General features: G+C 27.8%; 3 protein-coding genes across 3 annotated transcripts; 2 read left to right on the top strand and 1 right to left on the bottom strand.

Moving 5' to 3' along the window:
- Positions 1-16,479: 16,479 nt before the first annotated feature.
- LOC100211483 (ribosome maturation protein SBDS) lies at positions 16,480-70,175 on the bottom strand. The gene is made up of 5 exons (XM_065807469.1): positions 70,021-70,175; positions 45,019-45,148; positions 44,640-44,840; positions 27,937-28,104; positions 16,480-16,846 (listed from the first exon to the last, which is right to left on the bottom strand). Exons 1-5 carry the CDS (start codon positions 70,149-70,151, stop codon positions 16,718-16,720), a joined length of 759 nt encoding a protein of 252 aa, XP_065663541.1. The 5' UTR covers positions 70,152-70,175; the 3' UTR covers positions 16,480-16,717.
- LOC136085693 (uncharacterized) lies at positions 18,765-19,689 on the top strand. Its single transcript, XM_065806999.1, has 3 exons — positions 18,765-19,092; positions 19,168-19,321; positions 19,635-19,689. Exons 1-3 carry the CDS (start codon positions 18,855-18,857, stop codon positions 19,687-19,689), a joined length of 447 nt encoding a protein of 148 aa, XP_065663071.1. The 5' UTR covers positions 18,765-18,854.
- LOC136085692 (uncharacterized) lies at positions 19,616-25,579 on the top strand. The gene is made up of 3 exons (XM_065806998.1): positions 19,616-19,878; positions 20,008-21,492; positions 25,198-25,579. The coding sequence occupies exons 2-3, from the start codon at positions 20,102-20,104 to the stop codon at positions 25,577-25,579; spliced, it is 1,773 nt and encodes a 590-aa protein (XP_065663070.1). The 5' UTR covers positions 19,616-19,878; positions 20,008-20,101.
- Positions 70,176-72,021: the final 1,846 nt, after the last annotated feature.

The raw sequence follows: 72,021 nt of genomic DNA, 5'->3' as shown, positions 1-72,021 counted from the left end.
CAAACTCGGATAAAATTTACAAAAAGTAAAAAGTGTGAACTGTGATCCAATGCAATCTGTTTGTAGATAAATTATTTTTAAGATTGAATAGAGAGAAAAATTGTAAATTTTCGTATATAAACTTGTAAACTCAATAGATGAATCTCAACTTACAAGTACTGTATTCAAACTAGAGATGCCACGAATATTTGGCAACACTTAATTATATTGAAGACTCCGACCTGCTTTGTTGTAGTGCAAAAGTCAACTACTCTATGGGCATTTATAAATAGGTTGTGTCACAGCATACATTATTTGTTGACTGATACACCAAATATTTTAACAATAGTTATGCCTAAAAGTTTCATACTTAATAAAAAGTTAAAAACCATTCAGAAAAGTTCAAAAATAACCAGCTCAGGTATATCTTGCACTTCTGAGGTAATTTTAGATGTGGAATCAACAAAACAAGTTAATAAATCAAAATAAAGTTGAAATATATGAAACAAAATATATCAATATTTTGGTGATAAATTAGTACACAACGGGACTCAATAAAATCTAAAATTTAATTAAACTAAAATTTTGTTTCCAAACGAAACATCTGTTCCTAAAAATAATATTTTTGGGGCGGACCCAACAAGAAAGAAACTTTTTTAAACAGATTTGTTCTCCAATTCGACAAGAAAGGTGAATAAATTTTGTTAATAAAATGCTGAATAACAATGCTGAAACATCTCAGTACTTTCAGAAAAGAATAAATCACAATAATTGAGTTGCTTCCTTAATAATGCAACTTGAACTACTCTCTAAAGAGTTCATAAAATGAATTTATTGATTTTGATGTGTTATATCTCTAGTTTACTGATTTGGGATTTGAAAACAATGATCACTTTAAATATGATATAAATTTAAAACTAACCTGTCCACTCGATGTAAAATTTCTAACATTGCAATAAACCAAACGAGATGAACTTTTCATTACATTACTTAGCATTTTTCAGAACTTTTTTTTGGAAAAAGTTATCAATGCAAACTGAACGCGTAGTTGGGTGTTCTAGAACGCTTAAAACTCAGGCTTGGACTTTACCGGTGTACGACTGTATACAAAAGCAGTATGTTTCATTTTGCCCGTGACAATACCGATTTTTTAAACAAAATATAAAATTAAATTTATGAAATCAGCGTAATTAACGAAGTTGAAGTTTCAGATTTTCAATTTAGGAAGACATTAAAATTTAAACCACAAATTTTTTTGCAAATACAAACTTATATGCATTGGCAAAAATTAATGTGGTCTTTGTTTTCACATTCTTATATAAAAACCATACGCCACACCACGTACGCCACTTATTTAACAAAGAGTAAGAGTATGGTTGTAAACTTGTAATTTGAACTCCTATAGTTCGAAAGATCATTTAAGTCTCAGTCCCTTTAGGATTTTGTTTTTAAGAATTAAACTCCTACATTTCGAGAACTCTTCTAATTTGAGCATATTTTGAGAATCCTTGAGGATTCGAATTAAATGAGTTCTACTGTAGTTATTAAGTTTATTCATTAATTATATTGACGATTATAGTTATTTTAACTTTCTACTTTACTAAGAAATCCATTTTGCTTACGGAAGCTTTTTTGGTGTATGGTTTATGACGGAAATAAACACATCTAAACTTTTTACAGTATTTGCGTTAATAAGATACGATCAAACAGTTACAAGACAAACACAAGGATAATTTTTTAACAAAACTATACCAGAAATCAATTAATCATTAAAAAAAGGAAATAAACAAAACCATGACTAATTTAACTGCATCGCAAGAAAAACAGATAAAAAAGATGATAGATAGAGCAATAAAAAATTTCGAGGATGAAATAAAAAACTTAAAGTCTGAGGTTGCAGAATGTGTTAAAGAAAACAAGTAACTGAAAAGTAAAATTGCAGAAATGGAAAAATCAAAGGAAATCAATTCTGATATAAAAGAAACTTTGTGGTCGAAAGTCGTATCAGGGGCTGCCAAAAAAACGAATGACCAATTGTCACTTCTTTTTGAAACCACAAAAGAACGTAAAGAGCAGGAACGCAAAGAATTAAATGTCATCATCTATGGTTTACAAGCTGATAAAAATGACAAATTACAAGTAAATAACTTACTTAGTGCTATTGAATCCGATGCAACTAGAGTTAGATCTATTCGCCGCCTTAAATCTAAAGGAATCATTGATCCTTTGCTTATCGAGCTTGAAGATGTAAATAGCAAAAATATGGTTCTTAAAGCATCAATTAAGTTAAGAAAAATCGAAAAATATGTAAATGTGTACATAGGTCGTGATCTAACAGCAAGTCAAAGATTCATTCTCAAAAAAAATTTGATAGAACGAAACGAAAAAAACGCGTCAACAAGTGAAGAAGAAAAAATAAAGTTTCATTACGGTATTAGAAATGATAATCTTACTAGAATTTTCCACAAATATCCACTAGCAACCACTAATTTAGAACCGTCATCAAAAATAACCTTAAAACAAATGTGAATAATGACTATACTCAAATAAAATCTAAACATATTCAAGATCAACCTTTCGACAAAAACACTTCTTACTTTGATTCGGATAAAGCCACTATTTTTCTTAAAAGATTTAAATTATGCTTTTCTAATCGATTCTCAGTGTTTCATCTAAATATTCGTAGCATTACCAAAAACTTTGAAGAACTCAAAATCCTACTACTTAATCTAAACTTTAACTTTAGCTTAATTTGTTTAATGGAAAGCTGGATTTTAGATACATCATTTTATCAAAATTCTAATTTTATTTTGTCCAATTACAAAGCCATTAGTTTTGAACGAAAATCTTTGAAAACAGGTGGCGGTATATGTGTCTATGTGCTTGAAGAATTTACTTATAAAATTAGATATGACCTGTCGTTTTCTGAGCCAGATTTCGAATCTTTCACTTAAGAAATTTATAACAAACCATCAAAAAATATTATCGTAACAACTTCATACCGACCACCAAACGTAAGTTTAAACAACTTTAAAAATCACTTAAATGACTATTTTGAAATCGCATGGAAAAAAAAGAAAGATAGCTCGTTTTTATTTATTGGAGATTTTAACGTGGACTCAAATATAGTGAAAATATTAAAATACAACAATTTTACAATCGCTTTAATGAGTTTGGAATGGTGTCTATAATAAAGAAACCAACAAGAATCACGCAAAACTGTTATTCTGCAATCGACAATATTTTCACAAACACTCTTTTCCATTCCATATTTAAATCAGGCATTATTCGAAGTGACATAAGTGACCATTTTCCAGTCTTTGCAATTTTCAAAAAACCAAAAAATATATTAAAGAAAAATTCATTCTTAAAAAAAAGAATCTTTACCACCCAAGCAAAAAATATGTTTAAACTAGAGTTGTCTTCTATAAATTGGAACTTTGTATATCTCAAGACATGCGGTAACAAAAGCTACAACCTATTTCTAAATAAATTTCTTAATTTGTACGACAAGCATTTTCCTAACAAAATTTACCGAATTAAAACTAAAAGACTTCTCAACCCTTGGTTCTCAAAAAACCTTTTAAAGTGTTCGAAGCGAAAACAAAAGCTATATATACGTTTTATTAAATCAAAGAAAGATCGCGACAAACATAATTACTTAAACCACAAACGTCTATATGAAAGAACCAAAAAAATAGCCCGAACTACATATTTCAAAAACAAGCTATTGAGCCTAAAAGGTAACGGGAAAAAAACATGGGATGCAATTAAAGAGATTCTCGGTGAACAAAAAATTCACAATAAAATTCTTACCAAGCGTGATTACCGTTGATGACACTCAGATCTCTGATGGTAAATCAGTAGCAACAAAATTTAATGAGTTTTTCATAAACATAGGTCCAAACTTAGCCAGTAAAATTAAACACACTCCTGTTCATTTCACGAACTATCTATCGAAGTCTGATAAAAACTTAGAATTTAAAAAACTCACTAGTAAAGAACTTGAGGATTCGATGAAAAAACTAAATACTAATAAAGCAACAGGTTATGATTTTATTTCAGCAAGCATTATCAAAGATTGCTATGGATTTATTAAAGATGTTTTATTAGATGTTTTTAACAAATCGCTCAATACAGGTGTTTTTCCAGATAAACTTAAAGTTGCAATTATTACACCCAATTTTAAAACAGGAGATGAAAGTCTGGTTTCAAATTATCGACCTATTTCAGTGTTACCAGTTTTTCTAAAATCCTCGAGCGTATCATGTATAATAGGCTATTTTCCTTTTTGGACAAAAACAATCTTCTTTATTGTAACCAATATGGTTTTCGATCAAATTACTCTACGGAGCATGCACTTATGCAACTAGTTAAAGTTATCACTGGAGCATCTTCTCATAACAATTTCACTTTAGGTATATTTCTAGATTTGTCAAAAGCGTTCGATACCGTTAACCATCAAACTTTACTAGATAAAATAAAATATTATGGAATATGCCATACATACCATAAATGGTTTACCAGTTACTTAACTGATAGAAAACAGTTTATTTCTCTAAATGACGGTTTTCAGACAAACAAACTTAAAATATTATGTAGGGTTCCACAGGGCTCCATCTTAGGTCCTCTACTATTTCTAATATACGTCAACGATCTATATAAAGCATCAAATACTATGTCTACCATCATGTTTGCAGATGACACCACTTTATTTCATTCTCACAACAACATTATTTCTCTATTTCAAGTTGCAAACAAAGAACTAGAACAAATATCAATCTGGCTTAACGCGAACAGCCTATCTTTAAACACTGTTAAAACTAAGTTTTCCTTATTCCATTCTAAACGAAAGTTTCAATATATTCCTAAATCCTTACCAATGCTATATATAAATATCATGGAAATTGAGCGCTCTTTCACAAATAAATTACTTGGTGTCTTAATAGATGAAAACTTATCCTGGAGAGATAATATTAAATATATTAGCAATAAAATCTCAAGAAATATTGGTATTTCATATAAAACCCGTCAAGTCTTAGACAAATCTACCCTAACTCAGCTATATTTTGCATTCGTACATAGTTATTTATCGTATGGCAATATTGTTTGGGGTAGTACAAACAAATCTAAACTCAAATGTCTCCTCAAACAACAAAATCGTGCAGCACGCATTATTTATTTTCAAAATCGCTTCACAAACGCTAAACCTCTTCAAAGAAGTATGAGGGCACTTGATATTTATGAAATAAATGTATTCAAAGTTACACAATTTATGTTCCAACATCAGTTTAAAAAAACTCCGAAGGTTTTCGAAAATACTTTTCCTAAAATATCAAACCGATACAACACTCGATCAACCAGAAATTATAAAAAACCTTTCCCTATATCAAAACTTACGAACTTTGCCATTTTCTATCGTGGCCCAATGCTATGGAACCATTTTACAAGCATGAGTTGTAAACTAAGAGAAGCCAATACCTCTCAAAAATTCAGAAAGAACATAATTGAACTAATTGTCAATCAAGATTCCTTACTTGATTTTTTCTAACAATAAACTTTTACTGTCTTTTTTATTATCAAAGGTTACTGATGATAAGATTTTATCTTCTTCAGGTTCTCCAGTCTTGAAACTACTATATATGATAAAGTGTATTTTGTATTTAATATTTTTAAATATTTTATATATCGGAAATCATCTTTAATTGTAAATAGTTGCTTGACAAAAATAAATAAATAAATAAAAAAAAGTTTATACGAAGGTTGTAAAACGTGAAATGTATAATCTATACTTTTAAAATATTTTAGGGTGATACACTACCAAATATTCAAAATTTTAGTTTATGTAATTTATCAATTATGTTTTTTTTTGTACTTTTCATAATTTGACACTTTTAATTGTTTCTATATCTTTTACACATTTTAAACAAATTTTAAATTTTACGAAAATAAATAAAACTTTACTATTAATATGTTTTGATAAAACTTTGAAGGTTATCAATCAATTAAGAAGTAGAGTAAAACAGGGTAAAATGAAATATTTGTGAAAATGTTTATTTTTTTCTCTCAATAATATATTGGGTAATCTTTTTGCAAAATATTTTTAAATCACGTTACTTTTCTGAGATGATATCAAATTTTATTTTTGATGAAAAAAAATTTGTTATAAATTTTTAAGTTTTCGTATGCGTAATAAGATTTTTTTTGTTATTTTGTTAAATGAATTTAAAACTCTCGGAAGTTAAATGTGATATCATTGAACTTAAAAATTTTCTGGTATAACTTTTTACGCTGATCAAGAATCTTTTTTCAAAATTAAATTTGCTATTTACGAAAAAAAGTTATAAGTAAAAAATGTTATAAGTAAAAGTTATAATTTATATTATATAATTATATTATATAATTTATATTATATAATTTATATTTTTATAAATAATTTTTAATAAATAATAAGTAATTAATTAATTAAGTAATTAATTAAAATAATAAGTGATTAATAAAAAAAAAGTAATTATAAAAATAATTTATATTATAAGTAATTATAAAAATATTGTTATAAGTAAAAGTTATAAGTAAATGTTATAAGTAAAAGTTATAAGTAAAAAATGGAAAAGGAGAATTGTGGTGTATATACGCTAATAATAAGCGAAGCTATAGCTCACTTCTTAAATGCGGTTTTTTTTTTATTAAATCTTAAGTGACCAATAAATATTTAACTATAAATTTTTTGTATTGAAAAACTTCGATGAAATTTTTCTGAATTTAAATGAATGACCTTTACTGACTGCTTTTATTAAATGATTCTAATGAATGAATGAAATACGCTAGTTACTCTCTTGTTAATTGTTTTTATCAAGTCTCAAGTGACCAAGCTATCTCTATAAATTCCAAATGGATTTTTATTAAATCTATTTTAATATAAAATATGTCTCGAAACAACTTGCATGCAAAGAAAAAAGAAAAACTATAACTGAAGAGCAAGTCCTATAGTTCGAAAGATCATTTAAGTCTCAGTTCTTTTAGGATTTAGTTTTTAAAAATAAAACTCCTACATTTCGATAACACTTCTAATTTGACCATATTTTGAGAATCCTTGAGGATTCGAATTAAATGAGTTCTACTGTAGTTATTAAGTTTAATCATTAATTATATTGACGATTATAGTTATTTTAACTTTCTACTTTACTAAGAAATTCATTTTGCTTACGAAAGCTTTTTTGGTGTATGGTTTATACTAAGGTTGTAAAACGTGAAATGTTTAATCTATACTTTTAAAATCTTTAAGGGTGATACACTTTCAAATATTCAAAATTTTAGTTTATGTAATTTATCAATTATGTTTTTTTTTTGTACTTTTCATAATTTGACACTTCTAATTGTTTCTATATCTTTTACACATTTTAAACAAATTTTATGATAAACGATCGCGAAGTTAAGAGGCATTTACTCACCTTATGTACACAGATATTTTAGTTTAAAAAAATCACAAACTCGGATAAAATTTACAAAAAGTAAAAAGTGTGAACTGTGATCCAATGCAATCTGTTTGTAGATAAATTATTTTTAAGATTGAATAGAGAGAAAAATTGTAAATTTTCGTATATAAACTTGTAAACTCAATAGATGAATCTCAACTTACAAGTACTGTATTCAAACTAGAGATGCCACGAATATTTGGCAACACTTAATTATATTGAAGACTCCGACCTGCTTTGTTGTAGTGCAAAAGTCAACTACTCTATGGGCATTTATAAATAGGTTGTGTCACAGCATACATTATTTGTTGACTGATACACCAAATATTTTAACAATAGTTATGCCTAAAAGTTTCATACTTAATAAAAAGTTAAAAACCATTCAGAAAAGTTCAAAAATAACCAGCTCAGGTATATCTTGCACTTCTGAGGTAATTTTAGATGTGGAATCAACAAAACAAGTTAATAAATCAAAATAAAGTTGAAATATATGAAACAAAATATATCAATATTTTGGTGATAAATTAGTACACAACGGGACTCAATAAAATCTAAAATTTAATTAAACTAAAATTTTGTTTCCAAACGAAACATCTGTTCCTAAAAATAATATTTTTGGGGCGGACCCAACAAGAAAGAAACTTTTTTAAACAGATTTGTTCTCCAATTCGACAAGAAAGGTGAATAAATTTTGTTAATAAAATGCTGAATAACAATGCTGAAACATCTCAGTACTTTCAGAAAAGAATAAATCACAATAATTGAGTTGCTTCCTTAATAATGCAACTTGAACTACTCTCTAAAGAGTTCATAAAATGAATTTATTGATTTTGATGTGTTATATCTCTAGTTTACTGATTTGGGATTTGAAAACAATGATCACTTTAAATATGATATAAATTTAAAACTAACCTGTCCACTCGATGTAAAATTTCTAACATTGCAATAAACCAAACGAGATGAACTTTTCATTACATTACTTAGCATTTTTCAGAACTTTTTTTTGGAAAAAGTTATCAATGCAAACTGAACGCGTAGTTGGGTGTTCTAGAACGCTTAAAACTCAGGCTTGGACTTTACCGGTGTACGACTGTATACAAAAGCAGTATGTTTCATTTTGCCCGTGACAATACCGATTTTTTAAACAAAATATAAAATTAAATTTATGAAATCAGCGTAATTAACGAAGTTGAAGTTTCAGATTTTCAATTTAGGAAGACATTAAAATTTAAACCACAAATTTTTTTGCAAATACAAACTTATATGCATTGGCAAAAATTAATGTGGTCTTTGTTTTCACATTCTTATATAAAAACCATACGCCACACCACGTACGCCACTTATTTAACAAAGAGTAAGAGTATGGTTGTAAACTTGTAATTTGAACTCCTATAGTTCGAAAGATCATTTAAGTCTCAGTCCCTTTAGGATTTTGTTTTTAAGAATTAAACTCCTACATTTCGAGAACTCTTCTAATTTGAGCATATTTTGAGAATCCTTGAGGATTCGAATTAAATGAGTTCTACTGTAGTTATTAAGTTTATTCATTAATTATATTGACGATTATAGTTATTTTAACTTTCTACTTTACTAAGAAATCCATTTTGCTTACGGAAGCTTTTTTGGTGTATGGTTTATGACGGAAATAAACACATCTAAACTTTTTACAGTATTTGCGTTAATAAGATACGATCAAACAGTTACAAGACAAACACAAGGATAATTTTTTAACAAAACTATACCAGAAATCAATTAATCATTAAAAAAAGGAAATAAACAAAACCATGACTAATTTAACTGCATCGCAAGAAAAACAGATAAAAAAGATGATAGATAGAGCAATAAAAAATTTCGAGGATGAAATAAAAAACTTAAAGTCTGAGGTTGCAGAATGTGTTAAAGAAAACAAGTAACTGAAAAGTAAAATTGCAGAAATGGAAAAATCAAAGGAAATCAATTCTGATATAAAAGAAACTTTGTGGTCGAAAGTCGTATCAGGGGCTGCCAAAAAAACGAATGACCAATTGTCACTTCTTTTTGAAACCACAAAAGAACGTAAAGAGCAGGAACGCAAAGAATTAAATGTCATCATCTATGGTTTACAAGCTGATAAAAATGACAAATTACAAGTAAATAACTTACTTAGTGCTATTGAATCCGATGCAACTAGAGTTAGATCTATTCGCCGCCTTAAATCTAAAGGAATCATTGATCCTTTGCTTATCGAGCTTGAAGATGTAAATAGCAAAAATATGGTTCTTAAAGCATCAATTAAGTTAAGAAAAATCGAAAAATATGTAAATGTGTACATAGGTCGTGATCTAACAGCAAGTCAAAGATTCATTCTCAAAAAAAATTTGATAGAACGAAACGAAAAAAACGCGTCAACAAGTGAAGAAGAAAAAATAAAGTTTCATTACGGTATTAGAAATGATAATCTTACTAGAATTTTCCACAAATATCCACTAGCAACCACTAATTTAGAACCGTCATCAAAAATAACCTTAAAACAAATGTGAATAATGACTATACTCAAATAAAATCTAAACATATTCAAGATCAACCTTTCGACAAAAACACTTCTTACTTTGATTCGGATAAAGCCACTATTTTTCTTAAAAGATTTAAATTATGCTTTTCTAATCGATTCTCAGTGTTTCATCTAAATATTCGTAGCATTACCAAAAACTTTGAAGAACTCAAAATCCTACTACTTAATCTAAACTTTAACTTTAGCTTAATTTGTTTAATGGAAAGCTGGATTTTAGATACATCATTTTATCAAAATTCTAATTTTATTTTGTCCAATTACAAAGCCATTAGTTTTGAACGAAAATCTTTGAAAACAGGTGGCGGTATATGTGTCTATGTGCTTGAAGAATTTACTTATAAAATTAGATATGACCTGTCGTTTTCTGAGCCAGATTTCGAATCTTTCACTTAAGAAATTTATAACAAACCATCAAAAAATATTATCGTAACAACTTCATACCGACCACCAAACGTAAGTTTAAACAACTTTAAAAATCACTTAAATGACTATTTTGAAATCGCATGGAAAAAAAAGAAAGATAGCTCGTTTTTATTTATTGGAGATTTTAACGTGGACTCAAATATAGTGAAAATATTAAAATACAACAATTTTACAATCGCTTTAATGAGTTTGGAATGGTGTCTATAATAAAGAAACCAACAAGAATCACGCAAAACTGTTATTCTGCAATCGACAATATTTTCACAAACACTCTTTTCCATTCCATATTTAAATCAGGCATTATTCGAAGTGACATAAGTGACCATTTTCCAGTCTTTGCAATTTTCAAAAAACCAAAAAATATATTAAAGAAAAATTCATTCTTAAAAAAAAGAATCTTTACCACCCAAGCAAAAAATATGTTTAAACTAGAGTTGTCTTCTATAAATTGGAACTTTGTATATCTCAAGACATGCGGTAACAAAAGCTACAACCTATTTCTAAATAAATTTCTTAATTTGTACGACAAGCATTTTCCTAACAAAATTTACCGAATTAAAACTAAAAGACTTCTCAACCCTTGGTTCTCAAAAAACCTTTTAAAGTGTTCGAAGCGAAAACAAAAGCTATATATACGTTTTATTAAATCAAAGAAAGATCGCGACAAACATAATTACTTAAACCACAAACGTCTATATGAAAGAACCAAAAAAATAGCCCGAACTACATATTTCAAAAACAAGCTATTGAGCCTAAAAGGTAACGGGAAAAAAACATGGGATGCAATTAAAGAGATTCTCGGTGAACAAAAAATTCACAATAAAATTCTTACCAAGCGTGATTACCGTTGATGACACTCAGATCTCTGATGGTAAATCAGTAGCAACAAAATTTAATGAGTTTTTCATAAACATAGGTCCAAACTTAGCCAGTAAAATTAAACACACTCCTGTTCATTTCACGAACTATCTATCGAAGTCTGATAAAAACTTAGAATTTAAAAAACTCACTAGTAAAGAACTTGAGGATTCGATGAAAAAACTAAATACTAATAAAGCAACAGGTTATGATTTTATTTCAGCAAGCATTATCAAAGATTGCTATGGATTTATTAAAGATGTTTTATTAGATGTTTTTAACAAATCGCTCAATACAGGTGTTTTTCCAGATAAACTTAAAGTTGCAATTATTACACCCAATTTTAAAACAGGAGATGAAAGTCTGGTTTCAAATTATCGACCTATTTCAGTGTTACCAGTTTTTCTAAAATCCTCGAGCGTATCATGTATAATAGGCTATTTTCCTTTTTGGACAAAAACAATCTTCTTTATTGTAACCAATATGGTTTTCGATCAAATTACTCTACGGAGCATGCACTTATGCAACTAGTTAAAGTTATCACTGGAGCATCTTCTCATAACAATTTCACTTTAGGTATATTTCTAGATTTGTCAAAAGCGTTCGATACCGTTAACCATCAAACTTTACTAGATAAAATAAAATATTATGGAATATGCCATACATACCATAAATGGTTTACCAGTTACTTAACTGATAGAAAACAGTTTATTTCTCTAAATGACGGTTTTCAGACAAACAAACTTAAAATATTATGTAGGGTTCCACAGGGCTCCATCTTAGGTCCTCTACTATTTCTAATATACGTCAACGATCTATATAAAGCATCAAATACTATGTCTACCATCATGTTTGCAGATGACACCACTTTATTTCATTCTCACAACAACATTATTTCTCTATTTCAAGTTGCAAACAAAGAACTAGAACAAATATCAATCTGGCTTAACGCGAACAGCCTATCTTTAAACACTGTTAAAACTAAGTTTTCCTTATTCCATTCTAAACGAAAGTTTCAATATATTCCTAAATCCTTACCAATGCTATATATAAATATCATGGAAATTGAGCGCTCTTTCACAAATAAATTACTTGGTGTCTTAATAGATGAAAACTTATCCTGGAGAGATAATATTAAATATATTAGCAATAAAATCTCAAGAAATATTGGTATTTCATATAAAACCCGTCAAGTCTTAGACAAATCTACCCTAACTCAGCTATATTTTGCATTCGTACATAGTTATTTATCGTATGGCAATATTGTTTGGGGTAGTACAAACAAATCTAAACTCAAATGTCTCCTCAAACAACAAAATCGTGCAGCACGCATTATTTATTTTCAAAATCGCTTCACAAACGCTAAACCTCTTCAAAGAAGTATGAGGGCACTTGATATTTATGAAATAAATGTATTCAAAGTTACACAATTTATGTTCCAACATCAGTTTAAAAAAACTCCGAAGGTTTTCGAAAATACTTTTCCTAAAATATCAAACCGATACAACACTCGATCAACCAGAAATTATAAAAAACCTTTCCCTATATCAAAACTTACGAACTTTGCCATTTTCTATCGTGGCCCAATGCTATGGAACCATTTTACAAGCATGAGTTGTAAACTAAGAGAAGCCAATACCTCTCAAAAATTCAGAAAGAACATAATTGAACTAATTGTCAATCAAGATTCCTTACTTGATTTTTTCTAACAATAAACTTTTACTGTCTTTTTTATTATCAAAGGTTACTGATGATAAGATTTTATCTTCTTCAGGTTCTCCAGTCTTGAAACTACTATATATGATAAAGTGTATTTTGTATTTAATATTTTTAAATATTTTATATATCGGAAATCATCTTTAATTGTAAATAGTTGCTTGACAAAAATAAATAAATAAATAAAAAAAAGTTTATACGAAGGTTGTAAAACGTGAAATGTATAATCTATACTTTTAAAATATTTTAGGGTGATACACTACCAAATATTCAAAATTTTAGTTTATGTAATTTATCAATTATGTTTTTTTTTGTACTTTTCATAATTTGACACTTTTAATTGTTTCTATATCTTTTACACATTTTAAACAAATTTTAAATTTTACGAAAATAAATAAAACTTTACCATTAATTTGTTTTGATAAAACTTTGAAGGTTATCAATCAACTTAGAAGTAGAGGGTAAAATGAAATAGCGGATAAAATGAAATATTTATGAAAATGTTTATTTTTTTCTCTCAATAAATTATTGGGTAATCTTTTTGCAAAATATTTTTAAATCACGTTGTAGAGAATACTTTTCTGAGTAAGACGATATCAAATTTTATTTTTGATGAAAAAAAATTTGTTATAAATTTTTAAGTTTTCGTATGCGTAATAAGATTTTTTTTGTTATTTTGAAAAATGAACTTAAAACTCTCGGAAGTTAAATGTGATATCATAGAACTTAAAAAGTTTTCCGGTATAACTTATTACGCTGATCAAGAATCTTTTTTCAAAATTAAATTTGCTATTTACGAAAAAAAGTTATAAGTAAAAAATGTTATAAGTAAAAGTTATATTTTATATTATAATTATAATAATAATTTTTAATTAATAATAATTAATTAAGTAAATAATTAAAATAATAAGTAATTAATGAACAAATAAAAAAAAAGTAATTATAAAAATAATCTATATTATAAGTAATTATAAAAATATTGTTATAAGTAAAAGTTATAAGTAAAAAATGGAAAAGGAGAATTGCGGGGTACATACGCTAATAATACGCGAAGCAATAGCTCACTTCTTAAATGCGGTTTTTTTTTATTAAATCTTAAGTGACCTATTCAACTCTAAATTTTTTGTATTGAAAAACTTTTTCAATGAAATTTTTCTGAATTTAAATGAATGACCTTTACTGACTGCTTTTATTAAATGATTCTAATGAATGAATGAAATACGCTAGTTACTCTCTTGTTAAATGTTTTTATCAAGTCTCAAGTGACCAAGCTATCTCTATAAATTTTGTGCATAAATTCCAAATGGATTTTTGTTAAATCTATTTTAATATAAAATATGTCTCGAAACAACTTGCATGCAAAGAAAAAAGAAAAACTATAACTGAAGAGCAAGTCCTATAGTTCGAAAGATCATTTAAGTCTCAGTTCTTTTAGGATTTAGTTTTTAAAAATTAAACTCCTACATTTCGATAACACTTCTAATTTGAGCATATTTTGAGAATCCTTGAGGATTCGAATTAAATGAGTTCTACTGTAGTTATTAAGTTTATTCATTAATTATATTGACGGTTATAGTTATTTTAACTTTCTACTTTACTAAGAAATCCATTTTGCTTACGGAAGCTTTTTTGGTGTATGGTTTATACTAAGGTTGTAAAACGTGAAATGTTTAATCTATACTTTTAAAATATTTAAGGGTGATACACTATCAAATATTCAAAATTTTAGTTTATGTAATTTATCAATTATGTTTTTTTTTTGTACTTTTCATAATTTGACACTTCTAATTGTTTCTATATCTTTTACACATTTTAAACAAATTTTATGATAAACGATCGCGAAGTTAAGAGGCATTTACTCACCTTATGTACACAGATATTTTAGTTTAAAAAAATTACAAACTCGGATAAAATTTACAAGAAGTAAAAAATGTGAACTGTGATCCAATGCAATCTGTTTGTAGATAAATTATTTTTAAGATTGAATAGAGAGAAAAATTGTAAATTTTCGTATATAAAACTTGTAAACCCAATAGATGAATCTCAACTTACAAGTACTGTATTCAAACTAGAGATGCCACGAATATTTGGCAACACTTAATTATATTAAAGACTCCGACCTGCTTTGTTGTAGTGCAAAAGTCAACTACTCTATGGGCATTTATAAATAGGTTGTGTCACAGTATACATTATTTGTTGACTGATACACCAAATATTTTAACTATAGTAATGCCTAAAAGTTTCATACTCTTCAAACCATTCAGAAAAGTTCAAAAATAACCAGCTCAGGTATATCTTACACTTCTGAGGTGATTTTAGAAAATGCTATAGATTGAGTTAGTATAGAAAACTCGAAACTTATTAAAAATGAATATTTTCACGACAACCTAAACTTAAAGCACCGTTTAACTTTATTGTGAAAGACGATTAAACGATTGCATTTTTTATTAAGTCGACGAATATTCGTGACATCACTAATTCAAACCTTTTTGCATTAAACATAGCTCAGTACAATTTTTAGTGCGTTAAAGAGTCTTATTAGGCATAGACAAGACTTAGACAACTAATATCTTTCTGCTATTACATTCATATGTAAATTATTGGAACAGCACTTGATAGGAAACCAAGAAAACTAATTAAATCCAAAGTTTTAACAATATAGATCTTCGGATGTGAAAACAAATTGAACAATTTTTTTAAAATAATTTTGTTGCAAATTTTAAAATAGCCATAATTAGTATTTTTTTGAATGAAGTTTTGCAGATTGTTGTACAATATTCTAATTTGGATTTTTATTGAAAACTTAAATACTTTTCAATACTTGCCTCCTCATTAATGATTTAGAGAGTAGGTTCATGAATCTTTTTTACTGACTGTTTTTTAAAGTTTGTTGTGGAAAAAACTAATAATTTCCGGCTTATTGATAAGGCAAACAGATGCCAATTTTCAGTAGTAACCCAATGTGCACAAAACGCGTTTAAAACAACTAAAACACGTATTAAAAGTAAAACGTTTTAATACATATTTTAGACGTTTAAAACACGTTTTGTACCCACTGGGAATAGTAATGAAATAATAAGTGGTCTTGTGCCCACTGGGAATAGTAATGAAATAATAAATCATGTGAAAATTATAAATGACTTACACAAGTTTTTTTAAAGTAAAAGCTAGTAAAAAGCTTTTCATAAAAAAATTATTGTGCTTCATGTCAATGTGAGCATAGTTTAGATAATATAAAAGCAAGGCAACATTCTAATATTTCGCAAGGCAACATTCTAAATATTTCGCTGATGATATTTGAAATCACAACAGATTTTAAAGGTAAACAGCGCACTATAGTGTAATATTATAACTTTTAATTTCAAATAAGATCATATAATTTATAATAAATTTTTTGTTTTTGTTTTCTTATGTTAGCAACCATTTCTAATTCTAAAAGCAAATAGCAAGAAAAAGAGTAAAAAAAAAACAAAAAAACCAAAACACAATTTTTTTATTATAACTACATCATATTACACAATAGATCATATTGCTATCTTATCAGGTTGTATTTTTTGTGTGCAAATTTAGCAAATATAAATAAATTTTTATAAACTGCACTTTAACTTCCTCTAACCTTACAAAGAACAATCAATTATTCTATATTTACATAGAATCATCAACCACTCTGAACATGCAGAAAACCGTTTTTAGAATATTGACACCAATCAACGAGTTACTTAACAGTTTCCTCGCCTTCAGTAATTTCTTTTAGTGATAGCAGTTCCACGTTTCCTTTACCTTTTGATTCACTGCATATCATTTCATTGATTACTCGATAGACACCAGGATCAATTAAACATTCCTAAAAGTCAAAATAGAGTCATCGAAAATAATATTTTACGAAAATAAATAAAACTTTACTATTAATTTGTTTTGATAAAATTTTGAAGGTTATTCAAAGTTTAAACAATCAATTAAGAAATAGAGTAAAACAGGGTAAAATGAAATAGCGGATAAAATGAAATATTTATGAAAAAGTTTATTTTTTTTCTCTCAATAAATTATTGGGTAATCTTTTTGCAAAATATTTTTAAATCACTTTACTTTTCTGAGATGATATCAAATTTTATTTTTGATGAAAAAAAATTTGTTATAAATTTTTAAGTTTTCGTATGCGTAATAAGATTTTTTTTATTATTTTGAAAAACGAACTTAAAACTCTCGGAAGTTAAATGTGATATCATTGAACTTAAAAAGTTTTCTGGTATAACTTTTTACGCTGATCAAGAATCTTTTTTCAAAATTAAATTTGCTATTTACGAAAAAAAGTTATAAGTAAAAAATGTTATAAGTAAAAGTTATATTTTATATTATAATTATAATAATAATTTTTAATAAATAATAATTAATTAAGAATTAATTAAAATAATAAGTAATTAATAAAAAAAAAATAAGTAATTATAAAAATAATTTATATTATAAGTAATTATAAAAATGTTGTTATAAGTAAAAGTTATAAGTAAAAAACGGAAAAGGAGAATTGTGGTGTATATACGCTAATAATAAGCGAAGCAGTAGCTCACTTCTTAAATGCGGCTTTTTTAAATTAAATCTCAAGTGACCATTAAATCTTCAACTATAAATTTTTTTTTGAAAATTTTTTCAATGAAATTTATCTGAATTTAAATGAATGACTTTTACTGCTGCTTTTATTAAATTTATTTTTTTTTTATTTTTTTTATTTATTTATTTATTTCTGTCAAGCAACTATTTACAATTAAAGATGATTTCCGACATATAAAATATTTAAAAATATTAAATACAAAATACACTTTATCATATATAGTAGTTTCAAGACTGGAGAACCTGAAGAAGATAAAATCTTATCATCAGTAACCTTTGATAATAAAAAAGACAGTAAAAGTTTATTGTTAGAAAAAATCAAGTAAGGAATCTTGATTGACAATTAGTTCAATTATGTTCTTTTTGAATTTTTGAGAGGTATTGGCTTCTCTTAGTTTACAACTCATGCTTGTAAAATGGTTCCATAGCATTGGGCCACGATAGGAAATGGCAAAGTTCGTAAGTTTTGATATAGGGAAAGGTTTATTAAATGATTCTAATGAATGAATGAAATACGCTAGTTCTCTCTTGTTAAATGCGGTTTTTATTAAGTCTCAAGTGACCAAGCTATCTCTATAAATTTTGTGCATAAATTCCAAATGGATTTTTGTTAAATCTATTTTAATATAAAATATGTCTCGAAACAACTTGCATGCAAAGAAAAAAAAAAACTATAACCGAAGAGCAAGTTGCGCTTGCGGTGGTTAAAGTAAAAAGCGGTGAATTTTTACTTGACAAATCTACTAAATCATTCAGCATACCAGTAGCAACTCTTCACAGGTGTGTCCACGGCATAGGTGAAACAATTGGCAGTGGTTCAAGCACGAGATTGTCAAAACAACTTGAATCAGTTTTGGAAGATACGCTCATCAAATTATCCGATCGGGGCTTTGGTAGAACTTACAATAACGTCATCACACTAGTTACCAACTATTTGCAACACAAAGAGATTGGTATAACTTTTTCATAAACCAGTGGAGTCATAGGTTGAGCATTAGAGTCATAGGTAGAGGTGCGCTGATATAAAACATGCTGCGAAAAAAACGTGTTTTTCGCGACATGTTTTTGAAAAACATGCCGTCGACCGAAAGAAATAGAACGTGTTATTCGAAAATAGCTTTTCGCAATATGGTTGTTGTTATACGTCTTTCCGATTTTATGTTGTTATGTGGACTCTTAATTCTTTATTATCATTTGTATTTCAGATATAATTGAAAACAAAATAATATTCATTTTTCTCAATAAAGATGCCTCGTAAAGCAGATCCAGTCAAGAAGCTTTTTCTAAAAACCTTAGGAAAAACAACCAACTCTTACAGTTGCAAATATTGTGGAAAAGGTTATTCAAAGAATACACATAACTTATTTGTTCATGTTCATAAGTGCAACAAAATACCAGAAGAGTTAAGAAATGCTGTTGTAAAAGAAAAAATAGCCGAAAAAAACAAACCATTAAAAACATTAAGTAAGACTCCATCAAGAAAAGGTAGAGTTTTCAAAATTGTTTTTGTTTTTAATTTGCTATTAGTTATTATAATGAAAAAGTTTCTTTATTGTACAGGAATTATGAGATCAAGTAGTGAAAGCATAAACGCAGCAACAATTGATATAACAGAGTTAGAAGAATTTTCTTCATCTCCTGTTCAATCAGTTTATTGTCCAAAAAATCAAATGTCGATGTCGATGAAATGTTTATTGCGTTGGAACAAAAACAAGTATGTTTGTTTTTATCAGCTAAACTCTAGTGATGAAAATACTCTAATAAATGAAAAAACTTATTATATGAGAATTTTCTTTTGATTAACTTTTTTTTTCCAAAAGCATGGTATTATTATACTTGTTGTATAAACAAGCAAGCTTATTGCATACTAATTTTTTGGTGACAGAAATTATATTGTGGTGTAAATTTGTTTAAAAATATCAATAAAATAAATCAATTTTACTTTTTCATTTTATTTGATACACGATTTTCACTTTAGGCCTGAATTTTTTGAGTTGCCTTATATGTATTTAATTTTTTTCTCATAGGATGCTTTCAAATATGACTTTTCTCGAGTTATTTTTGCATCCGGGTACCCTCTAAACATGGTTGAATACCCCATTTGGGAGGAATTTTTTTCAAAGTATCTGCCTGCAATGAATTTGCCCAATCGAAAATCTCTTTCTGAATATTTACTTGATAATGAATATTATAGGATAAAAGCATTAGTTGAAAAAAAATTTCTGATTCAATTTCTCTTGCAATTCAATGGGATGGCTTTTCCAATATTAGGTAATTTTATTTACCTCTTTAAAAATTATTTAACAGTTAAAATAAAAATAAAAGTTCATTAAAATATAATTAATATTTATTAATGTCCAAATAAAAATAGTTTACTATTCAAAGGATTTATATTTTTAGAAGAGAGCCAATCATTCATGTGGTTTTAACAACACCTGAACCTGTTCTCTACAAGAGTATTTGCCCTGGTACCCAGCCACAAACAGGTGCCTACATGGCAGAACTAATTATCAATTGTTTAGAGGAGATAGGGCCACATCGATTTCTAGGAGGAGTTACAGACAACTGCTCTGCAATGCTACTTTCCAGACGTATCATTGTGAAAAAGTATCCACACTTAGTTTTCTATGGCTGTGTGGCACACATATTGAATCTTCTAATGCTTGATCTATGTAAAACATCGTTTATAGAAAACATTATGAAAATATCCATTAATTTAGTCAAAGAAATAGTAAATTCATCGTTAAAATCTTGGTTTGATACTATTCAAAAACAAAAAGGAATTAATGTTTCATTAAAGCAGGCATCAAAGACTCGGTTTGCTGGTAATGCTATAACACTTGGAAGTGTATTATCTAACAAACAAGTGTTTAAACAAATTGCTATTGATATTTATCCTGGAAACCAGAAGTTTTCTTTGAAACACGAGGCAAAAGAAATAATATTAAAAGATAAATTTTGGCAAGACCTTGAGCAGATTTGTAAATTTTTAAAAAAGATTTTGTATTGGATTACAGTTTTAGAAGCAGAGGAAGCAGTATTGAGTATAGTCTGCTTGGCTCTGTCAGATATAAAATTAGCCCTTGATAACTTTATATCGGAAGCAGGGTTGACAGATTTAGAAAGTATGCAAATGCATAATTATTTTAAGTTAAGAAAAGACATGGCTGTCACAAACCTTCATTTAGCTGCGAACTTGCTTGATCCGCAAATAAAAGGTTCAATCCTATCTGGATCAGAATTTCTGGAAGCAATGGAGTATACAGAAATGTTAGCAAAAAAATTTTCTATTAATAATAATGTTGATTTGTCGGCTATTGCAAAAGAAATTACCCAGTTTGTAAACTCTTCTGGACTATGGTCAAATAGCTATGTTGAGCAACTTGCTAGAAATCAGGATTCCATAACATATTGGCAAGCTTTAAAAAAATGTAGTCCGCTAGCTGATTTAGCCATTAAAATTTTATTAATGCCATCTTCTTCAGCTGCTACTGAAAGAACTTTTAGTACTCGAGGCTTTATCCACAGGAAATTGCAAAATTCTCTAACTAATGAAAGAGCTAGTAGATTGACTTACATAAAACAAAACTATACCCTGATGGATTTAAACCTTAAAGGCCAGTTGCAAGATTTTAAAAATTCATTTAGCAAGCCAAAGCATAAAAAAATAAGTTTGTCTTCGCTAACCCAATCATGCATTAAAAATGCAAATATAGTACTTGATTCGACAATACCTCTTGCAGAATTTTCAATGTCTGATGATTTCTCTGAAAATATTGATGACAGTGATTACGATGATATAACACAATCAGAAGGAGAAATCAATGAAAGTGAGTCTGAGGAAGATATTGATTTCATAGAATTTGTTTCAGATTCCTCTGCGAGGTAAAACTTTAAATATATATTTAATTTATTTCAGTGTTAAATGAATTAATTAAATGTGCTAATTTAAATTGTTTAAATTAATTAGTTCTGGTTTATTGACTCTAACAAAATTCATACTTGTTTACATATTTTTTCCATAGATATAATTATCAAGTTTTACGTAATTAAATTCTTTCACTTAGACCAACATCAAAGGATGAATTGAACCAAGTAAGCTCCCAAGAGCCAGTGATCAAAGTGTATATGGTCGAACAAGTGGAATATGAATACGAACAAGTCTAAATTGTTTTATTTTATGAAATTTTAAAATTTTATTTTAAAGATGATATTTTTTATATTTAATAAAATAGAGAAAGTATTATCAACAAAAAAAAATTCCCCGGATGTGGTTGGGATGGAAGGGTCATAAAGCTCATATAAGTTACTTCTATAGTAAAACTAAAATCAAACTAATCTAAATGATGTATGGTGAATGTTCTTGTTTCTTTTATACAGGAGGGATTGTTAAAGATAAGCCTATCTGTTTGTCAGCATGCGGGTCTGAATTATTAAACGATAGCTTTAACGCATGGGTCATATTTCCGTGTTAGAATGCCTAAAACGTATTGATTTGCATAATGGATTTAGGGCCTTTACATTCTAAGGCTTTCCGTTTAAGATCCACTCATTTTTTAAACATTACAAGATTGGCTATTATATATACTAAAAAAAGTAATTGGTAACATTATTATGCACCACTGCAATCGGAAAAATTAAATTTGATCAATTTTAGTTCATAAAGCAAATTATATTGGTTTTATATATGATTCTTTATTAATTTTCTCAAACCATCATTGATTCAGAATTAAAATAAAAGTAGACCATGAAATATCATTCAAACACCCTCGCGCAAATAAATGTCCTCTTTACTCTTTTTAAATGTCCAAATAAATGTCCTTTCTTTACACGCAACTTTTTTTAAATTAGTTATTAAGGTGTTCTAAGCAGTCCTAATGGTCTTGTCACAAAGAGAATTTATGCCACAAAGAGAATTGTGTCGCCGCCACGAGGAGAATATCATTTAGTAAGTTAGCTCTCCATTATCTCCGATAACGTTTTATGGACTTCGAGCGGGGATCGAATTCTCAACCCTTGGATTACGAGTCCAATGTTCTAACCACTGCAACACGGCTGCTATAAAAACTTAATTCAAAAAACAGCCAAAGTAATAAATATGAGATTTACTTGCACCCCTAGGTGCTAGTAAATCTCATAATCAATTAATGATTTAATAACTTGGTTAAGCTTATAACTACTCGAAATTAATATAATATTAGCATTTTATTTGAAGATTATATGCAATTTCAAACATTAAAAAAAGATAAAGTTGATTATTTCAATCAGCTTATGTGTAATGCGTTTCTCTTAACAGTTGCTTGATGATCAGTATTTATTGCTTGGTAAGCAATGTTTGAACATTGCTAGCTAAAGATGCGTTATAGCAGACTTCTTCGGGCACTTAAAATAAAATTGTAAAAAAAACAAGCAGGTTGTAATAAAATATTATGATAATTTATTATTTAGTTGTATACATATTCTTATGAGATTGAGTAGTTACGAATTACAACTTCTTTATCTCACACGAAAATATAGACTAAGGCACGCTGCATATATGACTTGTTATTGCACCTAGCCTACGAGTTGCTGATTCAATAATTGAAAAAATGCGAAAAACACGTTTTTTTGCAAAAAAACATGTATTTTTTGAAAGAAATGAAACGTTAAATTGAAAAACATGTTTTTCGCCCACCACTAGTCATAGGCAATATATTATCACTCAGAGCCGCTTTTAGCACGCAAGAAATAGTAGCAAAGTATTTCAACACACTGCAAAGAAAATTCAACATAGCAGGTATCAACGAAAACACTCCATTTCATTTGTGGAATTTGATGAAATTGATTTCTTTGGTGATCCAGGTAAGTAAAATATAGTTTGCCAGCGTGGTGCAAAACGACCATTGAAATTGGTTGGCAACAACGAAAAAATCCATTACACAGTTGGAAATTGCATTAATGCTGCTAGTAATCATCTTGCTCCATACATTATTTTTAAATCAAAAAAACGTTTGTACAGAGATTGATGTTTAAGTGATCCAGATGATGCCATATACGCTATATCTTCATCCGGATGGATGGATGATAGGCAATTTGTGCAATGGCTCACGTGTATGTTCCCGCCATTAAGAAAATTACAGGTAATTAGTTCAATATAATTTTAATTATCTAGTTATATTTATCTAATTTTACATTCACAAAGGATTACATCAGTCTAATTATCAATCTAATTTTAGGTATCTAATTTTAGGTATTCATATTTTAATCGTAAATGAACATGTGACACATGTCACTTATCGGGTTATACTTATTTGCATAGAAAACAATATTCTGTTAATTTGCTTACAGCTCACTTGTCACATATTCTGCAGCCACTAGATGCCGGTGTTTATTGCCATGTCAAAAGAGTTTGGCACAAATTACTTTAAAAGTTTTATGCAGAGACGAAGTTTAGCAACTTATAAAAAAAATGTTTTAGTCACCTGCAAAAAAAACTTTTTAGTTCTGGTTAAGTTTTTACATGTACCCAAATAGTCACTGGGTTTCAGAATACTGGCTTGTTTCCACTTGACATCAGTAAAATCAATCAGTCAAAGATGCAAATTGCTAAAGTGTTTGAAACACCGTCATCTGAACCTTTATTATCTCAATAACCAGAATCTATGATAGTACCATCACCAATACTAGCTCCAGCAACTACACTACCTCAGCCACTGTCCTCTGAATATACACCAACATCTAGCATCAGCATACGTCACATCGCATTAGCTCTAAAATCACCTCAAAAGTTACGCTGTCAACAATTAATATTGACAAAAAATTGACTTGTCCTCTTGTACTGTATTTATTATCTTTTTGCTCAGGTTTTATTTTTAAAAAAAATACAAACCTGTGGATTTAAATATTTGGACATAGAGTAAATGAAATGGTTCACCTACCATTCCATGATCCGCCATCTTTCTATTAAATTTTTTTTTAATAATTAGTAATTAGCATTTTTAGTTAATTTTAATAGAAAAAAAATCTTAAACGCTGGTATTAAATACATTTAATCATAAAATCAGTAAGAAAAATTGTTTATGCATATACAAATTATTTTTTGTGTTGATCTTTTATCAAATATAAAACCTCTTGCTTTTCATACATCTTTTTAAACATCTCAGATTATTTCAACCATATTTTCAAAGATACCTTAAACTTGAATCTTGAAAATTTTGTGAGTAGTTTTGATTTTTTATTTCCACCCTACAACATAAACTTTTAATTAGGTTCAGCTCATGTTAATTTTTCTTGAATGTGTTGTACATATATTTTTGTTTTGTTAAAACAATCTTTTTAATAGCTCCAAATAAATCACAAGAGAAAGACCGAAAACAAACCGAAAGTGCTATTAGTTGCTCAGAATACCACAAAAATTGCCGTGTACAAAATAAGTGTTTGCATGTTCTCTTTTAATTTAAATTTAAAACAAAAATTAAAATATTTAGCCTATAATATAACTATTAATCTGTAAACAAATCTTCAAATTCTCCCATATTCCTGCTATTATCACATTTTTTAAATTAAAGAAAATAGACTAAACTCAAACAACAACAACCTTTAATATTGTAGTAACTCCAGCTACTCAAAAGAAATTCAAAAAGAGGTTGAAAAACAACTGCAATCAGCCAAATCACTTGCAGAAGCTTTGCAACAAATGTTTCGTATCCAACACATTGACAGAAAAAAAAGAAAAAATGTAGATGTGCCAAGATTCGAAGGGGAGTGTTTCAACAAACCTGAAATACTTGAAAGGTTGAAAGATACGGAGAGCAAAAAAGCAGCAAAGCAAGTTAAAAAACAACATAAGCTTAGCTCTAATGGTGAACAGCAAATAAACCAAGCAACAAGTCCAACGAAAATATTAGCTGCAAACCAATTTAAGCGTAAAAAGTGCCAAAAAAAATTTAGGCGAAGCTTCAGCAATTCAAAATATGGAATGGTACCAATGTAAAAATTTAAATTGCAAGATCAAACATGCATACCAAAGCGATACATAAAAGGTGCTGAGTTTTATTGCACCAAAAAGTGCTGTACAACTGAAAACTCAACTCAACCTCTAGTACCTCTAAATGACTCAACATCATCACAAGAATAAAAAAGTTTCTTTTCGATTGATTTTTTAATTGTTATTATTGATTGTTTTTCTAATTGTTATTATTGATTGCTTTTAATAAAGCTTTTTGTCAATATTAATTGTTGAAGCTTTTTTTAATAAAGTGTTGTTTTAGTTACACATATATTTACATATTTCATTCTCCCCGAATGTCAGTGTAGAATTGAATAAATTTTTTTTAATCAAATAAAGTTTCATGAAAAACATAAAAAAAAAAATTATTCGATTTTTATATATTTAAATAAAGCTCAATATACTCAACAACTCTAAAAAAAATTAAAAATCTTTTTCCTGTAAAAAATAAATAATCAAAATCTTTAACTGTTCTATTTTACGCTATAAAATAATAATATAAATATTATTAAGAAATAAATATTAACTTTATGAATATATGTTAATATTTGTTAACAAAATAAAAAAACATAAATAAAATATTTAATAACATTTATTGTCATTAAAATGGAAATTTTTTTTATCATCTCATACGCAATTATCCTTTTTTTGACAAACCTTTAACATTGATTCCAAATATCTACTTTTTCTATTAGCCTAAGAAATCAAGAGTTAAAGGCCCCCTTTTATTTAAAAATGTTAAAGAAAATTCAAAATATGTATTAATGTATAAATTTGCATCTTTCTTTTCATCCCACTTTTACCAACTAGTAGTAAACTTTTATTAAGTGAATTATTTGATTAACACCTTGAAAGAAATTAATATTATGTAGTAACAGTAACAAGACATAGAAACAGATTTTCGATTTGGTTGTTTTAAATATATGTGAGAAGAAATACTATAATATGTTACTAATCACCTTTTCTATGTTACTAGAAGTTTGTAAATTAGTAACATATAACAGTATCGCTCTACACATATATTTAAAACAACTAATTTAAAAATCTATTTTTATTATTACTGTTTCTCCATAACATTTCTTTCAAATTATTCATCAGATATTTTTATGTCTTGTTACTACTTCTCCATAACATTTCTTTCAACTTTTCATCAGATATTTTTATATGCCTTGTTACTGTTGATTCATAACATTTCTTTCAACTTTTTATCAGATATTTGAATGTCTTCTTACTGTATATTTATAACATTTCTTTCAACTTGTTCATCATATATTTTTATGTCTAGTTACTGTTTCTTCATAACATTTCTTTCAACTTGTTCATCATATATTTTTATGTCTTCATATTTTATGTCTCCATAACATTTCTTTCAACTTGTTCATCAGATATTTTAATACGCCTTGCTACTGTTTATCAATGACATTTCTTTTAACTTATTCATCAGATATTGCTCAAAGATTATCTAAAATATAATCTAGATGTAAAAATTGAAAAGAGAACTTTTAATGTCACCCGACAAACCATAGCTGAGTTATGATTAAAAAAACTATTGATCCCATTCTTGTTATTTCAACTAATCCAACAAAAATCATACCAGACAGACAGTTCCAGTTTATTAAGTTTTATCAGGAGTTTGTTTTTAAAATGTTTCTAAAAAGGGTTCAAAAATTATACAGACTTTTAAATTTTCTAGTGTAATTTTAAGAAGTTTTTCAACAATATACTTAAACCCTCACTAGTTTCTCTTAACCGTTTAGTTTTTTTTATGTCTGGTTAAAAAATCTGCCACAACAGTCTTAACAATGACAATCTTTATCTGATGTTTTAATATATTTATCTGATGCAACTGGAATAACAAGTTTTTGCTTACAATATACTACAACTGGAATAGAAAGTTTTTCATTATGTTGTACAGGTCCTATGTTGTGCATGATCTAAACTTAAAACTTTGTATTTATACTTCCTAAAAAATCCTGTGACATTTACATGAAAAAAAAAAAAAAATTATCAAGTCAAACTACCATGTAAGAATGATAAAAACCACTGATTTTCTTCATTTTAAAATCAGTGTACCATCAGAGCATGTGAAAAAGTAGAGCAGGATATAAAACATGGTTTCTGTTTATTTAAATTTATAATATATAATTTGAATTTATATTTGATTAAATAATTCATGAGATCAATTCTGATTTGTCGACACTTATTTTATCAGCAATAAAAAAATACAACCAGTCAAAAGTACCCAACATAAAATAGTAAACAGTAGTATAAATATTAAAAATTGTTTAAAAAAAAAAGATATTTAGAAAAATGATTTAACATATATTTAAACAAACACTTACCATATCTAATTGTCCCAATAACCATTCTTCCTTTTCAATATTTGACACAAGTGTAACAATTTTTTCTCTAGTTTTCTTTGCACAGTCTTTGGGTAAAATTATACGAATCCTCATTTCAGCTCTTTCAATGGCAATTGATGCTTTTAACAACTTTATAACTTCAAGAGCCTGAAGTAAACAGGTATTATTTATTAATAAATGTTGGTATGGCTGAAGTAGACAGGTATTATTAAATTTCATTAATAAATGTTGGTATGGGTGAAATAATAGTGAGGTGGATAAACAAATGTAAGGGTGAATAACAAAATGGAAGGAGGGTGAAAAAATTAAATTATTTACTATAATATTTTATAGTAAAATTTTTTTGATAAACTACAAAATTGTACACAAATATAGTTTATAAATAATAATATAAAACAGTCAAAGTAAAATAAATATAAGAAAAAATTTAAAAGATTAATTTTGATGACTCAAAAACTACCAAGCGGTTTCATAAATTATTCCAAACTAAGTTATAAACTAAACTATTCCAAATTAAATTGTCATTAACTATTTATAATTATAATTAAGTATAAAATATAATTTATAATTAAGTGAAAAATTAAAATATAATGAAAATAAAACTTAGAATTTTTTTTAGCAGTCCTAATAAAAATGAATTAAAAATGTCATCTATTAAAAAAATGAATTAAAAAAACAAAAACAATTCATCTATTTAAAAAAAAAAGAAAAAAAGAATATCACATCCCACTATATTTACCAAAAACAAACATTAAACATTTTATCTCTTAAGACCAAACAAGACTATGTTTGAGACAAAATATGATAGAAAAAAAAAAAAAAAGAAACAAGATAACTATAAGAGATATGTTATGCTGCCATAACTATATAACATAACTTTTACATGACTGTTATAGCTATATTCTCTTTATTAGCATAAAGTGTAGTTATAAAGATGAAAGATTTTTGACCCACAAGGAACACAGGTACTAAAAAGTTCATATAAGCTTTTTTCAATATATTATATTAAGTCTTTATTTGTGAACATGATTTTTGTGATATGGTTGTGAATAGAGTGCATTTCATTTTTAGATATAAGTATTCATTTTTAAATATGTTTTGTTTGTGAAAATCTGCTTCACTTGTGAATATGTGATTAATTTGTGAATACTTTTTTCATTTGTGAAGATAATGTGTTTTGTTTGTGAAGATAGTATTTTGTTTGTGAAAATGATGAACTGCATTTGTTACTTGTGAGCATGGTGTTTCCTTTTTATATATATTGTGTTTTGTTTGTAAAAATGTGATTTGTTTGAAAACACCTGCTTTATTTGTGGATAAGTGTTTTGCATAATTTAAAAAAAAATCTTTTAAAAATCTATTTAGAAAGTTAACATCATTATTTATTAAGAACTATTATGTTATTACCAGAATAAAATACTCTTATTTATAAAAGATGTCACAACTTGTTGAAAAAACATGAAGTTATGAAAGATTTGAAAAATTTATTACAAGATGACATTGCTAGCATTAACCTGTTTTGCAGACCAGAACTGAGTACTTTTTGTGATACTAGGAAGATCATTATAAAAGCTCCTTATTACTTTGAAAAGCATTACGAAGAAGTTTACATGCTCGTCCTACCTTTACCAATAATTGGGAGTTTTATATCAAAGTTTTCATTTTCTTCATTAAGTTTACCACAGCTAAGAAGCCACATTACCTCTCGCCTGCCTCTACTATTAATCTATTAATAATACATTTTTAACAGCAAATTATGAATTTAACAGCAAGATATCGGTAGAAGGTGCATAAATGCTTTGTGAATATCGTTAGACTTTGATAGAGTGAATCGAAAAAGGAAAGAGAAAAATATTTACCATGTAAATATAGTACTCAAAGACTAATTTATGTTACAGGATAAATGGAAGCAAACTGGCTTAGGACAAACATTAGACAAAAGGTTATGCATTCATTAAGTCAAGAATGAGCAAGGAATGGGTTCATATGAGATGTAGAGTTATGCAAGGTGATCTTAACTTTTGAGTGTAGAAAACATAATACAAAGTGATCTTAACCTTTGAGTGTAGAAACAGCACTTTTAATATTTTCGGAAAAAAATAAAAAAAAGATTGTTAAAAAAAGATTGTTAAACACTTTTGGAAAGATAAAGTAGGATTTGTAAACTCTTTGATACAATTGGATCAACTGTTGAAACGCAAGAATTTTCAAAAGCAAGAGTTAATTGTGCCTGGATCCATTTCAGATAATTATCTCTTGAAACAGCAAAAAAAAACATGACTGAAGAATAAAAGAAAGTTATAAACCACGTGTATAAAGTGTATAACAGATAAAGATAAGCAATAAAGGTTGATGTCTAGCATCTGAAAGAAACATAGAAAATGTTGTGATTCTAAACGGTAAAAAATGCAAATCATAGACAGAGATTAAAAACAGTGAGTCTATGTAATAGCATACCTCAGGAAAGATTAAGGTACAAGACAATAGTTATTAGGGTACAAAGATTAGGTTTTGGGCATTTTGAGCACGTAGATGGAGATAATTGGGTATCAGTATGTAGAACTATATATATATATATATATATATATATATATATATATATATATATATATATATATATATATATATATATATATATATACGTATATATATATATATATATATATATATATATATATATATATATATATATATATATATATATATATATATATATATATATATATATATATATATATATAGTTACAAATACGTCACTTTTAATTACTTTTGACTTTCGTCCAACATTTGCGTGTTGTCAGAAAGTTAAAACCATTAATTTAATTACAAATTAATTGTTTTTTAAAAAACCCGCAAAAACGCATATTTAATTGACCAGAATGTTTTTAAAAACATTCTGAATGCATTTTAATTTTTACTTTTTGTCAACAAAATACGGAAAAACTTTCTGACAACCAGTTAGGGGTTATATATATATATATATATATATATATATATATATATATATATATATATTATATATATATATATATATATATATATATATCAGCAATTCCATGCTACGCATTAATGCATTTTTAATCAAGAAAACAAAAGTTTGTCAAATTTACATTTTTAAAAATTAAAAATTAACTTTTTTATAATATTGGAATAACCTAACTGGTAAAAGATTACTACATCTGTAGATTACTACATCTGTCCAACAAAAACTGTATAGTAATCCAAGATCATCTGTACACTTTGTCCAAAATCATCTTCTTTTTTTTTCTCCAGATGCAGTTGCACAGATGTTACTATACTTAGATAATTGGCCTGACTAGGCCCCAAGGTCATGGCTTAGTCAGGCCTAATAGGATTACTTATTAGGCCTGACTAGGCTATGACCTACCGGCCCCAAAAAATTTTAAAACATTTTTTAATTTGAATAATATTTTAATAAAATATTTTATTGTGAATTAATTAATAATGCAATTAATGCATTATTAATTCATTTAAATATTTTTATTTATTATTATTCCACTTTATTTATAAAAAAAAATTAAAATATTTCTGTGCAAGGTAATCCTGCAATTAAGCAGCCTATCTTTAAATTTTTGGGTTCTCATCTGTAGAGACTTTCAGAATGTTTAGGAAAAGCGAAGTAAATAAATTTCAAAGTATACTTTGAAATTTATTTATATTTTAATAAATAATTTAAAGCAAATAAGTTTCAAACTTTTTTTTTTGTTAATTCACCTCCCCAAGGCGGAGAAGGCCACTACAGACGAGGAGGGTACATAATTGTAGTTATAACCCTCTCTCAACTCTATAACTCCGAAACACGAACCTTGATAGTAGTAAAAACAATAACTTATATAATTTATATAATTTTAACTTAATAATTTAATTTATTTTCTGTTCTTTAAAACATTGAGCACTCTATTTGTGTATTTATTATTATTTACATGTTACAATGGCTTTTCAGATAACAGCTCAATAAAAAAATTAAAAAATGGGTGGAATAGAAAATTGTTTGTATTTTAAAGTACCAATTGGTTTTTTTAAATATTGTTAATATTATTTAATTTTTTTAAAATATTGTTAGCATAAGTTTTTTTACACTTAAAAAAAAATATTACAGTTTGGGTTATCGCTAACGGGTGATGCTCTACAGGTGTAGGTATTTTAAGGATATTTTTTTGCAAAGCTTTATATAAAGTTAATTTTGAAATAATAATAAATACCAGATTTATCACATAATTTTTTATATTTATGAAAAAAAGGCTTATAAGGAAAAAAATTTCTGGATTTTTCCGTACTTTTTTTTGCAAAATGTTTTCTGGGTTTTTTAAATATGACCAAGATGATCTCTGGAAAATGGTTATAAGTATTAAATGTGTTTTCAAAATGACAATGATGGAGCAGGGCAACAAGCATTAATGATATATAAAAAAATAATTAAAATCTTAATCAGGATTAACTCTTACTTCTGATCTTTCTTGGAAACCATATATCAAATCCATTGCAAAATTAGCATCTGCTAAGGTTGCATCTCTTTATCGTGCTTGTCACTTTCTTACTCGGGATTCTATTCTTTATCTCTATAAATCTCAAATCCATCCTTGTATGGAGCACTGTTGCCATAACTGGAATGGATCTTTCAATGATGCCCTTTCTCTTTTTAGACAGATGCAAAAACGCATTGTAAACATAGTTGAACCTGCCCTTGCAGCCAACTTCCGACCATTATTGCATCATCGTAATATTGCTTCTCTTTCTCTTTTCTACAAATACTATAATGGACACTGCACTAAACAGCTAGTGTCTCTTGTGCCATCTACTAAAATTCATTCTTGTGTTACTCATCATTCAATTAAGTCTCATCCTTTTTCTGTGACTGCTCCAAAAACTCTTATTCATCTAGTTTTTTTCCTTGAACATCAGTTCTTTGAAATTCACTTCCTTCTTCTTGACTTCTTGATTCATTGAATTTGCTATCTTTTAAGTTGCCTGTTAATTGTTATCTTGCTCTATAAACTTCAACTTTTCTCTTCCAGTAACTTCCAACTCTAATAGTGGTTGCTTGCAGCCTTGTTGGAAGCCAAGATGTTAAAAAAAAGAAGAAAAGGCTTATGTGTATTGGTAATATTTAAATTAATGAATGTACGTACTTTATTACTCAATAATCCTACAATAATAACTTTTTTAATGCAAAAATGATTTTAAAAGTTTAAAAGTCCCCAAAGTATTAATAAATATTTGTATATATGTCATCACAAAAATAAATTCCTATTAAACCACCACATACCTGAAGATAATAGTTAATAGTCATAACAATAGCTTTTAAGTAAGTAAATATTAAAAGCCTAAGGCCCCAGTTGTAGCTACTTTTTTTTGTTGATAATATTAGAGACCTCTCTGATGTTTAAGGGACTTGAGCTACCCCTAAAAATATTTTTTTTTCAAAATTTTTCAATTCCAGTACTATTTTATTATACAGAACACATTTAGAGGGTGGGAGCAGACATTTTTTTAAAAAGTTTTTAAATTTATGTAGTTATACCTCATTATATAATGTAGTTATATAATATTGTTGGACAGATGTTATTAGACAGCAAAAACAGATGTTGTTACCCTGACTCAAAAATATCATTTACTTGTTTGTGAAGAAAACTTGTTTGTGGAGAAAACTTGTCTGAAAAAAGTTATGTTTTAGAGTTATAGAGGGAGGAATTTAAAAAAATTTTAATGCAAAATTTAAATAAATTACCTTCAATTAAAAGGTATAATATAAGAATAGAATATTATTAATGAAACTAAATGTCATACAAAATAAATTTATTTTGATTTAAATCATAGCTTGCGGGCAAGCATGCAAAGAAAAGCACGCAAGCATACAAAGAAAAGCATGCAAAAGCATGCAAAGAAAGGTCGATGTTTAAGGGACTTAAGCTACCCCTAAAAAAAATTTTTTTAAAATTTTTCAATTCCAGTATTATTTTATAATACAAAACACATTAAGAGGGTGGGAGCAGATGTTTTTTAAAAAAGTTGTTTTTTGGGACACCCTAATATATATATATATACTAGGGTGATGACTTTTTGATTTTTTTTCTCAAACATTTCCGGTAGCACAAATGAACTTTTGCCTATTAATGACTAAAATGAGGTTTATTCTATTAAAATATTGAGAAAGGTCACGCACAAAACACTTTGAAATGTTATTTATGTAGGCATTTTAGCATTAACAATATATATATATATATATATATATATATATATATATATATATATATATATATATATATATATATATATATATATATATATATATTAGGGCGGGTCATACTTTTTTTTTTTAGAGTTGCTAACCTGGCTATGGTCTAAAAAGTTGCTCTAGGTGCTACTTATTGTAAAAAGGCCAAAAACATTTAAAACAACAGGTGTCTTGTACTTGCAACTTTACCGCAAAGATTTACCCTTTAATGGCTTATAGCTAAAAATATAAGAAATTCATCAAGCACTTAATATGATACAGAGGCCATATCCATGGCTAGCGCAAAAAAGTATTTTTTGGGGGGTTTTATAAGCATTTTTTGCTTACTATAAAAAAAAGTTAAAAAAAAAGATGCACCCCCTTAATTGCGGCCCTGTCAACGATAAGGGGATGTTATCGACGTCGAAACATAAAATTCACTTAAATGGTGAAGTTCTAGATATTATTAGTTCAATGAAACACTATAATCAAACGTAATTTACAAAAAGTCTGATTTACAGCTAACACTAGGTAGTTCTGTTCTTGATGCAGTACACTGTAAAATCATTCCATGTCGCGATTCATGTCCAAAAACGGTTGAGCTTGCTGCAGAGATATCTTGGATAGCACGCTCAACTGCCTGAGAGTGACAGGGTATACCAAAAATGAAATCAAACTGACAGTGTTGAAGTTTTTCACTTTCAATAGCTGCTAGCAACGGTGGTGGTGTGAGGTTAGCTGTAGTCCAGTCAATCATATCAACGTAAGTCAAAGCATTGGCGTTTAGCTTGATACTTGACTTATCAAAAACACGCACAGAAGAACTGCACAAAGTACTTCTCAAATTATTTATTTTTTCACAACAGAAATGTCGCACAGAATCATCATTGTCACAAACACCAGAAAGAAGAATGTTTTCGGAGTGGGCAAAGTAGTTGTTGTTTTGCAACACAGGCTCTAATATTTTCCAATCTTCTGCTCCAAGCTCATGACACTGCTTCAGCAAGTAAAAAAAGTTCTTTGCACCATCAACGCAAGAAGGATGACTCTTGATATTGAACCATGAAGGAGCGTAAACATTTACTATAACGTGTACAATTTTGTATAGTGATGGGGAACAGACTTCTTTTGACATATACAATCTCAAAATTCTGTTGGCTTTTGTCAGCCACCTAGCATGGTTTAAATTTCCTGGCATTGCGTTCTGTAAAGACCTAATTTCATCACTATTTGTATAACCTTGCTGCACTGCTAAGCATGCTCTAAGAAGATATATTTGATCTGTACTTAGACTGTTCTTAACCTCATCATTAATCTCAACCACTTTTCCTAACATAGCTTTAAACTTTGAAATTGGTAAATCCTTGGGGTCAAAGTCTAGCGCACTCATAATTACACCACTGGAACTACTAGGACCTCTTGTACATCCTCCATCAATAGCAGAAATGTATTTCCGAAATGGTAGTTCATTAGCATGCAACAGGCAAACAAGCCATTGCAGTGGTCTTGCAACGCCTTTCTCTAATTTTCGAATCACACCATTTCGTTTGCCTGTATTGGTTACTGTACCGTCACAAACAACTGCTAGTAGGGTACTTGCTGAATTTGTATTTGCAATTATTGATAATATCTCATTTGCAACGTCAACTGCTTTACCTGTTTCTGGCATTACATGATCAATGTAGTTATTGTTTGGAAATGATACAATAACATAATGTTCTTCCTTTATGCTTCTACGTATACCAGACTTCTCAAAAAAAGTTAAGTCTTCCCATCAAATCCAATACAAATTAGTTCTTGCATCTAGGCAGCATGCTTAGAAACTTATTTCTGCCGCCAAAGACCTCTCTGACGTCTAAGTTTTGCAGGATCTATTGCAGTTTCTGCCGACAATAGCTTCATATCTTTTAGCACTGCATTCACTACAAGACAAGCTTCTCTGTTACTAATCTTGCATCTGTCCAAAGCTTTGCACAACTCCGGATATTGTTTCATGTTTCTGGGTGCTGCAACACCATCATCAGATTCACCACTGGAAATTTCATAATCAAGAACTTCATCACCCATGTTTAGTTGAAGTTCTTGATTTAGCAAGACCCTTAACTTTATCAATCAATTTCTTTATACGATTGACTACACTCTTTGTGTCAATTACTGGGATACTCGCAGTGTTGTAGATACTTACAACTTCATGTGCTACAGCTGTCACTCTCTTCTGCATACAATCATATTTATTGTGCTTTAAGTAGTAGTCATACAGTCTGTAAACATCACTAGATGTAGGAAGTTGATTTTTTTTTATAACTGCAGGCTGCCCCAGAACTGAGTGTTTAGTCCCAAGTCTTGTGCTGACGGACGCCATTTATTAATACTCAATACAATGGAAACCAACTTGTCCAAACAATATCATATAACAATTAGAAAAGATTGATTATAAACAACTGATTGAAATAAACCCTGTTGTAGCAAGAATCAATTACCACTTTTTTTAAACAATCTAAAATATAAAACAGAACATGTTAAACACATATATTACCGTAATTACTTTTGGTTGAGTTAAGGTAATGTATGATTAATTTATGGTTACTTAGACTTATCTAATCTCATTTCATGTACCAGCGAATGTAATATAAACTAAACGCAGTGAACACTAATAAGAATATGCCTTTATAAAATTGATATAAGTTTTCACATTATTTCCACATTTTCAACTACAAGTTGCAAGTACTTACTGAGCTTAAAATTTAAAAAATCTTATGGTCCCTAGATTTTGGACCAATAGAACAACTTTTTATGCTATAGCCACAAAAAAAAAAAAGTATGACCCGCCTTAATATACAGACTGTGGCATGCTGCACTGTTGAAAATAGTATCATGTTTTTTGCTCAAATTTCAATTTTACTGCAGAAATTATATTTCAATATTTTTTAATAGTTTAATAGTTAATCTTTACTATAATGTAGAGATTTCAGGAAACTTTATGTAAAAAGATAATTTTTGAAGCCTTACTGTTTCACATTTTTGTAAATCTTCAATGGAAACTCAATTGCTTCATCACTTTAAAAGTTATTTTCTAAAAAACCTTTTATAAATAAATATAAAGTGTTATACATTTTTGAAAGCATCATGTTATGGAGATTTTAGAACAAATTCATATTTTTAATTATGATTTTTTTTACTAATAATTAACTGAACTACAAAATGAGCTAGAAAATAAAAAATCTTAAAGTTCATCGATACTTTTAGTCACCCACGCCTATCCACGCTTCATTTTTGTAATTGATTTGTAGCTTAGGTGTATATAAAATTGATTTATTAAAAATCAGCTGTGGAAACGTGCGGTTTCCAAAATTATAGATAAAAAAATGTTAAAAGTCAGAAACAGAAAACGCTTTTTTTCATGGTTTCAGACTATATCTGTTTATAACAATAGTTTTGTGTAAGTTGTCAATTTTTTTTATTGAAAAGTAATTTTGATGGACATGCATTCTATTAATGGTATTATTATTGGTTGTTGTAGATGAAATAAAAAGCCAAATATACTCTTTACGGCCATCTATAATTAACAAATGTTGTAAAGGTATACTAGTGAAACATGAACTTTTTTTAACAATGATAGATGGAAAAGTGGCTCAGGTATTAATGGATACGCCTTCTCAGGTATTAATGGATACGCCTACACGCCTTCTGCGTCTACATGTACAATATGTAGAGCTACTCCATAACAAATAAACAATTTGACTAAAGTGTCTGCTAGGTCTGAAAAGAAAGTATCAATACGGACTGCCCACATTACATACCTGGATTCGGTGTATGGAAATGATATTACATATTTTCTACAACCTGTCTTTCCATGCATAGTCAGTTAAAAGTAAAGAAAAAAATGACAAAAGAAAAAAAAGGAGACCTTGGTACAGAAACGTTTTCGTGAGCAGCTAGGTTTAATTGTCGACAAACCGAAACAAGTAAGTGGTAATACCAATGATGGTAATACTAGTAGGAGATTTTTTTCACAATACAAACTGCACTTCTGAAATCACTGAAGTAAATAAAAATTTGATCAAGTGACATTACATAATTCTACAAGTTCTCTCCTCAAGTGTTATGATAAAAGCTGAAAGTTTTGGTACACATGCTACAGAAACTGCCCACATTTATGTGAGTAATTACACCTGTTACTATATGCTGTTTTGAGTACACAAAACTTTACTTCATGGAGAAAATATCATAAAACATTTTACAGTACTGCCTATTGGTCAACTTTCAGTAGATGCGCAAGAATCCCATATTAAAGATTATGTAAAATTTCGCCTTTATCATGTCAGGAAATATTCTAGATTAGCTACAAATGAGGACATATTTCATACTCTTCTGTACACTTCCGATCCCAACATCACCAGCATTAGAAAACCATACAGCAAAAAAGTCCAAGAACTTGATGAAGATACTTTGCAGCTTTTGAAAGTCGACCTATAATTTATTCCATAAAAACTCACTGTATAAAAAATTGTTATCACAATATCACAAATTTAACATCCAAATAACACATTACAATAACATATTGCCAAATTGCAAAGTTAACCTAAAAAATTATGAAAACTAGTTTTCTATTTATTTTATAATAAAATTATGAAACAAAATCAGTTAATTCAATTTTTGAAAAGATTTTTTAAAAGACAACTTTGATAAAAAAAAACTTATTAAAAAGCATAAATTATTTTTAGCAAACAAATTTATTTAGAAGACTCTTAAATATACTGATGCTATATTTTATCATTACTTTCAAAGTTCGCTTATTAAAAGTTTTAGTAATATGCATGATTTTGAAATTTTTATGTGTAGACAAATTATTTCAGAGCGGTACAATTAAATTAATTTTTTTTGTAATTGATTTACATAGATTTTTCAGTTCAACATTTCACAACATTTTGCTAATTGTTGTTTTTGTTGTTTAGTGAGGCATGTTGCACAATCCAAAAGTGACCAAAGTTATAGCACTTTAAAATTTCACTGATTTTGAAGAAAAAAAGTATTTAATATTTAAAAATCAAAAAAAACATTTTAAACATTGTTAACTTGGTGACTCCTAATAATATTTCATCATTTTATTCAATACTTTGCTTTCAAAACTCTTGTTTTGCAAACAAATTATTTCAGCAGATTTTAAATAAACACCATTTTTTTATGAATCTTATGCATTAAGTGATAACAAATATTATTGGATAAAAAAATATTTCTTGTTTCTTCGTGCAGCAGCCTTGTTCGTCAAGGTTAGTGTTTTGGAGTTTTAGAGTTGAGAGAGGGTTGTAACCACAATTTTAGAGTTGAGAGAGGGTTGTAACCACAACTAAAGTAGCCTCCTTGACTGTGTGGCTTTCATGGCCTTGGGGAGGTGAATTGAAATAATACAAAAAAATAAATAAATGCGCATGCATTTTTGTTACTCATTCTTTAATGACTGAAGTTGCATGGTGACTAAACTGAGGCAATTTTACTGTAAACCAAGTTTTATTTGAAATAAAAATTTGCCCGATAACTTGTAAAACTAATAGTTGTAAAAATTAAAAATAGATTTTATAGTAGTACATAGATTTAATAGTAAAACATTTTAGAAAAGTATTTATTTTTTATTTATTTTTTATCATTTTGAAAAAATTTTGGTTGCATAAAAAAGTCAGATAATTTGGGATTTTAACTTAAGACATCACACAATGCCTTAGAATGATCAAAAAACTCTAAACTTAAATGAAACTCATTTATAAAATTCACAGCAGTTTGTGGATACAGAAAGATTATAGGAAATTAACAAGAATGAGATTCAGGTCTCTTTCTTATTGTTATTTTTTATATGAAAATTTTATTCATGATTGATTTTATTTATGATTATTATTCATGAACCAATTGGCTTAGCTCTTATGGTGGTATATGCAGAGTGTTTTTTACAGTATCATGAAAAGCTCTCTCAATGGCGTTTAACAATAACAATTATGTCAAATCAATTAAAAGATATTCACGGTTCTAGGTAGAAGAAGATGCGCAAAAATTTTAAGATCTACTTAATAAACAACATAAAAATATTCACGATGAAGTCTGCCGACTTAACCAATACATTAAATTATCTTGATATTTCAGTTACTAACAACAAATCATGTACATATAGTTTTAATACATCACAAAAATATAATCACAAACATTAAACAAACCCTAAAACTATCAGTGGTGCCTTCATTGGTTTTGTTCATAGAGCACTAATTTGTGTACAGTAAATAATGTTGGGGTAATTCCATGTAAAAGTGGGACAAAAAATTGAAATTTTTCAGTCACCTCAGATTTCTTTCAAATTTTAACCATATGGCTAAAAATTGGTACCTGACCATTTTCGAGGGTGCTGAATTATAAAATATAGAGAAAATAATAAAAATAAATTTTTTGTTCTGTTACCATGGGTTACGCTTTCATTAACTCTCAGAGTTATATAAATAAAGTTTTTGTGAAGTGAATTGTCATGTAAAAATCTAGTTATGCGACATCTGCTGTGATATATAAATATAGCTTTGTGATGCCAGGTATGTCATATAAATATAGTTTTGAAACACCAGTTGTATAAACATAAAAAAATTTATTGTATAAACATAAAAAAAATTCTAGATTAAATAATTATGGAGTTTTATTTGGTAATTCAGTTTCTCAGTAACAGCAAACAGCCAACAGTGCTCCATTGGAATTAAGCTAGAAAGTGAATCTCATCTTGCAACATATACATTGTTGCTTGAAATCAAATCTTTTGAAGATATTCATGAATATGAAAGAAAAATATTTATGTGAAGGACTGGGCTATCAATAACCAATGCCAAATCAACAACTTGTCTCCATCATTAACATGTTTATTTGAAGCGTTATGCAACTAAACTAACACGGTACTGCAATCCATTTAATACTCATAACAAAGTTAAAAAAATTTATAGTAACTACAACTTTTAGTTTTGTGAAAGTGTTGTGAGTTATAATAATGAAATTCTTGGCAGCCAAATTCTATTTTAACTATATATAATCTTACTTTTAACTGATTTCTGAAAGTGCACTATTAAATGACATACAACTTGTTATAAATGGTTTTGTTAACATTTTTATACATATTAAAAGAGTTCTTCTCTTTTTTAGGCAGTCTTTGTGAAATCAACTTGGATACAGCAAAGTACCTATGAAGTAAAGGCAAATTCATAGTCCCAGGCCAAAAGCTTTGTCCACAATGCAGACATAAACTAACATCAAGTGAAGAATCAGAAGACAACAAGTTGATTACCTGAAGGTAATATGGAAAAAGAAATTATACTGGAATTAACAAGGTTATTGCTCAACATTACTTTGTGTGAACTTGAACTGTCTCCTCTAAAAGTTCATTTACCTAAAACCTCTAACAAGCCTTCACTTGGAAAGAGAAAGACAAAGCAAGTTGAAGAAGCAGTTCTTAAGAAACTTGCAACTGCTCTGGATGTTACTGAATCTGATTTTGTTGCACCAAGCAACAATGAAGTTCTAAAGGAAATTCAAACCAAAACTGGCAATCTAGACTTCTTTGTTGAATGCATGAAAGAAAAACTTAAAGTTTCTAACAGAAGAAAGCAACTTCAAATTTTGACATTGACCCCAAAATCTTGGTCTATCAGAAAAGCAGCAAAAGAGTTTTAAATTTATAAACACGAAATTCAAAATGCAAAGTTTTTATGCAACCAAAAAGGCATCATAGTATACCTTGATGTGGTTGAACTGCATTGAATCAGCAAAGATGTTATAGAACTTGTAAAGCTTTTTTATTTTTTAGGCGATGAGTATTTAAGGTAAGGTAAAAGACTGTGTAAGTGTTGGGAATAAAAAATACATGTCAAAAAAATTAATTTTGTGTAATTTAAAGGTGCTCTACGTTGGATTTAAGATAAAGTACCCAGACCATAAAATTGGATATTCTAAATTTTGTAGTTTTCAGTCTAAATGGTGCATTCTTGCTGGTCCAAAAGGTACACATTCTGTTTGTGTGTGTATAATACACCAAAATGTTAAATTAATGTTGAGTGTTGTAGGCCTTGAAACATCTTACCATGAAATCATTGAAAAGTCTGGAGCAGAAAATTAAAAGTTTGCATGATTCACCAATACAATAATTGTCCTGGCATACAAGCTGCTTAAAATTATTTCCAGTATCTCATAAAAAACGATGATCTAAAAGAGCAATATGAAAGTGATGAAAATGAACATTCAGCGGATTTCAAACAGTGGACAACAACAGATAGAACTGAACTATTAAAAATAAAACTTCTATTAAATGAATTCATAGAGCTCCTGTGTGAAAAACTTGAGAAAACTACTTCTCATTCATTTATAGCAAAATCACATTCTAGATATCTAAAGCATCTCAGAGAAACAATTAGTATTGATGGTTCTATTGTACTGGTAGATTTTGCAGAGAATTACACTTTTGTAGTACAAGACGAGATACAGAGTTACTCGCAGAGATACAGAGTTGGAGCAAGAGTCAATGTTCTCTTCATCCAGTTGTCATCTACTACAAGAAAGTGAAATTGGAAATATCTTCTTTTTGCGTAATTTCAAATGACATGAACCATGTTGGGTTTATCAATGAAATTATGCATAAAACCATTAATCATATTAAAACTAATCTTTGCCCCACAATTCATTATTTTTTGGATGGCTGTGCAAGGCAGTATAAAAACTGCAAACATTTTTACAATTTATGTCACCATGCTCAAGATTTTTCTGTTCGTTGCATTTGGAATTTCTTTGCAACAAGCCATAGCAAATCTCCATGCGATGGTATAGATGGCACTGTTGAAAGAATTGTTGCAACTGCTAGCTTGCTTAGTCCAAGAAGTCTGAGTCAAATACTGTCTTCTCAAGCAATGTTTGAATACTGCCAAAAGTCAATCAGTGAGATTATGTTTATGTACGCCACTGCTGAAGAAATTGAGCTAGTAAGAAACAAACTTACTGATAGACCTTTACTAGCAACTACTATTCCTGGGACAAGAAGTTTCCATCAATTTATACCTTCACATTCAATTATAAAAATGAAAAGGGTATCAGATGATGATGATTTTGCTCTAACATTTGACTTCCTCAATAAAAATAAAATAAAACTATGTTATGATATCACAATACCTATTTTGAAAATACAACAAATTTTACTGGCTTGGTATGGTTGCTAAATACAACAAATTTTACTGGCATAATTGCGGTATGGTTGCTAAAGTTGATTAAGAGAATGACGATTTCATGATAAAGTTTATGCATCCACATTATCCGAGTCGGTTGTACTACTGGCCAAAGCGAGATGATAATTGCTGGGTGCAGAGAATGAATGTCATTTCTCTTGTTAAAACACCGTTTACATCTTCTGGGCATCAGTACCATATCTCAAAAGAAGATGAAACTCTATTTGAACAGCTTTAAGTGAAAGTTTATTAATATTTTGCTTTCATTATTTAAATGATATCAACTTCAATTATAGTAAAATTGGGTTATTCCTTTTAATTTTTATTATTTTTCAAAAAAAATTGCATTTTAGTTTCTCTTTTTTTTAACACAACATTTGAGCATGCAACCTAAAATTTGAGCATGCAACCAATATTTTGAAACAATACTTAATTATTAGACGTAATTATAAGTATTATAAGTAATAATGTTAAGTTAAATTATTATAACTAATAAATAAAGAAATTATATTTTCAATGTGTTGTATTGTAAGTTATATTTCCATATATACTTTTGAAAATACTGATTTTAAATATGCAAAGCAATATTGTTTTTTTTATTTTCTTTCAGAGACCTAAACTTTTTTAAGACCTCTTATTTCACAATTATAATAAGGCAACTCCAGAAACAAGTGAAATGAAAACCATGGTTACAAAACAAAAAATTTGATTCTTGATATTTTAAAATCATCCTTAAATATTAAGAACTGCGCTATTATCTGTTTGTCTTTGTATTCAACACCTTTAAAAATGGTCAGATACCAATTTTCAGTCATATTTTTCCTCTAGAACTTAATTTATTCAAACAAAAAGTATCGCTATAAATTCTATAATGGAGAATGGAGGGCAAAAAAAAAGAACTTTTTGTCTAAATTTCAAAATGAAATATCTTTATTATGTTTTAAGAAACCAAAATCACTTTAAAGTGCTAAGAAATACTGAGTTAAACTTTGTGATACTGAGTTAAAAGTGCTTAGAGATACTGTTACTAAACATCAAAAGATAAAAATATACAGAATACATTAAAATAAAATAATTTCAAACCTATAAGTAAACTAATTTAAATAAATACTTTATTAAAACTTGAATATATTCATAATTTTTCATTTCATTATACTAACTTGTATCATACAAGAGGGTTACTAAAGTAAAGACACATTCAACTCTTTCAGAAAATTTACCTGCATTTTTGTACTTTTGTTAGGCTTGACTGCAAAATGAATTTCTTTCATAGCACTTTCGATTACTCCAACAGGATAAGGGCGTTTGGTTTCAGGATTGACACATTTGTTAGAAACAGTTGTGGCAATATCTCTATACATTGATTCAAATTGTTGAGATCTTTCTTTTTCTGAAACTTGAAGTTCTCCTTTTGCTAATATCTAAAAATATTTAATTTATGACTTGCAACTTGATAATAATATTACAATTAGCATGTTTAAAGATACATAAATTTGTAATAATTAATAATTTTGTAATAAATTAAATAAATTTGTAAATAATTTTAAAAATAATTTGTATTTTTTTGTAAATAAAAAAAAAAAAACTGCATGTTTTAACCTTTAGACAGCATTCTTTTTCATCATCTGTGCCAAAAGCTTGAATCAAATCTTCTCTCTTAGCAACTTGCCCTTTAGATACATTAGTAAAAACTTGTTGTGTCTGCAAAACCTCATTAATATCTTTTTCACTGAACCAAAAATAACAAATGACATATGTAAAATCCTACTATTAAACTTTAGATACATTAGTAAAAACTTGTTGTGTCTGCAAAACCTCATTAATATCTTTTTCACTGAACCAAAAATAACAAATGACATATGTAAAATCCTACTATTAAACTTCAAGATTTTGTAACTACTATTTGTAAACATTTTAATTTTTTGTTTGTAACTTTTGTAAGTATTAAAACAACACTCTTGTATTGTATATGTTACATACTGAACATTGTAATCTCAACAATAAAAAACGAAAAAAACTAAAACAAGCTATTATAAAACCCAGTCAGAAAAGGCTGAAGACAAATCTTTTTCTAATATTTTTTTTTTTGCCAAATCTTTTTTTCTTTTGTTTGCATAAGACAACAACTTATTAAGTACAAAAACATGGTTGTAAGAGTATTAATGCGGCGCAACAGATAGTTCAAACCTTAAACAATTTATTAACAAATTTGAAACCAAAATAAGTTACTGAGTAAAAAATCACATGGAAAAGATTTTTAATTGTGTACTATTTACTTGTAGAAGTAAATGACATATGATAAGGAAACTAACACTGCCCTACCCAATTCAAAGATAGGTTTATAAGGTTGAATTTTTTTGATTGACTACCCTGTGACTTTTTCTCCTGCAAAATCAAACAATAACTGCTCAAACAAGTTATAACCTCTTCTTTTCCTTTTTTTTATGACTTATAAAACTCTTGTACTACTTGTCACTCTGCTAAATTGCATCTTTTTACATCGTTCCATAGAATTGTTCCTTTTTGAAGACAAATTTGGTGGAAAAGGAGTATAAAAAAGAAGAAAAAAGCTAAAGATATAAATTTGATATAAAGTCAGATTTATACACCCACATGGACCAGTTGAAAATTGGAGTGAGGGGGTTAGGGGAAGAAGCTGCACCTCCCCTTACCTCTTAAATGTCCATGACTAAATATGTTCTAAACTAGTTATTAAACAAGAATGTATTAAAGTTTTAATTAAAAGTTTTGAAAAACATTTCCTTTGTTAAATATTTAATTTTTAAATTCTGAAAAGATGTTATTTTAGAGTGATTACTTTGATGAAATATTACAGAGAAGTTTATAAAAAATGTAGCACTAGCAAACTTAAAGCATACTGTTTAAGAGAAACTGCTAAACTTTATCACAGAAAGAAATACTTAAGTACTTTAATTGTTGACCATAATATAGTAAACCTGGGGGAAATTATCTATTTCATTTTTTCCCTAAAGAATCAGATTCAAAAAACTCTGCATAAATAATTGCAGGTTTAGTTGAATGGCTTTAAGAAGGATGTTTGGACTTGACATTGGAGTCCATAGGTTGTGATAGAACTAATATAAATACTAGATGGGCAAAAATAGTGATACAATGGCTTGAAAATAAACTTAATAGGAAACTTGCATGGATTGTACATGACCTACAAACTGAAGAACAAGGGATAAGCCTTAACCAAAATTCCTAAGAAATTGAGTAGAACTGTTAAGAAACTTTTGAGTTTCTCAACAGTTCTACTAATGCCAGCAACCATTTGTTAGGACAATTTGGTAAGATATCGAATAATGTTACCAATGAAATTTATAAAAGTTTGGGAAGCTTCTTTATTTATTTACAATAGTCCTGATATTATTGAAGATATGAGCATTAAATCAATTTAAAAGGTTTTATATGACCACATACAATAATCTAATCTTACGAATACCCTTAGCAATGGTAAACAGTTTCTGTCATATTTATAAACTTTATTATGATTATTTTTACCATGTTTTTTATCATTAGTTATAATTTTTAGTAAAATTATCATGATATAGTTACTATAGTTATTAATGCTTTTTTATTCACATTATTATTAATACTATTATTATTTTTATTATATTATTATTGCAATTATTAATATTATCTTTATATATTAGTGCTTTATTTTCCTTTCTTTTTTTTAATTTTTTTTCCTCTTTATTTTATTTTAAATTCTGTCTGTTTTATTTATAGTTTGTTTTTTTTTTTGTTTTTTTTAGGTGTCACTTCATCGACTAGTTCTTAACTATATGAGTGACACCTGACCTTATTTATGTGAGTTTATAAGATATTATTGTAAATTTTCATATTTTATGGCTAAATAAATGGATTAAAAAATATTTTCTTTTAAAATGGTATTTACCAAAAAAGTCATTATCCAATGTAATCATTAATGATTAAAATATTACCCAATAAAAAAATTGCAAGAGTTAAAAATCATCAATTGAATTAAGATTGCAACCTTTGGCAGTTTTTATAAAAAGTCTTGTACATGATGTTTTATTCTTGTTGTTGATCTTTTTACATTTTACTTCACGAACTATGAATAATGAATGCTTCAAGAAACAACAAAATCTTAAACAAAAGGTTTTTTTTGGAAACATTGTTTACTAATGCAACATTTATACCAGTGCAACAGAAAAAATATATTATTCAGGTATTATTCAAATTGTGCAAGGGCAAAAAAATTAATGCCACTGATAAATATAAATCAAGTAGTAAATAAAACTGTAAATATAAATCAAGTAGTAAATAAAACTGTAAATATAAATCAAGTAGTAAATAAAACTGTAAATACAAATCAAGTAGTAAATAAAACTGTAAATACAAATCAAGTAGTAAATAAAACTGTAAATATAAATCAAGTAGTAAATAAAACTGTAAATATAAATCAAGTAGTAAATAAAACTGTAAATATAAATCAAGTAGTAAATAAAACTGTAAATATAAATCAAGTAGTAAATAAAACTGTAAATATAAATCAAGTAGTAAATAAAACTGTAAATATAAATCAAGTAGTAAATAAAACTGTAAATATAAATCAAGTAGTAAATAAAACTGTAAATATAAATCAAGTAGTAAATAAAACTGTAAATATAAATCAAGTAGTACATAAAACTGTAAATATAAATCAAGTAGTAAATAAAACTGTAAATATAAATCAAGTAGTAAATAAAACTGTAAATATAAATCAAGTAGTAAATAAAACTGTAAATATAAATCAAGTAGTAAATAAAACTGTAAATATAAATCAAGTAGTAAATAAAACTGTAAATATAAATCAAGTAGTAAATAAAACTGTAGATAATTACTTTTATATTATTAATTTTCGAATTTTGTTGGAAAATTTTATGGAAAACATTTGTTGTCCAGATTGTTCTGGTGTTGTTACAATTGTTGATACTCTATTATGGGCTTTGCCCATCATCTTGAAATCAAGTGTGGATGGTAAAAGGTTTTATATTCTTCTAAACAGAGCAGTAAATTAGAAGAAAAGAAGACCAGTAGAAAAAACTTTAAAACAAATAAATGATAACTGGTTTCAGGAAATAAATTGAGAATATCAAGCTATAAAAAAAAATTAAGTTGCTGTATGAATTTACATTGTTTAACAGCTGTTCCATCTAGGAAACAAAATATAGAAATAGCAAAAGCTTATGATAAAATTGCTAAAGAAAGTATGAAGCACACCACAACTAAAATGAAAGATAACCATGTTGATGATGTTAAACCAGTAATAAAAAATTTTAAAATTGATGTTGCATGGCAACAATACAGTTATAATTTCCATATTCTACAGCCCATGCCAAAATTTAGCATGGGCTGTAGAATATGGAAATATAAAAAAAGTTCACCTTGATACAATGTTTGGAAACCTCAACATTAATGTCATATTAATCATAAACAACCTTCTGGGTCAATAAAAGCAGCTGGTGCCATTAAAATCTTTGGTTGTTTAATTAAAATAATTCTATTCAAAATAATAATATAGAGTGTGTTGCACATGTACAAAAAAGAATGGGAATGTGTCTACATAATCTCATCAAAAGTTACAAGAGAACGTTTACTTCATTAAGTGGAAAAAACAAACTGACTGAGAATGTAATTAATAGTTTGCAAAACTATTATGGTTTAGCTATAAGAAGTAACACAGATAACATATATGTCATGAAAAAGCCAAAATGGGCTATTTGTTCCACAGTACTGGCTATCCAAATGTCACTGTTTTTGCCCAAGAACTGAAATTAGTATTAATATCAATATGGAAAATTATATAGTACTTTAAAGTATAAAGAACATATAAATTTACCAATATGGATTAGTAACCTTTTAAAACCAGTGTTATACTAACCAGTAAAATAAACAGTAAAGTAAAATTATTGTTAAAATGTGTACATGGGCAGACCAAAAATACAAATGAAAGTCTTAATGTGTTGGTTTGGTCTTGCTGCCTAAAAAATATATTGGTTTGAAAACAAACTTTTGAAAGAAGTATTAATTCAGCAATTTTACACTATAACATTAATACAGATGGTTTTAATAATATTTTATTTTTATTTGACTATCAAGAATTGTTACCAAGCCTAAGTCTTATGAACAAAATATTTTACATATAAAAAGCATGGAAAAAAAATCAAGTAAAAAAGTAAAAAAATGAAAAAAAGAAAAAGTCTCAGAGCTATTTAGAAAAATTAACAAAATCGAAATGAAACATCATTATACGTATCAGGAAGGTGATTTTTGTGATTTTTGAAAATTTGTGATTTTTTATATATTATAACTTTATTTTGTGTTTTACTTTTAATTTTTGATTTTGTAATTTTCGTAAATTTTGTAACTTTAAAATCAAACATCTCAGAATAAAAAAGTCTAATTTACTTGAAATTTTCATAGTATGTTCAGTTAACATAAAATTCATTTGAACTGAAAGGAATTAACAGTATTTATTGCAAGTAAATTGCCTTTTATTCCCAACAGAATATTTTTTTAGTGCATTTATATTAAATTATTAATATTTTCTAATCTATTATGATTCCAATCTATTATAAGTCATCATTATTATTAACACCATCGTCAAATATCATCATCATCATCATCATCATCATCATCATCATCATCATCATCATCATCATCATCATCATCATCATCATCATCATCATCATCATCATCATCATCATCATCATCATCATCATCATCATCATCATCATCATCATCATCATCATCATCATCATCATCATTATCATCATCATCATCATCATCAAGCTTTAGCCTTCCCCTGTTATGCTGTTTCTCTTATATAAAAAAAATCTTGAGTATTTTTTTCCTTAACTGATGTTTGTTCATACCATATATAATGCACTTTCTCCAAGTTTGCTTATTTCTACCTTTCCCATTTTCTCCTGAAGTTGCTACCTCTCTATATGCTGATACCCAAACTACTTTAATCTTCTCTGACAATTGTTATTTAATACAACGTTTTTTCTAATCTTTGTTTATATCCATATATACATATTATGTATGCATAAAGAGGTTAGGCCTTTAACTATCAAGTTTTCGCCCCTTTTGGTTTATGTTTAAATTAATTTCTTAAATCACTAAAACACTATTATTCCAACTATAATGCGTACAATTAATTATAATTAATTATATATAGAAGTTAATTAATTATTACGATTAATTAACCGCTTATTTAATAGGAAAAATTAAAAAAAAGTCTCGCAATTTTCTAATACTTAATTGACTATAATAACCTGTTAATGCTATTAAATTGTATTCCCAACGGAAGAGAATTCCCAACGGGCATATATAAGTTGTTTGTTTAAAATTAAAAAGTACCAAAATAAAAAGATTAATAGTTTGAAATAAGTTTTAATTTTTTTTTAAATAAAACTAAAAATGAGTGAAATAACTTTAAGAGAATGTAGATGCGGATGTTGTTTCAAAAGATTGGATAAAGTAAAAAATAAGCGTGGAATATCTAGAGTTTTTTTAGAAACGAATTTGAGGTTCCTAAATGAAATACGAGAAACAATCAACAAAAACAAAAATGCCATTGAGATTGGAACACGTTGCTGTGCTGCCTGTATTGAAAGAGCACGTAGAAAGGAGAATGAGGAAATAAATTCACCGTTAAATAGATTTATAGAGACTCACTCAGAGTCATTTGATTTTCAAACAGCGAATCTTGAGTTTTCTAAAACGCTTGAAACAAATCAAATATCAGCTTGCCCACTGAACAAAATGAACAAATATCACTAAAGTCTTCAAAAAGTTTTCTAGTTGAGTTTAAAAAAGAATTGAAAAAGAGTTGAGCTAAAAAAAAGCGAAGGAATGAGCAAAAAAAAAAATACATCAATTTTGGTGGATAAACCTTGAACAACTGCTTTTCATCGCTATTGTTTTGTGTCACATCAATAAATCTTCAAAAAAATTTCAAATTCTTTTCAGGGCAAGGGATTATTGACGCTTATGTCCAAAAAAAAATTCTTATACCTACTGGATCAAGATGCTGCGGAGAGCATTTGAACGAAGTTGGATTATTAAACAATGAAGCTTTAAATCAGCTGATTGTTGTTAAAAAGAATGTGAAACTAAATGCATCAGAAGTTAAATCTTTACTAGAGATGTTTCGATTTTAGGCTCAGCATAGCAGTTTATTTTCAAAGTTTTCTGATATTTCAAAACTACCTGATTCTATTTGGCAGCAAACTACTCGATTCAATAGACAACAATTTGAAGAACTAAGTGAAGATTTGATTTCACTCAGAAACACCAGTAATAGATCTAAATCTCCAGTTCTAGCCATGTTTCTGTTTTGGCTAAAAACTGGCCTTGATCAATACACTGTCACTGATTATTTTGATATTGACTCTCATTTTGAAGTATCTCAATATTTGCAACAAGTAAGAGATTTTGTCAAAGATTTCATCCCTAATAACTTAGGTGTAGGTCACTTAACAAGGAGTGAATGGTTAGCAAATAACAGCGAATTGGCAAAAGAAATATTTAATGCTAAAGAATCTCAGTTGATATTAGTTGTCGACGGAACTTACTGTTATTGTCAAAAGAGCAGCAACAACTATTTTCAATGAAAAACATTCAGCATACAAAAAAAAAACACATTTGTTTAAACCTTTTTTTATTTTCTATATCAAATGGAAAAATTGTTGATGTATTTGGACTTCACGAGGCAACAAAAAATGATGCTTCAATCATGAATGATGTACTTCTAGACGACCAAAACCTTAGAAAATTGCTTCATCCTGGTGACATTATATTACTTGATAGAGGTTTTTGAGACTGTCTTGATAACTTAAAAAATACTTATAATTTGGAGCCAAAAATGCCTGCATGTAAAGAAAAAGGTCAAAAACAATTGACAACATTACAAGCTAATCAATCTAGAATGATTACAAAGTGTCGTTGGGTTATCAAAGTCACAAATTCATTTCTAAAAACATCTTTCAGAGCCTTAGATAAAGTGCGCAATAAATGTTTGCCTCACACACTCACCGACTACAGAATTGCAGCATCTCTTATTAATAGATTTTTCAAGCGTCTTTACTCAGACCAGGATGACAAACAAAAAATTATTAATAACATGAAAGTAAAGCTTCATTTACAAAATAGTTTGGAAAAGCTGGTCAAAACTGAACAACTAAACAAAAAGAGTTTGTTTATAAACATTGAAGCAACACTTGTACTTGGTTTTGCTAAATTGCCTGAAGAAATAATAAAAAACAACATCACTTTGGGCTCATATTAACTTAGGCAATGCTTAAGCTACATTTCTGAACATTTCAATAAAGGAAAATATGAATTGACAATATGTGAAATTGTTCAATCGATAGGGAAATCAAAAGTTCTTTCTCTTATTATCAGATCTCATCATTCTGAGTCTACAAAGTATAAAGTGTACGTGCAATATTTACCTAATACAAATGATGAAACTGGAATGAAAGGATGGTACTGTACTTGTAAGACCGGCATGAGAACTGTAGGCTGCTGTGCGCATATTGCTAGCATAATTTATTATTTAGTATGTGGAAAGTACTTAGAGATGCTTCCGAATCCAGCATGATTGCTAACAATCTTTTTTACTAATAACGCTAAACCAGAAACTTCAATGTTGACACAAATTGAAACTTCGAAAGATGAAGTTTATGAGTCAAAAAAATTAAAAAAGTTTTTGAAAAAGAAGCCTAAAATTAATTTAGTTTCTTCTTCTGAGTCATTTGATGATCATTCAAGCAGAGATGAAGATGAATCTATCAAGAATAAAAGCGTTCGCTGTCTAATAAGCAGGATGTAGTCAGTTCAAAGAAATTGAAAGTTAACGAAAAACAAAGTAAAAACTCTTGGTTTTTTAGTAATATTCCTAAATGGTGGAGGAAAGCTTATTGAATCAAATTTTTAAAAGCCAGTTAAATTATTGAACACATGTACAATTGATTCAATTGATTATTTTTTACTCGCGCTTCAAGCAAGCTGTCTAAGAACATATTGATTAATTTGAAAAACTCTGATATCAAAGAAAAAATTGCTTATATAATAGGGTTTATTGATTCCAATGATTGGAATAAAGCAAAAAGTATTTGGCTCTTAGACGTTTGCAAGCTTTGTGTTTCTCAAGACGAAAATGGAAATCACTCGATCTGTACATTCGGAACTGAAATGGAGCATTTCATTAATTTCATTAAGCCAATTCAGTCTTTTGAGTCACAAGTAGTTTGCAATAATCAACTGTGCATGCGAAGTTCAACTAGAACTATTAATGATCTCTACTTCTCAAAAGTAGGTGAAGACGCAGTCTTGAACTTTTTTCTTAAAAAAAGTGTTCTTATTGCTCACATCAACTTTTAATTTCAAATAATTTTAATGGTGTTCCTCCTTTTCTTTTCATTGAGTCGGATATTTGAGATAAGTTATATGTCCAATGAAATATCCGAATTTTACCTTCACCAAATGAAATCTTTCGACGAAAGTAAAATGTACAAGTTTATATGCACTACCTATTGCAAAAGACAGCATTTTCGAAGTATTTTTAATATAAAATCAAAACTTTTTTTAGTGGATGATTTATGCCCACAGAAACATGATTTGGATATCCCTATATTTCTACTTGCGTTTATTATTTATTGTGAACGAGAGATTAAAGTAACATGAATCGAATCCATCTACATAGTGTGTTCCGAATTAAACTAAATTGTTTTTTGTGAACTTTTTAATTTAAAAACAAGTGTGCAGAATATATAATATTTAATAAATAAATAATGCTTAACTGAGCAAAGAAAATTTAACAAGCAATTTATAAGTCTTTATTTTGAAATATAGTTGAAAATGTATTTTTTATTTCATAGATTAGCCTTTTATTTCATAGATTAGCCTTTTATCAATTCCAAGTTAAAAACTTTAAAAAAAAACAGCTGAGAAGTCATTTTAAATAACACTTAGCAAAATTAAAATATCTACTCTCACCCCTCATGTGTGCAAGATTTTTTGACACACAAGGGATGGAAATAGGGGCGAAAGCAAACACCATGGGTGGTATACCTCTTTACCTCTTACCTAACCTCCTAGATCCAAGCAAGCATCTCTTGAATCTATTGGCCATACTCTTCCTGCCATTTCAGTTAAAAAGATTAACTTATTGTTAGACATCCAAACCACTTTGGCTTCTGATGCTAAAGTCTTAATTTTAATCTTCAATGGCTTTTGGTTCAGATAAAATCTCACAATAATCTTACAAATTTGTTCTCCAAAATTCTCATCAATCTTCGCTAAACTATAATTACGTGCTAAATAAGTGGTTCCAATACTTTCTGACATCTCTAATTATCCTACGATTAGTATTCTCTCTAGTGCGTGATTTCATGTGAAAACATTTAGGATATGGAACTCTTAGTCTCAGCTTTTGCTGATTTTTACACCACTTAAAGATTTTAATAAGTCATGAACATCTCAAAAATTTCATCATCTAGTTCTAACAGGTTTCAAAAATATTACAATTTTAACTTTGCCTTGAACCGACAAAAACCACAACCAAAAAAAAATGATTTTGGGTTTGTTTCTGTTCTGTGTGCAATGGAAAGTTGAAAATATGTACATTTACAATAATGACACAAAACAATTTAAAAATGAACATAACACCTAAAATTTGAAATGTTTCAAAATTTTACTGGGGCGAGTTAAATTACAAAAATGCTAATGTAGTTCCATTTTTATTTTTTTTAGATGCTACCTTCAATAGTAAAGTTAAAGTTGTTAGAAAGAATTGGAGAGTGGTCTTTTCTTAAAAAGAAAAAAAAAAAGTCAAAATTACATAAACTTATTACTTATAAAACAGGAATTATGAAAAATCAAAAAAATAAGGGAAAAAAAAAAGGCACTTTTAGGTGCTTAACACATGGAAATAGACATATTAATTTTCAAAAAATTTTCATACTCACTCTGAGCTTATTAAGATCACCTCCTATTGTTTATTTAATTTTACTTTTTATGAACAAAGAAACTGTTATCTCGAAACTAAAAAAATTTCAGCTATTATTTTTAAAAGATCTAAAGCGGTCTTAAAAATTAAAAAATACAAACTCACTTAAAGAAATTAAAATAAAACAAAGCACTCTGAAAAAGAAACCACCAAGAGATGATGACCAGAAGGGCACATAAACTTACTTTGAATATCATATGTAGTAATATGTATCTTTATAACCATGCCCACCAAAAGGAATCATACTTACCCACCAAAAGGAATCATGCTTACCCACCAAAAGGAATCATACTAACATGCTAACACTGAAAGTAATCATACTAATTTGTAGAGTTTAAATATTTTTTGATTTTCAATAACTTTTATCTCTTGAGTTTCTAATATGTTTGAAGACCTTAATTTTAGAAAACTTCTGAAGAAAAAAATAAGCCATACATCTGCATTTTTTATAATTCAATTTGGCTATTTGGTGAAATTTTAATAAATTTTTGAAATTTAGGATCAGATTTTATAAAAACACAAACAGCAAGTCAACAACAGCTAAAGAAACAATTTGATATGGTCAAAACTATTTCAATTACATTGCTATCGAGTTACTCTCAGGTGCATAATACATGGCGGGAATAAAGAGACTGTCAGTATCAAATGAATAGTAAATGTATGTATAAATTTATAATCGATAAAGTATTTTAAATTTTTTCCTAGTTTGGGCTATTAACCTCTTCTAAGTCATATAATTTCCCAGGTGCCAGGTTTGTAAAAAATTCCCATTCAGTTTAGGTCTTAAAAATCAGTTTATACGGTTTAGGTTTTAAAAATCAGAAAATATAAACTCACTTATTGAGATAAAAGTTCCTACCCTCCTGTTATTAATACCTCATTCCCCTGCCTCCCCTTCCTTTCCTATCTCCACTCATTTATTACATCAGGATAAAAACTTGATTTGTTTATTAATTGAAAGAGCTTATCAAGTTTATTAGGCTAAATTTTGTTTGCAAGTGACCAGTATGTTTTATAATCATTTCTCTTCCTTTATTTACAACTTCCTTCACAACTCTAAATCCAATTGAAAAAGATTAGAAACATTATCTCCTGAATTAGCAATAACACGCACCACTATTGCAGTATGTTGCCTAACTGGAAGTCTCTCGCCATTGCTGAGAGAACAATTTTTTTTTTTTTAATATTTTTAGGTAAAAATCTATTAAATGCCAAATTATATAAAATATTAAATGCCAATATAAATAAAATAATAAATGCTCCATCATATAAAACATGTTGTGGCACATATAATGTAGAAAGTGATTAAATAATGAAAAGCAGAAAGTGACAGTAAACAATTTTATTAAAAATTGATGTTTTTTACCAATAATTGTTTCAACCAATTGTTGACCGCTGGTAATTAAAAAAACAACTGTTTCTTATTTGTTACATTTAATTTAGGAAGCAAAACTTGTTTAATAAAAAAAGTTAAATAAACTATTTGAAAAAGGTAAGTAAAAAGTTCAGATTATGATTCTAAATTTCCTCATTAAATTCATCTACTAATGATATACATTTGACAATGTTTTTTTATTTCTGTTTTAGGAAAGACCACAATCCAATTCATTGTGATAAGTCTAACTAAATTATTAAGGACAACTTAAAAAAAAAATTGAGCTTATACATCTGTATTTTTATAATTCAACTTGATATAACTTTAATAAACTTTTGAAATTTAGGATCGGAATTTATAAAGTTACCAAAAAAACAGAAAAAGCAAGTCAGCAACAATTAAAGGAACAATTTGATATGGTCAAAGTTGTTTCAGTTTTATTACTATCAAGTTACTCTCAGTTGCTTTACACAATGTGGGGCGGGAATAAAAAGATGGATGGGAATTTTTATCCAAATGTAATAAATGGGGGTAGATGGGAAAAGAAGGAAGGAAAAAGGTTGTCTTAACAAACAGATTAGTGGGAACTTTTTTTCTTCCTATAAGCAACTTTAATTTATATTTTCTTAATTTATATTTTATTATTATTTTTTCTTCCTATAAGCAACTTTAATTTATATTTTCTTATTATGACCTAAACTGGTCACAAAAATTAGAAAATATTAGCTGAAATTTTTTTATTAGATTTGTTATGAACAGTTGCTTTGTTCATAACAAGTAAAATATAAAGTTAACGGTCAATTTTAATGCTAACTTATTTGCTAAAATTTGCTTAATGCTTAGTTGCTTTGCTTATTGTTTATTTATTTTTAATGTGTGTGTATATATTTATATATATACAAAATTATATATATATATATATATATATATATATATATATATATATATATACATTTATATATATATATATATATATATATATATATATATATATATATATATATGTGGTAGTGGTGTAGTGGTAGTGCGCTCGCTTCATAAGTGAGAGGTTCCGAGTTCGATCCCCACCACGTCCCTGGTAGTACCGCGCTCAACTTGTTTCTCCGCGCAGTGGCCTTGTTCGTCAAGGTTCGTGTTTCGGAGTTATAGAGTTGAGAGAGGGTTATAACCACAATTAAGTAGCCTCCTCATCTGTAGTGGCCTTTGGGCCTTGGGAAGGTGAAATAACAAAAAAAAAAATATATATATATATATATCAGGGATGCCAAGTCCGGAGTCGGAGTCCATGGAGTCCCTATTTTAGCCCGGAGTCCGGAGTCTTAGGAGTCCATAAAAATTTTAGGACTCCGGGACTCTTTTTTTTTTGTTTTAGTTAATAATATGCCTTAAAAAGACCTTGTCACAAAGCACTAAAAAAGAGCATTTGACCGGGAGGCTAACCATCTGTTTTGCCGATTTTATTTATTTGGCCAGATTGAGTATCGGTTCGAATGTCGCGCCTTGTTAAGAAGCGTTACGCAGCTCGCATTTTACATGCGAAATGGCCATTTGTCTACCCGTTCAGTAGTTTTACGTTAAACCAAAACTTTTATCATTTAGAATATTTAAATTATCTTTTGATATTGTTTATGTGACGTTTATTCAGAAAATATAACATAAAAGCATTTAGCCGCAATTGTGATCTAATAGGTTTTTTGTTAAAGAAACAGTTTGTTTAATTTTTTTTTTTTTGTTAAAATTAGTTAAAAAAAATAAAGTGTTTTAAGTTTAAACTTTTCATCATATTTCATTAAAAGTTTTATATTTCTTAAATATAAAACTACTAATGAAACCCTTAATGTTTGTTTTATATTTTTTTTTATCCCATTAAGAAAGTACTTATGATGAACTATTTATTAAAGTATTTCCTCGTCATCAATTGTCTAGACCCAGGGGCGATTTCACGGGTTGTATGGAAAGGGGGTTGTTGCCCCCTCCTCTAAAAAGAGAGGGAGTTAACATTTGATTTACAGTTCAATATTTTTTATAAGACATTGGTCGCTTTTGAAGGACTCATCCTCCTCGTTTTACTCAAAAAATCGCTCCCTGGCTAGACCTGTAGGTAATAATATGTTTGAGAATTTATTTGCTCAAATTTTTCAATATGTACCAAATTTAAAAATAAATGATATTTTAGTTTAGAAGTTTATTTTTTTGCTTAAGTGATTCCGTTATTATTAAATTTTTAGATTTATCATAGAAAGAACGTCGATTAGAAATGATGAACTAGTTTATGAGCAGTAAAGGAATATTTTACCAAAGTAAAGTTCTTTAAAAACAATTGTCGATTGAGTTTGTGCTTTGTTTAAGTACTGTTTAAAACTGTTAAGTAGTGTGAAACTATAATTATAAATAGATAAAACTTGTAACTACTTTTATTAGGAAAAAAATTGTTTCTTTTAATTTAAACCCGAAATGTTGTGAGATAATATAATTATGTACATTGGTTTTCGGTTTACTCTCCTAAAAAAATCAGAAAGAAGCCAAAAAAAAGGCTTATAAAAATACCTCAACAAACAAATAAAAATTATTTTGCGCAACAATTCCTTTGACGGAAAAACTACTAACGTCATCAATTCGTAACTAGTCATGTTAACAACTTTCCTAACGATGTTTTCGAGAGTTGTTATACAGATAATTAATTTGGTGAAGCATATATAACAGAGAGCAAATACTTTGCATGTTCACAATAACTTGCAATAACAACATTTTTATTTATAATAATATTTGCTGTTTACTCGTGAGCAACAATCTTGACTAGTAATGACCGCTAACTATGCATCAGATACGATCTACAGACATTTTCATTGTACAAATAAAATGTTGATTGGATGTAAAGTAGTATGCTTCAAATGTCTTGTACCCAAAAAAAGTAAAAGTAATGAGTTATGCGGAAAATTATAAAGAAATAAAGTTATAAAGAAATTACATGTGCCGCAAAAGCTCGCATTAGCAACCTTATACGACATTTATCTAGAAATACGCGGAGCTCGTCATTACGTTAGAAAAAGAAAAATTTGAAAAACAATTAGAAGAAAAGAATAAGAAGCAAAAACATACAGCCATCAAAGGCAGCACTTCACAGCAATCCATATTAAAGTGTTTTGTACCGCAGCAAATTAATTTGCATATAGCAAAAGATGAGTTTTTAGAAGCCTTAAACCAGCTGGTTTTGATTGAAGGTCTTTCATTCCAGGTTCAAATTATTTTTTCGTTAATATTTATTAAGTAATTTCAAAAAAAAACTAAAAAATTATATGTTTTTTTGGACATTTTTTAATAAAAATGTATTATTCTAAAAACAATTTCTATAGGTGTTTGATCGGGAACCTATTCAAAAGCTTTGTGGAAAAGTTACATCTCATTTTGGATTTAAAATGAATAGAGATAATATGAGAATTCAAATTAGTGATCTTGCCAAAAAGCATCGCGAACAAATCAAAAACAAATTATCGGAAATGCTAATTTATTTAAAAGTCAATTCTACATCTAGGCATATGCGCCACTACCTCGGTATAAATGTGCAATACTCAAACAATGATGAAATTGTTGTCATCAATCTTGGCACTATCGATACGAAAAAAAAACAAATGGCGGAATACACTAAAAAATTATTGAGAAGTGTTTAGATAAGTTTGGAATCAATAAAATTAATATTTTAGGTCTCAGTGTTGACAACGTATTTTAAAATATATTTATATAATATAGGTGAATTTTAAAATATATATTTAAAAATTCACCTATATTTTTTTTTAAATGAAGAACATTGTATATTAAATTGATATTAAAATTAATATTTTAAATAAAAACATTTAAAAAATAAACTTTTTTGATAAAACCGTATATTCACTAAATTTTCAGTTAACTATTGAAATCATAATTAATATATTTAGGTAAATATAAAGTTAGTGCGCGACTTCTGTATCAGCGCCATTGAGGAAATCGAAGATGACGAAAGTGATCTTTCAGTTGAAACTGATGAGTTTGACGAAGATGGTCAAAATAAAGCAGACAATGCGGCAGCAGTCTTGGCAATTGCCGGTAGTATGAATGTTATACATCTTCAAAGAAGTGCTGTCCACACTTTACAGCTAGCCGTGAATGATGCATTGAAGATGCCCACAATAAAAAAATTCCTCAGCCATGCAAGAGAAGTTGTCAAAATTGCGAGAAATTCTAAGTGGATTGACTTCTTCAGAGACCAAGCTCCACATCTTGTTCCAATACTAGATCAGGCTACCCATTAGTCTAGCCAGTTCAATATGATCAAGAGGCTAATTCAGGTAAGTTATAGTTTATAACTTCTAAGTTTTAATTAAAGTGTATAAACCGGTTTTCCAACCGGTATAGTATAAATCCAATTAGTTCAATGTTAATGACATTTACATTATTTAATAACTTGTAAAATTTAGTTTATGTAAATATTTCTTTAATAATCCTCTTTACTTAACTAGTTGAAAACGTAATACATATATTTAATGAATTCTTCTGTTCTTCTAGATTCGACCAGTAATTCAAAACCTAAATATGCAAAAAGAAGCTCCTAAAGAATTTAATGTGCAACCATATTTTTGGGAGATGTGGGAAGAACTGATAGATGTATTGCATATGGCACGCAATCTAACTATCCGTCTTCAGCGTGAAAATATTACCGCAGGCGAATTCCTTTTTGATTGGAATTCAATAAAGTGTGAACTAGACAGGAAAGACAGTGACTTAGCCAGAGATTTCCAAATAGGAATGAATAATAGAGAAAGCGCACTACGCGAAAATTCGTTGTTTCTTGCAGCAGTTTATGTGGATATTAGGCATGGCTGTATGCTAACAGCGACTGAAGATAAGGTGTTTTTTTTTTTATCAAAATGCGTTTATATATATAGTTTTGAAAATTTAACTTTAAAAAAAATATATATTCAAAAACTTATTAATATTTTTATAGATAGCTGCAGCTGATGGACTTTGGAAAATTAATTACAAACTGATTCAACTGGCTAATAAAAATAAGAATGATGAACTCGACAAAAATAAAAACGCAGTAGCGCGCAACTCTTTTTCAGTTCATGTTGCCGAATCTAGTTTAGAAAACGAAGAGGATGCTTCACCAGTCGCAAAGCGGCGACCAAATTTATTTATGCTATGTGAACACGAGATTAAAAAGAATTGTTCAAAAGAACAAATGCAGGTTCAACTAGACGTAATTGAAACGGAGTTTCGACAAGCTCTAAAAACAATTCCGGAAATTCGATCAATGTTTAAAGATACCTTCTCCAACTTAGACGACTTTATAAAACTTAACTCATTTAAAGCAATTAAACAGTTCCCTGAGGTTTTACGGAATGCTTGCCGAGTCGCTTTGTCGCTACCCATATCCCAAGTCAGTGTTGAGCGACTAATTTCAGTTTTAAAGCACATGACACCAGATCATCGTAGTCAATTTACATCTGAGTTAATTGACGATATGCTTTTTTTACTAACAAACAAGTTTTTTATTAGAATAATTTTTGACAATGTAGATATTGTAATATTTTGTTCTTGTAACTTTATAATTTAGAGCGTAATTAATGTAAATAAACATTTAAATCTTTTTATAATTCTATGATCATATGTTTTCAAATAAACTGAGAAATTGAGAATTCTGTGCATGCAGCAATACAAAATAAATAAAAGTTATCTTTAGAGTTGTATTATTCTTATTAAGCAATGGTTGCACTCGGCTGCATAAACCCACGGATCCCATATTTTTTTTAAAAAGTAAGGGAACCATGGTTCAAACCCACCTTTGGGCAAGTTTTGCGACATCGGTTAGGAAGAAGGAGTGAATTCCTGTTAATCGCTTTTCCGCGGTGCTCTGCCATAAGACCGAATAGACTACTTAGGTAACCAAAAATAAATATATTTATGCATATATATATATATATATATATATATATATATATATATATATATATATATATATATATATATATATATATGTATATATATATATATATATATATATATATATATGTATATATATATATATATATATATATATATATATATATATATATATATATATATATATATATATATATATATATATATATATATATATATATATATATATATATATATATTTACATAATGGAGTCCGGAGTCCCAAAAAATCGATGGAACTTCGCATCCCTGATATATATGTGTATATATATATATATATAATTATATAGGGAAGAGCGGGTAGGATTTGTACAGAGAGAGTATTCATACAGTTGTCATATCTAGACCATTCTTTGTTTTGACACATTTATATTTATGTGTGTGTGAAGACCACGCATGCGCAAAGGTTAACAGCTTACAGTGACAGTGCCATTGTAATCTTTATTGGAACAAGTCGATACATGTTTTTGCACTGCGTAAGTAATTTTACAATTAATCTTTGAAAACATTTATTCATAGTAATTTTTGATCCAATTTATGAAATAATTTATTATGTTTTTTGTAAAAGTATCTTAATATTAAAACAATAATTTTGTGATAACCTTATCTATTATTTTTATTTAGAGTTTATATGTTGGTTGTTTTGGTTGGAGCACATTCATACAGTAATAAGTGCGGAAGATTCATACAGTAAGTACATATGAAAACACCAGCGCAGCACTTTCTTTTGTATTCAACAAGACAGCAATAACTAATTTCTATGAGAATCTAGAAAAGCTTTTGAGAAAATATGTATTCTCTGCAGATGAGTTTTATAATTTTATTTTTATTATGTTTAATTTTTTTTTTTTTTTCAATTTTAATTTTAATAAATGTTTATTTTCAATAAATATCTTTTTCACTTTGTACTAAAGTACCAAAAGAAGAACTGATTGAAGCTACCCAGCATGTGGGGTGCATTCGTACAATCTCCATTTTTTGCGAAAGTCATTATAGTTCTGCCGGGTTAGCATTTTTCAAAACCAAACTATAATATTATTAAAGCCAGATATTTAGGTTACTCAGCAACATTAAACTTATTTTAAAATAGCAATTATTTTTGCTTTTATACGACTTAGTGTAAAAAGTGTAAGAATCCTACCTGCTCTCCCCTATATATATACACACATGTATATATATATATATAAATTTCTAGATAGCTCAGTTGGTTAGAGCGCTATTAAAGCTCAGAATAATTATTAGCCGTAGCAGCAGGATTGCAGTTTCAAATTCCGGTTAATCAATCATGGTTAAAAGGAAGCTAAAGCTGTTTTACAATTTTCTGAATAAATGAGTTTTAGTTTAAAAAAAAATTTTAAACCAAACTTTTTATATTATTATACACACAAAAAGGTTAAAGCTTTCAGTTATTTTTTGTTTGGATTAAGTTGTAGTTTTGTGAAATGTAAAATAGAGTCCTGGAGAACAGAGAGCTGCATGAGAGCCCTGGAACTGCATAAAAACACATGTAATTAGCACTGGGTGTTTAATCTTTAATATTAGCCTAGTTCATAATATTCTTAAATATTAGTCTAGTTTATAACATTGATGTTTCAAGAAATTTAGTAACTATGCAAAATAAACCATTGCCAGGCATTTCAGGTGTCAATATCCACCAAATAAAAAAATCCATAGTACAACTACATTTGTAGTATAACAATACTTAATGTGGTTATGGGAGTTTATAGGAGTAAATCGATAAAGTTATTACTTCTATCCAGTTTTTATCTATTATGGTTAATAAAATATGTGGTTGCTAAGCAATTTAGGTATCCATAGCAATCCAAAAATAAAACTAATGTCACCATTGAAACCACAATCCTTAAATTAGTAAACTGCAAAAATGGTCCTTAAATCTTTATTATATGACGAGCTATTAGTTTACAGAAGCAAAGAACAAACCCATTTTAAAATTAATTAGTTGGAAAAATTTCCAATGTTTCTAATTAATTATAGGAGATTGCTTTGACTCCTAATCTTTTAACTATTTATAAAATAGCAAAGTCTTTGAATCTTGAACTGAATCTGAAAATCAATCTGGATTTCCATCCTCTTATTCTACTGCTTATTAACCAATTAAATTAAATTAACTGACTTATTAACCAATTAAATTAAATTAACTGACTTATTAACCAATTAAATTAAATTAACTGACTTATTAACCAATTAAATTAAATTAACTGACTTATTAACCAATTAAATTAATTTATTAACAGTAGAAAATATTTTGCAGTAATATGTTCCATATATGCATCTAGTAAGGTTTTTAAAATTATTAAAACTATATTCCACTGTATTTAAGTTGTCCTTGATAAACAATACTTTCCTTCAGGGGTACTGCAAAGTTCCATCTTTGGTCCCACCAAAAAAATATTCTTTTTAAATTAATTCAAGTTTTAAAATTAAAGTTAGTAAAAATAAATATTCATGTTAAACTCTATTCTGGTCTGAGTAATTAAAATGTTATGAAAATATTTCTGGTTAAAAAAGTGATGATGGACATTTAATTGATTGTTTAACTAGTATTAAATTACAGTGGGTGCTCATATTATTAGAAACACGACCAAATTTTTAAAACTTTGTGAATAAAGTTCAAAATTAACAAAACATTTTAACAAAATAATTTTTTTTATTTTACAAATAGTATGTATGTACCTTTTACTTTAATCTGGGAGTTTGGCAACATTGCATTTCATCTCATTATGAAGTTATAGGGTTTTTCCCGAATTTTGACAATTTTGGCAGTTATACCTGTGTTGTTGTCGCGTGAAGTGCTGTTTGTGTATTGCTCTCTTTTTAAAGTTTTCAAAGATTTTTTTATTGTTTTGTTATTGAGTTCTATTTATGTGTCTATTTTTTACAGTTAAACACGATTAAATCAATATTTTTACATATAATTTGACTTCTATAACGGTTTACTAGAATCACGTGTTTTGTTCAATATGGGAAAAGCAAAAGATGTTTCACCCTCAAAAAAAAGAGAAGTTGGAGCATTATTGAAGAATACTTCTTATTCTCAAAGGTGTATAGCATCAATGACAAAGGTTTCAGTGGCAACAGTCAACCGAATAAAAAAAAATCTGGACAAAAATGCTGATTATACTCCTCAACGAACAGGACATTGTGGTAGAAAACGGCTAACAACGCCAAGAGACGATAGAAAAATATGAGATATTTGCCTAGAAAATAGAAATAAGCCTAGGCGAATACTAACCACTTTAATACAAGATGCTGGAATACCAGTATCTCCAATGACAGTTCGTCGCCGACTCAAAGAACAAGAATTTAGATGCTGTCGACCTGCTAAAAAGCCTAAGCTCACTCTAGCAATGCAACAAAAACGCCTTGCTTGGGCTAAAAGTCATCGGCATTTGACCGTCGATGACTGGAAAAATGTAAGTACTTCATTTATAATTGTACACATTCCATTTAGAGATTTGCCTACATTAAAACTTTGACTTATAAGTTTTTTTGATGTTGTTTAGGTATGTTTCTCGGATAAATCGACAATCCAGATATTGATGAACAAATCACAGTTTGTGCGTAGACGAGCTGGAGAAAAATTCCACAAAGACTGCATCTTAGAACGTGTAAAGCATCCTCTAAGTATAATGGTATGGTCTGTCATTAGTGGACATGGAACAGGGCGCTTATATATCGTTGAGGAAACTATGCGCCAGGACCAATACATAAAAGTTCTTGACACAAGATTGGTACCACAGTTGAAGGAATGGTTCCCAAAGAACCAAAAATTTACATTTATGCATGATTCTGCCCCATGCCATAAAGCAAAGAAGGTTACAGAGTACCTAAAAGCAAAGAAAATTCCAGTGCTACCATGGCCCGGAAACTCACCAGATTTAAACCCTATTGAAAATCTGTGGGAGATCATGAAAAGGGAAATTGCTTCTGAAATGATCACCAACAAAATACAATTAATTGAAAAGATGATCAAAGTCTGGCACAATAACATAGATATTCAAAATAATGCAATAAAATGCATAGAAAGTATGCCAAGACGTGTAGAAGCGGTAATAAGTGCCAAGGGAGGGATAACAAAATACTAAAATAAATCACCAATATGTAACCTTTTGCTTGTACAATAGTGGAATTATTTAAAAAAATATATAAATAAGTATGTTTTTTGTAATAAATATAGACCGAAACACTCAAAAGTTACAAAAAAATAGTCTGCAACCTTTTTATTTCTATAATAAATAACCTTTAACACATAATTTTCAAAAAAAAGACAGTGTTTCTAATAATATGAGCACCCACTGTATTATACCTTATTATATTTTGCAATAAGTATAATTTTTTTTCCTTATAAAACACATTAAAAAGTTATAGAACATTTCACTGTATTTTTAACAATAATTTAAATTTTTAAATTTAATTGAATGGTATCACTTTGCTGGCAACTTCATACTTTGACTACAATCTTTCATATTTTAAATTATAATTCAATAATTTTCTGATTACTTGAGTGAAGCTTATTTTTAGGTATGAATTTTATTTTGGAGTACTAATTAATAGCTTTTTAAATTCTTAAACTTTACAAACACATTACACTGCATGAATTGCAATACACTTTTACAATTTTTTTTTCAAATACAAATTGAAAGTATGTTTGCAATAAAAGTCTTTAAATTAATCATTACTGTTGAAAATTAGTGATTGAAGGATTAAAGTTTTTTTTATCTACAAATTGTTGGACTTTTATTATAATTTTATTATAATATAGAATAATATACATCAAACTTATTTAGTTCTTCCAAACAACTTTTTTTTTTAGTTAGAAATCCTTTAAACCATCTTTTTCATTTTGTACTCCCAGATTATATAATGGCTGCCCTGCAGGTTTGTTGGGAATTGTTTAAAAAAACCCAGAGAGTTAAACTTGAAATAACCTAACTGAGTTAGATTTAATGAGTTAAATTCATTAAAATTAACATAAAAAAAAATTATATAACATTGAGAACTTAACAATTTAATCCCAATAAATCAACATTCTATTTTTTTAAAAACAAATCCCACACAAATTTTAAAGTCTTATTATTTTGAAAGTTTTGAAACATTTTAGGAAATATAATATGAACATTTATGCTGATAACACAAAATAAAAATGTAAAAGCATTAGAAACCACACTTACAAACATCAATAATATTGATAAAATATTCAAACACTGATTAATATTCTATAATTATAAGAAATGTTATGAGATTTGTTGAGGTAGCAATAACCTAAATTTTAATTGCAATATGAGTGTGTGTGTGTATATATATATATATATATATATATATATATATATATATATATATATATATATATATATATATATATATATATATATATATACATATATGGGCAATTCTGCAAGAGTAGCAGTTGTAACATTTGACACTATTTAAGCTATGACTTGAAACTTTCTAGAAATATAAAATACTATATATAATTTAGTATTTAAAAGTTTCAGCATTAAAAGTCTTTAATTATTTTCAAAAATTAACTCTATATTCTGAACAAAACAACTTTGTCAGACTTAATGCAGCGAACAGCATGGTTAAAAAAAAAATCATTTGGCGAGTGCATTTAGCACATATTGATGTTATTATATGCTGAGTTTCATTTTTACTTGGAGTTTTACAAGTATTTTTATGTTTTTTTCTGTCTTGATGATTATAACGAAAAATCCAATGCTTAAAAACAACAAATGAAACAACGCAATCAATGATGTAAAAAAAAAAGTATAAATGATAATTAACAACCGTGTATATTAGGATGATATAATATTGATAACTTTGATAATGTTATAAAAAATGCATTATAACATTATCAAAGTTATCAATTATAGATATATGATACGATTTTTAATGCTACACAACTGGACTGTAAATAAAGGTCAAAACACGTTCATACAACCCTTACAACATTAAAACCATGCTATGCTATGATAAAATGATTTTTTTAAATAATTTTTTTGCTTAAAAGTATTTTTAAATAGTTAAAAAAGGAGCTATGGAGTTTAGCATGTGTTTTCTTAACTTTTTTTCCCCTCTTTCTCACATAATTGCCCATATATATGTGTGTGTGTGTGTGTATATATATATATATATATATATATATATATATATATATATATATATATATATATATATATATATATCATTTACATGTAAAAAAAACTAAAAGACTTAGGTGTCATACATCATATAATTTTAAATAGAAATAGCAAGAAATGTTACTGCTCACAAAGTATATTATGCAACACCTGTTTACGAAATCACCAATAAGATTTATATATTATTTTTACAAGATCAATTTGTGATTGATCTTGTAAAAATGAGATTAATACACTTAAAAAATGGCGAATAAAAATTTTTTTGCTAAACAATCATAACTATAAACCAGACTAAAAATTGAAATTCTCAATATTACCCACAATAACAAATGGCGATGCAATAAGATATTATAAAATTATTAATGGAATAGATAGAGGGGTTAATTTGAAAGAACTTGGAAAGTAAAGTTTTATCACTAAATAATGCAGATGAGTTAAATAAAGATATAGGACAGGATTGAAAAGTTTTGTTTTTCAAAAGGAATGATGTTTGTAAACTTAATTGGAAATTCAATAAAAAAATAAAAACGTTTAGAAGGGGGCAAAAATACCTAATATACTACCTATAAATATCTATTTATTTTTGAGAAAAGACATTGTTAGTAGAATTCTAAATTTTTAGTTATAGACAACTAAAATTTGTGCCACAGAAGGAACAATAGGTTCCTTCTGTGATACAAGTTTCAATGGTTATAACTAAAAATTTAGAATTCTACTAACAAAGCCTTTTCTCAAAAATAAATAGATATTATTAGGTAGCATGCTAGGTATCATTGCCCCCTTCTAAACATTTTTTTTTTGAATTTCCAATTTAGTTTAAAGGTCATTTCTTTTGGAAAAAAAAAAACTTTTCCATTCTGCCCTATAATGAGTTTATTGAAAGAAACTCATTAAGCTAATCTAATCTATGCTAACAAACAGTTTAAAAGAGGAGTTCATTGGTTATTTGTTTGTAAAATTAGGAGTTAAAGACAACAAAATAATAATAATAAACTGATGATATTATCATATTTTTATAATTATCTAATTTAAAATTTATCATAATTGAAAATATACTTGCTTACGCTCCTTGTCTCCATGACAAAACTTTGTTTTTGTAACAGGCTATTTCAAAACGTTTACCAAACTTCTTTTGACGAACTATGGCAACATTTGTTAAACGAATTTGATTGGTAGGTGTAAATATAGAAGCCATTCTAATTGTTTATTATAATAAATTAATATAGATTAATAAGTAAAAGATTAACTTTTGTCTTTATAAAATAAACTTAAACTTCAAGTAAATCAGTCTTAATAGCTGAAAAAAATAAAAATAAAACGAAAAAAAAAATGTAACAAAATAACTATAATACAATTTATCATAGATAATTATATGCAATTGTGAAACTCTTACAGACTTCTGTTTCATTTATAAATAAAAATATATTAAATCAGTTCTGTCAAAATTTTGTATATTATTTTTAATAATATAAAAATTTTTGATCTTAGTTTGTTGTGAAAAATATTTATTAATATTATATTTCATTTAATAATTAGTTTTAGAATAACCTAACCTATGCTAACAATGAAGACAATATTCTTGCTATGGAATTTTAACTTAGTGAGGCGTGTCATTTAAAAACACTTAAACGCCAAATTTTCAATTTTTTTTTTTTGAAATGAAATTACACAAATGTGGGAGCTTATTAACTACTTTATATAATAGTTATATATAATTCATCTATAATTATTATATATAACCATGATATAATTCTATAATCATCATAGCATTATATTCATTTTCAAGTATTGTACTATTGCCATAGCATTATACATATTTCATAGTACTATAATTTTTTTAAAGTAATAATTAGTGAACATGCTCTATTTTAGATAAAACTAGTGAGTATTAAATATAGCTATTACATTTAAATGTATAGGGCCTATATAATTGAATTGGGTATTGATTTTTTTTAAGGATGTAGAGTTTTGATGAAATTTTTGAAACCTTGAAGCATTAGTAGGTAAGCATTATATATATCGCCCGAGTATATTTTTTATTTAATTCATTACTCCAAAAAAGTCAATTACCAAAGTAAACATTTTTTCTTAAATTATGTGGTAAAAGGGTTGAGCTGTTTTAAACTATGTTACACATATTTATCAAACACATAAAACAAAAAATCAGAATAAATACACACTAAAATTCATCTCTGAAAACAATAACATACACAAATAACAATTTATTGGTAATTTAATGTTCATGAAAACGATGCGAATTTATCTTCATTTTGAAAACATACTTTATACTTTTTTGATGTAATTAAATAATTTCAATAAGATTTTAATTTTTAGAATGTCATATAAACAATCTAAAAACTTAATAAGCAAAAGCAAGAAAAGTTGGACACAGAAAAATTTCAAAATATTGCTAGAATATATTGAGGCAGTATTGACAATTTAAACAATTTTAAAAGAATGCCATCTAAAGCTACAGCAATTAAAAGATTCAAATCAACTCAAAATAATTAAAAAAAAAAAGAAAGTAAAACCAAAATAATTTACTTAAAATCACACTAAGCCCATAAAAAGTTTTCTATAATTATTATTAGCTTTGTCTTTACAAAGTCAATACAAATATAAGTCTTTGAACATGTGAAATAGGCAATCTTATAAGAGATCACAATAAATGTTTAAAAAAATTAAAAAAATCTGACTACTATTGACAAAACTACTTTTTACTTAATTGTTTGATATTACTGATTTGAACAAGTGAAGAAAAAAATTCTAACATGCAGATAGAAACACATTGAAGAGCAGGTTGTTTTAATGAAGTAGCTGTTGCTACTTGTTGTTTTAATGAAGTAGCTGTTGCTAACAAAAAAATTTCTACCAAAGAGAATCAGAAACTATAAAAGATACTGAAACTAATACTGATTCGGATTTGAGACTAGTGGGGATGAATGCTTCAACACATTAATATCTGATACTAACTCTAGAAAAAGAAGGTATTGTAAAACTTCACCAGCTGTAAAACTATCAGCTTAATTATGTGCCGTTTATTTGTTAAAGATGTCGGATTAGAT

Source organism: Hydra vulgaris, chromosome 10 (genome assembly GCF_038396675.1).
Source record: "Hydra vulgaris chromosome 10, alternate assembly HydraT2T_AEP".
In the NCBI taxonomy this organism is placed as follows: Eukaryota; Metazoa; Cnidaria; class Hydrozoa; order Anthoathecata; family Hydridae; genus Hydra; species Hydra vulgaris.
The sequence above is the reverse complement of the archived record's forward strand: the minus strand, read 5'-3'. Positions and strand labels throughout refer to the sequence as shown.

Bases quoted from the DNA above. Each gene is read 5' to 3' on its own strand.
- LOC136085692 (XM_065806998.1), top strand. From the start codon at position 20,102: ATGGCAGAACTAATTATCAATTGTTTAGAGGAGATAGGGCCACATCGA. The intron at 21,493-25,197 runs GTAAAACTTTAA...TTAATATTGTAG, and splicing joins GTTTCAGATTCCTCTGCGAG to TAACTCCAGCTACTCAAAAG.
- LOC136085693 (XM_065806999.1), top strand. From the start codon at position 18,855: ATGCCTCGTAAAGCAGATCCAGTCAAGAAGCTTTTTCTAAAAACCTTA. The intron at 19,093-19,167 runs GTAGAGTTTTCA...TTTATTGTACAG, and splicing joins TAAGACTCCATCAAGAAAAG to GAATTATGAGATCAAGTAGT. The intron at 19,322-19,634 runs GTATGTTTGTTT...TTTTTCTCATAG, and splicing joins TTGCGTTGGAACAAAAACAA to GATGCTTTCAAATATGACTT.
- LOC100211483 (XM_065807469.1), bottom strand. From the start codon at position 70,151: ATGGCTTCTATATTTACACCTACCAATCAAATTCGTTTAACAAATGTT. The intron at 44,841-45,018 runs GTTAAAACATGC...AAATATTTTTAG, and splicing joins AAAAAGAATGCTGTCTAAAG to ATATTAGCAAAAGGAGAACT. The intron at 28,105-44,639 runs GTAAATTTTCTG...TGTTTACTTCAG, and splicing joins ACAAAAGTACAAAAATGCAG to GCTCTTGAAGTTATAAAGTT.